Source organism: Magnolia sinica, chromosome 18, assembly GCF_029962835.1.
Source record: "Magnolia sinica isolate HGM2019 chromosome 18, MsV1, whole genome shotgun sequence".
Classification (NCBI taxonomy): Eukaryota; Viridiplantae; Streptophyta; class Magnoliopsida; order Magnoliales; family Magnoliaceae; genus Magnolia; species Magnolia sinica.
In genome coordinates, this window is record NC_080590.1 from 56,145,134 (window position 1) to 56,217,222 (window position 72,089).

General features: G+C 38.4%; 1 pseudogene; it reads right to left on the reverse strand.

Moving 5' to 3' along the window:
- Positions 1 to 7,072: 7,072 nt before the first annotated feature.
- On the reverse strand, positions 7,073 to 15,857 carry LOC131232407 (uncharacterized; annotated as a pseudogene).
- Between the last annotated feature and the right edge of the window lie 56,232 nt (positions 15,858 to 72,089).

Below are 72,089 nucleotides of genomic sequence, written 5' to 3' on the forward strand. Positions count from 1 at the left end.
ATATGGTTCTGTACGCCCTAGCGACATCGAGGCCGTAGCTCCACAGACGTATCGTGGTTGGCAGGATTGGATACCGGAAATACTGTTCTACATGGGGTGCGATAGATATCCCTGGATGAAAGTCCCTAAACCCTTATGGTACCAGGAGGTTGCTCCAACGTCTAGACCGAGTGGATGCATGAGCGCTGAGTGCCGATTACCAGACGGTTGCGCTTTCCACTGTGTCGTGGTCGGTTGGAAGGGGGTGCGGCCTTACCCGCCCGAGAGTAGGGGGCAATGCTAGGTTGAGTCTGACCAGCTCGAGGAATGGGTCCGCTATTGACGAGCCGAGCCCGATATTGGCAGGCGGATAGTGAGGTCTTTTCCACTCACCTTATTGCGCGCGATGGGGCGGCAATCTGGCTTGGAGTGTACTAGACCCCGGTGATATTCCAGATTTGAGCCGTATTGACATGTGGACTTAGATGAGGATTTGCATGCTTGAGTTGCATTTCGCATTGCATGGCCTTGGTATGGCCGACATCATTCTTTGCACCGCATGGCCTTGGTACGGCTAATGGTATTCTTGGCATTCATCAGCATGTTCCGCATTACTCTGATACTGCATAACTACATTACCACCTTGAGCATACACTTTCACCACCCTCTAAGCTTTCCATAAGCTTATGCACGATCGTTGCGTGCAGGTGACGTAGGATCGCAGCAGCGCTGAGGCTTGGGCGCGTAGCTGATCTTTTTGGAGCTTTTGGTCTATCATCATTGTATTTCCCTTATGCTCATTGTACTTGTAAAGTTTTTTATTATAGTGAAAATGTGATGGAGTTTTTGGTTGTTGTTTGTGGGTTATGCCTTTGGTTATGCTGATTACGAATTAAACTGATGTTGAAAATCCTCCTTGTAGCATCCCAGGATCAGAACCTGGCGAATGGGCGCTGGGAGCCGAGAATGGGGTTCTACGGAGGCTGTCGGCGCCGGATTCGGCGATCGGGAATTTTGTGAGCCCGGTTTCCGAGTTTGGGGCGTGACAGAGAGGGTTTAAGGTCCTTATCTAGGCCCAAGTTTGATGGAAATGGCCCCAAGGCCAAGGTATACTTAGGTTATATCCAAATACGGACCGTTCCGGTCCAACAGAGTACTTCTGGTGGCCCCTTTTCCATGTGCGGTCGGACTTAAGCTCCCTGACCATAGATCTAGGTCAGCCTGAGTTTTCGTTCCGATCGAGCTTGTAGATCAGCCGTGGCAGACCAGTTTCAGTTTAACGGTCACGGTCACTCGATCAAGGTCACAAGTACACCGACATGTGTGGGACATTTCTCCTGATCCGAGGGTGTATTTGGGTCAGATTCTGACGGTCTGAATTCTTATATTTGGCCCGCAAGCGACACGACTCAGATTACTTAAATTCGAATTTTTATTTCTAAATATTTTCACGTTTCTCACACTCTTCGTTCTAGGCTCAAGTTGTGCATTTTTAGACACAATTAGGACTTGATTTCCGAGGGGGTTGTCAAGTCCAGTAATGCGGTCATATCCGTATAGTTTCGCGGTCATCAGACTTCCGACGTGCGGTCTAGGTCCGATACGGAGTTTCAGGATGCTCCCGAGAGCAACCGGGTTTAGTGTTGGATTTTAGATTTCAGGGTAACGTAGCGTCAATGATTCTGCACGTTTTGGGTCTTGCAGATCATATTTAAAGTGATTAGTGCTAATTTCACAAGTACTCTAGTTCAGCACTTGCTAACTTTAACCTAATTTCTAAAGGTTTTAGTCCTGGGTAATTTCTGCCTGAGGTGGTACTCGGGTCTTTGTACAGATTTTTCCGAGATGTTACACAAAAACTGCCAACAACAGCTAGTTTCTCACCAATAGCTAGAAAACGGTCACATTAGTTAATAGCCTTGGACCAAAATAGTCAGCCACCCTAGCCTATATTAACAGTGCCTGGATGGTTCAACAAACCATCACCACCACTCGAACCACACTCACATACAAACCAGAGAAAAGAGCCATAAGTGTACTCTAAGCAGTTAGCAAGGTTCATACAAACCTCAACTAGAAGACATCAAGAAACGGACCAATGTAATGATCTAAAATTTTTCTTATTCTCTTTCTGAATCAGGAATTTTTTTTCTTTATGTTCCAGAAATTTGTGTACAGAGTTCCATTCGTGGCTCTTCGTATCTGTTGAACGCAAATCTACACCCAAGCTCATCATATCCTAGAGATTGTTTGCCTAGAACCTATCAGCATTCTCAAACTGATTGAGAAGGGGCAAATAACGCTTTAAGGATAGCGTGATCATACGTGCTTCAGCTTGTCCTTATATTTTTGGTTTAATCATTTTGTAGAAATTATAAATTTTGTAACTTTCACCAACAATCTTAAAGCATTATTTGAATGGAAACCGAAAGTGTATATTCCATCAAACTGATTAATCAAGATCTGATTCGTCTCGATCGGTTCAACGGAACCAACTTTACAAGGTGACAAGACAAAATCAAGTTTCTTCTCATGGCCTTAAAGATCTATTATATTTTATATCCAAATTTGCAACCGCTGCCTGAAGCTACCGACGAGGACACACCAAAACATATTGTTGCCGGCAACAAACGAGCTGAAGATGAACTTCTATGTCGTGGACACATAATGAATGCATTCTCCGACCAATTGAAAAATCTATATACACAAACGTCATCTGCAAAAGAAATTTGGATAGCCCTAGAGTTCAAATACAAATATGGAGAAGAAGGTACCAAAAAGTTTCTGATAACCAGGTACTTCGACTATAACATGGTAGATAATAAACCGCTACTACCTCAAATCCATGAATTACAGCTAATAGTGAATAAAATTAAGGCCATTAAAATTAATCTTCCTAAGTCATTCCAACTCGGGGGTATTCTCGTAAAGTTAACCCCGATGTGGAAATATTATAGAAAGAAGTGTTGCATAAGACTGAGGATTATACACTAGAAAAAATCCAAAAACATCTTCGAATTAAGGAAGAATCTCGTAACCGCGATAAAAAGACTGAAAATGAAAATACCTCGTACAAAGTACATGCAATAAAAAATACTGATAACAAGAATCTCGAGAAGGACGATTTCTTGAAACCCAATAAAGGAAAATTCAACAAAGCTCAGAAGAAAAAAAAGAAAGTTCAAAGACCCTTGCCATATCTTTGGAAAAACTGGGCATTATACTCGAGTTTATCGATATTGCAAATCAAAAAAGGAAGTTAGTGCAGTAGAAAGTGATATAGTGACAATGGTCACTGAAGTCAACACAATCCAAGGAAAAGTTCACGATTGGGGGTACGATACTGTTGTTACAGTACATGTCTGCTATGACAGATCAACCTTCAAAACCTATAAGAAATTGACTAATGGTTAAGAAGTTCAAATGGGTAATTAAGTCCAATCGAAGGTCGTCAGTAAAGAAACCATGGAACTTGTATTTACTTATAGAAAGAAAGTAATTCTAACTAATGTGCTGCATATCCCAGACATGAGGCGAAACTAGTTTCAGGGGATCCTGTGGCTAAACCTAGAATAAGGGTAGTGTACTGTTGAGTGTGAAATATTGCATATATCTCCCTATTTATACCTTAGTTTTATAAACATAATAATGCTTAATCGATTTAATTATGCATGTTTTCATGTACGAGGTGATTTCGAGAGCTTAAAGTAAAATTGATGCCAAAAAGAAGATTTATAATCAAAATATTACTATATGAAGATTTTGAGATTTGAAAGTCATTAATGAAGAATTCACATGCCAAAGATCTAAGAAAACCAAGTGATAAATGAAGAGAATCAAAGATTTAAAATGAAGAAAAGGAATCCTAAAATTGTCCTGAAAAAAGAACATATTCCTGAGATTGTCCTAAAAAAACATATTCTGAAACTCCGAGTCTAAAATACAAAAGTTCTAAAAGACTTTTGGGAATTGTGTAAAGTGCGTAAATTTGAGGTTGTTTCCGAATTTTTCCAACTTGGTGCGAAAGTTGGAGTTCCACAACTATAAATAGGAGTCCCTAGGATGCTTCAAAGCATCTTTTAGGGCTTGGAAAAGGAGAGAAGACCTAGGCAGAGTGCTAACAACGTTCTTCCACGTCGATTTCTTCATGGATTCTAGCATATCTTTTAATTTTTTTTATTTATTTTTGAGTTAGCTATGACTAGCTAATCTCTTAGCTAGGGCTAAGAGGTGAAGTTGTAGTTTATTTGTATGCTTCTTTTCATTGATTCTTATTTATGTTGAACATTATTGATTTTTAGTTTGAATTGAAGGAATATTTTCAGTTTTCTATGATTTATTGTGACTCAAATTACAATAGATGTTGTAATAGCTTTGAATATCTTCTTTTCTTATTTTGAGATTATGAGATTGGTAAAACTTATGATTCACCATTGTCTCCTGAGCATGGTGGATGCATGAATTTCTTTCCAATCATCACAATACTCCTTCATTGAGGACTAAATCAATGAAAAGTTTAGAGATTTGATTTAATTCAATTTCAATCATCATAATACTCCTTCACTGAGGACTCTGATTCCAGTTGTGTTTGTTGAATCAAGTAAGGTAACATCCCGATAGCTGCAAGTGGATCATTGGCGCTCTAGTTTCCTTTTGATTATTGATACTTTATTCACAATTCCTCTCAACTATTCCAGAATTCAATTTAGATCTTTTTCTAGTTCTAGTTTTAATTATTTTCATATTACATACAAGTTTAGTCTCTGTCGATTTGACCTCATTCTCACCGAGTTATTACCACATCGCGACCCTGTACTTGGGGTTGTGAACAAGTTTTTGGCACCGTTGCCGGGGACTACGGCTACGTTTTTCTAAGATTAACTGGTATTAGAATTAGGTTAAGATTAAGATTAACTTTTTGCTTCTTTTTTTGAGGTTATAATTTTTTCTGAAATTGTTTTGAAAAACTAACATTATTTTCTGTCTTGTAAGATCTTAACATAACAACTCCAATCTGGTAACCTCTTTCCAATTTTCTTTCTTTTCTAGATATCTTATTTGCTTTAGTTTTCTTTCTTCTAAGGTTTAGTTATTTGGTGCTTGAGGGCTGTGTGTTTCATACCCAAATCGGTTCGTAACAATACTCAACGTCTCTCAAGTAAACATTACCAAAAAATAGGGCAATGGCTAAAAACCATCAGCGATGACCTTCTCCGACGGCTAAAAGCCGTCAGACGGTCCGTCGGGAAAGGGGGCATTGGCATTGCTCACTGTTAGCGTCTTCGACCGCTAAAACCGTCGGCGTTTTCGACAGCCGAGGGCAACGGCTTCAGCCCTCTGGCCATTCTGACAACTAGAGTTTCTGACGGTTTTAGCTGTCAATGTTTCCAACGGTCATTCGCCGACAGCTAAAACCGTCGGCGTTTGTCCTAAATTTGATGAAATTTAATTGCCTAATATAAAATCAAACATATATGAACTGATTATCCGTTCCTAAAATACAAAAGGCGCACACACCCACCCTAAAGAGAGAAAAGTTTCATAGAAAAATCACTATAAAAAAATAAAAAATAAAATCAAACCATAAAAAAATGATAACTCCTCATGTGAAGGAGAATCTAGCCTACTCAAAAAATTTAAAAAAAAAATAATTAAAAAAAAATCCTAAAGAAACACAAATCCAATCCACAACATGAAAAACAGAGATGCATAATCAAAGGCACAGATGAGTTAAGTTGGTGCATTAAAATATAAAAAAATAAGATCCACATATTAATACCAACCTGTAGAGGCCATCAGACAGATCAACACATGATTTCAAAGAGTATCTTTAAAGAACTCATTTTTTCATTGACAGGTGTAAAACTAATAACATGCCCACAAAAAGTAATACACCATTCTCAACAAGAGTGTGTGTGTGTGTGTGTGTGTGTGAGAGAGAGAGAGAGAGAGAGAGAGAGAGAGAGCAATGCAAGATTTGTTGCAAGAGAAACCATTGGAAATATTTCATTCTTACTAGAGATGTTAGTCCATGGATACAAAGAAACAAAGAGTCAGGCCTATACAATCACGATTCCCTTAGAACAATAAGCTCATTCTACAATTTATGTACTTATTTGTAAAAGTCACACACATTTTTACTTCCCATCATGTGGTCAGGCACGTGCTTATACTTATACGTTAGTCTATATGGGCTAACTTTATTATGTGTATGCCATCCAAGCATTAAGTGAGACCCCATTTCTCCACAGCCCTAAAGCAACCAACCTATTTGAGTAGGTAAGTCTACACAAAAGAAAGGCAAGAAATCAAAATCAGAAGATTGGGAAGTGAACCTTCGCACCATGAAGGATAAAGCAATTGCTCACGAAGTGTTCCCAAAACCATAAATGGCAGACAGATAAGACGAGTTGTTGCTATCCAGAACGTCATCAAATTCACCTGTGTATTGCAAAAGGAATAGAATTTAGAGAATTTGCATAGGGGAAATGGTATGCTCAGATCTGAAATGGCTATAATTGCATCTCCCAAAGGATTCAAGCAATAGGAGTATATGATTATCAACCTGAGCCCATTCATATGATCCCCTTGTTTTCAGTTAGTTCGGATCCTAAAACAAACCATTTTAGCCATCAATCCTGTTCGAATTCTAAAACATCCTCTTCTAAAATAATGCATGGAATAAAACTTCCAAATTCCAAAATATAATATAATAAACTACAACAATTAGCACTTTTACTGGCGCTTAAGCCCCCAAAAGCGCCAGCATTACCTTTACTGACGCTACACAAGCACCAGTAAAGGGGTATGTTGGCAAAAGATATGCCGGCGCTAGGTGCTTTTCGCCGGAAGTTCTACTTTTTTACGCGATTAAGCGCCAGTAAAAGTCACTCCGAGCACTGGTAAAAGTGGTTTCTGGACACTTTTTCTCACAAAAAGCGCCGTCAGATTTCTACACAAGTGCTGGTAAAAGCCTTTGTATGGATTTAAGAGGCCCTAGCATGCCAGTAATTTTTTTTATTATATATAATTCAATCGAAACCTGTATTTTTTAAATATTTAAAACATAAAAATGATGCAATACAAATAAAACTGAATATTAAACAAAATTTATATAACTACACAATAAAAAATATATATATATAATATTTATTACAATAAATTGAAAATGGTCTTGAATTTAAATAAATAAATAAAAACAAATCGTCTATATGGTCTACTCCTAGCACGAGTGGCGTCAAAAGGTTGAAGTGCTTGTAGGCCTAAATTTAGGCACAATTGATTAAAATCCTGCACACAAGGAAAAAAAATAAGTCAAAAAGTAGTATTCAACAAATTGATGCATGGAAAACAATCATTCCTTTGATCCTGTCCTTAAAAAGTCAAAAACTATCATGGCAACAAATGTTGTAACTTGAATTCCATTATATCTATTGGCCCCACATTGATGCATGTGTTTTATCCACGCCCGTCCATCCATATGCACCCTTCACATGTGACATTCAAGTGTACAAGTGACCAATATTAATTGTGAATCTGGTTCATTAATTACAATTCTATGATCTACCAAATACCAGTTTTACTTAATTCAATATTTTTTCATAGGAAGAATATGATCTACATAAAGATTGGATGGTAAATACCATAATATTTCCAGACATGCAATTATTATGCGATAACAGTGTTAATTCCATAAAATGCAATTTCATGCCATTTAATCCGGAGGACCAAACTGGGAAGCAAAGGTACTAACCCAAGGAAAATCAGATTTGACAATAATACAACATTCAAGGACAAGAGGTAAAAGACTAATAAAATATCAAAGTTTTAGAAATAGTGGAAAAGGATTCATGTAGCCAGCCCCAAGTAATTGGTATAAAGCTTAGATAATGATGGTGGTGGTGGTGATGGTGGTGATGATGGTTCCAAGTAAATAGAAAACCCAGTCAATACCTACTCACAAGTAACTAAAAGGGGCAAATTGCCTCTCGATTGGTCACATGGTAGTCAAGCCCATTAAGAAGGGTAGGACATTCATATTCTCAAACATGTGAGTCCCACTACCTATGTGAACTAATCAAACGGCTATTTGCCATTTTTAAGGCAAAGCATAATCCTTACCCATTTTTTTCTACTAAACCTCAAGATTGTGCTTCCTGTCCTTGATCTCTTTAATTTAGAAACCCATTGAAATTCATATAACTAAGAATCATCAGTGGAAGGTACTGTTCTCTATTTTTTTCTCTTTTTTTAGTGAAAAAGTAGTATGTGTAAGCATGGTAGCTAGCTTAAGAAAATTCATTCAAACAAACATCTGTCAAGATTCTTTTATTTTTTTAAAGGTAACATCTGTCAAGATTCTTACTTAGGCATGGATGATATACTCTGATGATAGACAGACACAAGAGAAGACCAACAAAAAGTGCACATAAAAGCCCTGAATTTTGAGTCAGATGAGGATAACATCCCTGCTCCATGATAGTACATATGTTGAACACTTACCAGCAATGGACGATGCCCATGGCTTGAAGTCATCAAAGTCATCCTCAGTATCATTTGGGGGTGCACTCGAGGTTTGAGAAGAAGGGATAGGACCATAGTTATCATCTTGACCCCTATTACAGACACAAAATACCGGAATTAGGAAAACATTATAGTGTGTTCCTTGATCAAGTTAAAATAGAAACATAAAAAAATGCTAATCAACACACAAGCACAAGAACATGGCTAAGCCACATGTCAATTGGTTCAATCTAGGTATGACAATTGAATATGTTGTGAGTTTTGCCTGTCCAATGCATGCTCACTGCCTGTAGTACGGGGCAGCTGGATTTCATGCTTTAACAAACTGATGATAAGCAAACCTGATAGACTATGCATCCTCAAATCACATTTTCCCATGCTCATATTGCACAAGAATAGGCTAGGCTAATGCAAAAATTTTCCTATGCCCAACTCCACTTCATATATGCAGGAAAGATTATCTCACACAGCACCCAAAATCAACACAACCTCTAGATCTCTTCATATTCACAGAATTCTAGATTAAATACATCAATAGCTTCCATTGCAGTTTGGTATAACATCCTTAGGCAAGGGTAAAACATGAAAGGATTGCCACACTTCTATCCAAGATCTGAAAACCACAACATGTCCGAGATGATTGACCAAGACACTCCATGAACAACAGTGCACGTGTAAATACCTACTGTGGCCTGTAGGTGGGAGAAGATTATTTGAAAAGGTGTACACCGCAAAGGACGGGGGAGGCACCTGTAGGTGATCAGTTGTCGATTTCAATTACCTTCAACAACCTTCCATGCATCCCACTTAGCTCTGTCCTAGGGACTGAACATCCCAGGCCTGCCTGCAGAGAAGAAACAAGAAAACTCATGAAAAAGCAGAGCAAAAATCATGGAAAATAACTTGACTGTTGATCTAATGATATTCTGAACCTCAAAAGCCGATGGTGGAGAGGAACAAATGATGCAGGAAAGAGCAAATAAACAACTGCGGAAATAGAAGACTTAATCAGTCATGTTTTTGCTCTTTGATAATCAATCAAAGAGCTGTTAATTCTAAAAGAAACAATGGAATGATATAACTCATGCTACTATCCAAATACAAAACTGAGGCTGTCTACTTTTTGCCTGCTTCATTTTTTCAAGAGGCTGAGAGGAGTGAAATGATTAATTGAGAAAGAATCCAACACATTTCTGGTCATTTCATAATAGCTGGGATGAGGGGTGCTACCACAACATTTTACTCTGTTAAAATGAAGTGCCTGGCACATAACAATATGGTGGAAAAATAAATGGCGGGCACTCGATGTTAGGTTTTAGTTGATGTACAGACTTAGGTATTCTCTACAAACCTTAAAGAAGAAAATATCAAAATAACATTATTATATGTAAAAGGGCATAGAAAAATCAGCCCTCAATTTTTCAATATACACAGTTCATATTGCACAAAATACATACTGGTGTTCACAGCTCCAACAGTTGCTTGCTTGTAAAGCCCATAGAGAATGAGTTTGTTCTCATTGGTAGTAGCTTCGGGCTAAGTCTTAGCTTTCTCAGCATACTCTTCGAATTCTTCTTGCAAAAGAAGCACCAATCCAACACAATCAAAAGGGCAACGACCTGTTAGCTGACTAATCGAAAGAAGCCTGTAAAAGCACAGATTGGTAGTATAAAGATATTATATTTGATGCTCACTTATCACAGTTTGCAGCAGCTTTGTTTCTGACTTCTTGTATTTTATCCTTGCTATTCGAGAGGGCTAAAATGGTTTCAACCTTCTTTCGCACATTGATTCCCATATCCTTTCCATTAGGCTCAACATATTTAAAACCTGAGATTGACTTCATAAATAAGAGTAAATCAGGAAAACAAATGCAATCAATGTCACTAGAATTGAAAACTGCAGCAATTAGCAAAATATAAAAGACGCCTTACTGAGATTTGGATGTCATCAACTGCACGTTCCGATCCATTCGCCACTAAATACTCTATTACAGTCAATGCCTATAAGGGGGAGATGTTTCTCACAGTTGATATACAAGAGAAAAACTCTTGAAAAGAATGAAGTCTGAGAAAGGAATAGAAGCTTTGAACTGGACCATTGCATTGATAAATATGGATATCATTCTTTTTTCACACAAAAGAAAATTTGGTTGCTGATAAAAGATAATGATAAAAATAGACATGCAAGACATGGAAAGTGGCACGAAAGAGAAGCCGTACCTTATAAACATGGCGCCAGTTTCGGCCAGTATCAGTCAATCCTGTCCAGAGTACATTCATAACCATCTGGCATTCAGTGCTGAACAGAAAAAAAAAAAATGACAATAATTCATGTTCATAACATAAGCAGCATGTCATGCCTCCCAAGAGAAATGTAAAGCTACATGATTAAGCACATGATAAAATTCAAAGAACACAGAATTTGGATATTACAATTTTTTGGTGGCCTGTGCAATTTCTGCTAAGGCAAACCCATGAGGACCTCAAGGTTCATTACCGGTTGCATCAAGAACTTGTCAAATGTAAAAATCAAGGTGCGTCAAAACAGTTACGTATCGGCCGTAACGTAACGGTAACGGTGGGAACCGTTACGCGTTTCGGGGTCGTATCGGCCGATACCCGATTTTGTACCCGTATCGGCCAATACGGGCCCATTACGGGGTGTAACGGCTGTAACGGTAACTTTTTTTTTTCATTTTTAGCTCATTTTTTGCTGTTTTTTTGAAACCTCTTGCTTCCAAACTGTTTCTCACTCTTTCTACTACTAATTTCGACCAACCTTGGCTAGGTATTTGAGATAAAAACACATTATATTACAGATTTTTTTGAATCAAAGCTCGGTGGGCCATTTTTCAGAAATTCGTCAAAAATAGGTATTTATACTTTTTTTAATATGTTTTGCTGTTTTAATCATGTCATATGATGTGTTAATCATAGTAAAACATGTTAATGTGCATTTTACAGATTTGGGATGCCATTTAATAATTTTTTAATATTTTTTTCTATTTACGCATGAATTTTGACCCCTTTTTTTAAAATTCGAAAAATCAATTTTTAATGGTTGTTTTGCTGTTTTAATCATGCCATTTGATGTGTTAATCATAGTAGAACATGTTAATGTGCATTTTACAGATTTGGGGTGCCATTTTATATTTTTTTTATATTTTTTTCTATTTACGCATTTATTTTGGCCCTTTTTTTGAAAATTCGAAAAATCATTTTTTAATGATTCTTTTGTTGTTTTAATGATGTCATATGATGTGTTAATCATAGTAGAACATGTTAATGTGCATTTTACAGATTTGGGGTGCCATTTTATATATTTTTTATATTTTTTTCTATTTACGCATTTATTTTGGCCCTTTTTTTGAAAATTTGAAAAATCATTTTTTAATGATTCTTTTGCTGTTTTAATGATGCCATATGATGTGTTAATCATAGTAGAACATGTTAATATGCATTTTACAGATTTGGGGTGCCATTTTATATTTTTTTTATATTTTTTTCTATTTACGCATTTATTTCAGCCCTTTTTTTGAAAATTTGAAAAATCATTTTTTAATGATTCTTTTGTTGTTTTAATGATGTCATATGATGTGTTAATCATAGTAGAACATGTTAATGTGCATTTTACATATTTGGGGTGCCATTTTATATTTTTTTTTATATTTTTTTCTATTTACGCATTTATTTCGGCCCTTTTTTTGAAAATTCGAAAAATCATTTTTTAATGATTCTTTTGCTGTTTTAATGATGCCATATGATGTGTTAATCATAGTAGAACATGTTAATGTGCATTTTACATATTTGAGGTGCTATTTTATATTTTTTTATATATTTTTTTTCTATTTACGCATGAATTTTGGCCCTCAAAAATAATTGCAAACACCTAAATGTAAGATATTTTCATATTACATTCATTCTAATATATCTATCATTGATAGTAGATAGTTAGAAAATTAAATATATGAATTTTGTAGTCAAGTTCAGGTTATCTGGTTCATAAATTCATCAGACAGTCCAATACAACTTCTCACCAAAGAGTGGACCGTTACACCACCATAAACATGTTCCAATTTATAAATGAATGCATATTTGGAATGCTTAGAATATTCCGGATTTAATCCATATTTTTTCATATTTTTTTGGCAAAAAAAAAAATTTTGCGCCGTTACAGGCCGTTACACCCCCGTATCACCGTTACGCCCCCATATCCGTATCGGTTTTGAAGGTCACCATTACGCCAACCGATACCGATACGGGACACCTTGGTAAAAATGCCCCCAAATGGGCCAGTCAGTATAGAACAAAGTAACCGAGTGCAACACCACCAAACTTCAAAAGTTTTAGATTTGCTGCCCATGAAAGTCCACCATACCTTCACTAATGCAAGTTCTGAAACCACATTTGAGCAGTGATGACATTTCACACATCTAACACTCTTAAAAACTCCTGAAAAGGTCTATGAACCCACATCTAATACCTAAGCTGACAACAAACGACTTGATAGTGAATGTGGAACATTGTAATATTTGAAGAAGAAACAAAGTTGGATGATTGCAAGCATAAGTAGCTAATGTAACATGAATGGACTAATGGTCATGCTATATACCTCTTGTGCAGTGGTCTTCTGTGAGGATCGACGGTCAGAAGACTGGAAATCAACTGCTTCGTGAATGAAGAGATGGTCTTCCAAGTCTGTTCATCAAAGCTGAAGTCACCCTGTGTGGAAACCATTTCCCATAAGAAACAGAAATGCAAGGAAGTATACCAACACTGAGAGTGAAATCATTTCACACAACAAATCGTTTCAATGTATTGCATCAAACAACATAGAAAAAAATCCCTAATTAGGGTTTCAACATAGTAAATCCCTAATTAAGGTTTCAACATAGTAAATCCCTAATTAGGGCTTCAACATTGTAAATCCCTAATTAGGAAATCACTAAGGTTGAAATTGATGAAATCTAGACTCTTAACTGTTTCAGATCTTCATCATAATCACTAAGGTTGAAATTGATGTCTGCATCGACTCCCCTGAACTTAATAGTGGCTCGATCATAAGCCCTGAAATTAGGGTGGTTTGCCCAAATGAAAATTTTGAAAAACCAGTATAAAAACAGGGGCCTTCTTCTAAAATGACAGCAGAGACAGAAGATAGAGTCGGGGGCTAGTAGAAGGAGAGAGTTGTGGAGTTGCAGAGAGAGAGAGAGAAAGAGTCGGGGGTAGGAAGGAGAGAGTCGGGGGTAGGAAGAAGGAGAGAGTCGCACAGGGGCTGGAAACGAAATGAGGGTAGGCCGGTAGGGTTACACACACACACACAGAGTAAGATATCCGTCGGGTAGGGTCTTACATAGCGCCTATGAAAGAGGAACGCAAATGCCGTTTTTACCTCTTTTTGTTGTAGTGATATCACATAGAATACTAATTCATTAATTCCATCATGCAACAACATATATTTTCATCTTATACTAAAGGACTATATTTTTTATTTTTTTATTACGTATATAAAATTCCACTACAAGCCAGGGAATTCAAGTGAATACAATCATGTAGAGAACCTACAGCCTAATGTTCATACCAACTTCTTTTCCTTCTCCTCTACATGACTCCACCCGCCTACAAACCCAGCCCGGCCCCCACATCACTTATATATAAAACATGAAAAACCTAAAACATAGATAGATAGATAGATAGATAGAGAGAGAGAGAGAGACTCTTCCCATCAGTTGTTATTCTTCCTACCATTTGTACACATGCCCCACTTCCTTACCTGTATCTAAAGCATGGCAGCAGCAACCAAGAAATCCAGGGCTTAAGCAGGGTTGAGTACTGAGTAATCCCTGTGGAGCCACACATGATGTATGTGTTTTGTCCATACTACCCATGTGATTTTTCAAATCATGTTAAGGCATGAGCTCAAAATTGAAACATATCTAAAAATCAAGTAGACCACATCATAAGAAACAACGGGGATAATGGTGTCCAATGTTAAAACTTCCCACAGCCCATAATGATGTTATTTGTCATCCAATATGTTCATAAGATCACACCGGAATGGATGAAAGGTAAAAACAAATATCAGCTCGATTCAAAACTTATGTGGCTCCCAAAAAGTATTCATACTACCCATGTGATTTTTCAAATCATGTTAAGGCATGAGCTCAAAATTGAAACATATCTAAAAATCAAGTAGACCACATCATAAGAAACAACGGGGATAATGGTGTCCAATGTTAAAACTTCCCACAGCCCATAATGATGTTATTTGTCATCCAATATGTTCATAAGATCACACCGGAATGGATGAAAGGTAAAAACAAATATCAGCTCGATTCAAAACTTATGTGGCTCCCAAAAAGTATTCAACATCAGGCCTTTAATTTCAATCGTTTCCAGTGGTGTGGAGTGGAACACTTAAGCGTTGGATATGTTTCAATTTTGAGCCCGTGCCATGAAATGATCTATAGAAATATATGAATGGTAGGAATAAGACACTTACATCGGGTTTTGGATAAGGATGATATCTGTGTTTTGCATTCATGCATGCAGCTGTGACAACGTTCATTCCCACTGTTTTCTATGTTGTGGCCTATTTAAGCTTTAGATATTTTTCAATTTTAGGGGTCATGCCCCTAAAATGAGCTGGTAAAATGGATGCATGTGACCTACTCATAGTTACTTAGTAAGTAATCCGCATCTCAAGTTTAGTGGACATGCCCATCAATCGAGACAATCCAATAGATGGGCCGCCTCTTGGATGGGCTACAGCACAACAGTCATTCCAACTGGATGTTCTGAATTATTTGATGATGAGACTGCTTTGGAATGATCTGTACATGTTGTAGGAAAATATATGGATTTGAACTTAGACACCTACCTTGATGAACTTAGACACCACCCTCTTCAGAGCTTTCAGACGGGCCCCATCAGCATTCCTCACAATCCTCCCAGCCCTATCATCACGCCCATCAAAGTAGCATCCACCATCCCATCAACACGGTCCACAGCCTCTTCACCATCTCTCGCCAGCCTCGCCAGCTCCAACATCCTCCACTTCGCTATCGCCATCTGCTGTCTCTCCATTTCCCTCTCGACCCTCTCCTCTTCAGCACACGTTCTCGCTCTCATCTCATTAAGCCTCCTCACCTTAGACAGCCCTCCAAGATTCATCCCAGCCACCTGCACCTGTCGCAGTGAGTCCACAAGCCGGAAGATAAGCGATGGCTTCCAGCCGTCATCCAAAGAAAGGCATTCTCCAGGGAGCTCAACGACGTTAGAGAGGAGGGATTTGGAAATCCCTTTTCTGAAATGAGATGTTTGTTTCAAATCCGCAAATTGTGAGTTTTCCATTATTTAACATATCAACTACATTAATAGCCATACATTTAAGGGACCATTTACTGGATGATTAAGATAGTTTTGTATAGAAAAATATAAATATTAACCATTAACAACTAGACCCATTATTTAGATGGCCTAGATAACTCTATATCATTGCCACTATTATTATGAATGATTCACTACTATTTTACATTAAACACAAAACTCACATATTGTCAATGTACAATAAATAACGTCACTTGCGGTTTGGATCTGGTAAGACTCTATAGCCCCCCATGATTTATATGTTTTAATCTCCTCCATCCATCCATTTCTCAATATCATTTTAGAGTTGATCCCAAAAATTGAGCTCGATATAAATCTCAAGTGGACCACAGCACGGGAAAATAGTAGAGATTGAACATCCACCATTAAAAATCGGACTTTGGCTATGGATGTTTAGGCTACTACTTCTAGTCATCGGTATTGTCGATAGCTAGCCGAAACAGCCACATGTCCGTCGGCTTCGCCCTGTTTTTTGGTAGTGAAAGGAGGATTAGTCGAAGGGTTACCCATCCATCAAAGGATTAGACAGCACTTGAGATCATCTCGGATAATTAAAGTAATGGCTGCAAATCAACCTCAACCTCTATTTAAGGAGGTTCAAGATAAGAATAAGGTGCATAATGCTCCTCCACCTCGTACTTTGTGAGATTATTTACAATCAGCGGGAGTGAGTACACCTTCCTGCATAGTATTTCCACTTAATGCAAGAAACATGGATGTTAAATCTGAAGTAGTACAACTGAAAAGGGCGAGCCCCAAGTCCTAGAGGGGAGGTGAATAGGACTATGCCAAATAAAAAATAAATGCAAAAAAATAACTCAGATAACAGAAATCTATAACAACCTCAAATGCACGAGTATTGAGAGGTTAATTCAAACGTTGTTCTAAGGACAACCTTACACCAAAAACCAATGGCTTATGGTAGGACAACCTGATTTTTACAATGATGGTAAGTATCAAAAACTCAAAACAATACAGAGGCAAAGGAAATAAATCAGGCCATTACAACATTCACCACATGTATATGAAAATAAATACAACATTCAGCACATCACATACATCACCATCATCATCATCATCATCATCTAAACTCCGAGAATTATAGTGGTTCGGGTGTACTCCAACTGTTCTCAAACAGCCACCCTACTCCACTCCTAATATCCACAACCCACAGGATATCGGCTTTCACTAAGAAAGAAGGTTTTCCAAGGTTTACCTTAAAACCTTTACAATTATGTTTTCAATGGTCTATCACAATTAAAAAACTCCACACACACACTGAGATTTTCTGGCTATCTCAGTCAAAACCAAAATGAAAGATTTTCTGACAATCTTACAAACCACAATATAATAAATGAAATATACTTATCTGCAAAATGATCTTCAATGTAACCGATAAAACTGCCTTTTTGTAGATGAAGATGTTCAATGTTCAATCTCACAAATGAAAGAGTTATAGGTATAAATAAATTTTAATTAAATCCAACCTTAGGCTACTTGGATTCAACTTCTTGGATCTCACAAAGGGTTAAATTAAAATCCCCTTTATATTAAGTAGAATGAAATCAAGAGATCAAGAAATTAAGAAACCAAAAAACTATTAAAATGATTTATAAATACCTCACAATAGTGGGGACAAATCTCTCAGAGTGATGGCTTGAATTAGCTTGGAATTGATAATAAAATCTGAGAAATATCCTTTATTTATAAGCTGCAATTCGTTTCTCTCGACTGGTCTAAGGTTCGATTCAACTGGTCCTCGCAGAACCAACTTTCAAATTTTCTGGCACAATCGGATAAAACAGACTCTCGACTGGTCGAGTGGCTCGCTCGACTGGTCCAGCTCGACTGGTCAAGCACAACTCTCGACTGGTCGAGTGAATTAAATTTGCGTTGCTGGAGTTCAAATTGAGTAGGTCTCCACGACAAGTAAAGCAAAGTACTCTACTGGTGAAAAACCAAACAACCTTATCCAATTTTTTGAGTAAGATTCTGACTGGTCGAGAAAAACCCTGGATTAGTCAAGTCAGTGCCTGGACTAGTCGAAGCAAAGTCTAAAATAAGTACTATAACTTAATTTAAAAATGCAATGTTAATGACCTAATCCTAAGGTCTCTTTAGGGTTATATATATCTTAAAAATGAGTATTGAAATTGAAACATCGGTCGCTTCGGTAGATAGGACACTTTGAGGCACATGAAGCTTGACTTCGTATACTTGAGTTTGTGTCTCGAACTTGGGTCTCGAGCATGTGACTTGAGACTTAAGCTAGATCAAATGTATTTAAGCTTGAACTTGAGCTTTAGGCTTGAACTTAAGCTTAAGCATGTGATGCATTCGAACTTGAGCTTGAGATAGTGCACTTAGACTTGAGTACTTGGACTTGGTAAACTTCAACTTGTTTTTGTAGTTGAACATGCATAATTGTAGCACACTAAATGTGGATGTAGATAATATGAAGCTCATCTTCGAATGACGGTGAACTTTTCATCTATTTGAACTTGAAGGTGAACATTCTATCTATCAAAACAAGTTAAACATTCCAAAGTGTTTTGGCACAACAAAATTTGACAATATAGGGTGCTAGATTTACAACATAGCACTTACAATCTCCCCCTTTGTCAAATTTGTGACAAAACCAACTTATAGAAGATTAACCTATTATAATACACAAATTCACTCAGTTCACATTAAATCCAACTATCACAACTCCCCCTCAATCAACTCCCCCTCAACTTGAGCTCAGTAGAGACCTGTATTAAGATATACATATACATATCCAAAAAAAAATTCCACAATGCCATATGCATATCCACATCTCTACATCCACTCCAGAACCACATAATAACATAATAACAAACAGATTAAGCAATAAGAAATCATATATGTCATGCCCTAAACTCGAAAACTAGGCTTACAGAATTCTCAATCACAGAATCCGACGCCGAAAGCCTCCGTAATACCCCATTCTCGGCTCCCAGCGCCCATACGCCAGATTTCGATTCTAGGATCTTATAAGGAGGATTTTTCAACGTACATTTATCTCATAAGGAGCATAACCACAAGTTTACCCAAATCACAAAGGCAACAACATCATCACATATCCACTAATATAAACAGTTGAATACAATGCTGAAAGGGAAATACATATATAAAAAATCAAAGCTCTAGAAGACAGCTGCATGCTCCAAGCTCAACGCTGCTGCAACCTAACGTCACATGCACGCATCTATCGTGTATAAGCTTATAGAAAGCTTAGAGGGTGGTGAAAGTGTGTGTGCAAGGTAAGTGCCAAGTATGCAATATCAGAGCAATGTGGAAACATGCTAGTGAGTCCATAAATACCATCAGCCTTATCCAAGCTATGCGGTGTAAAAATATAATAGGCCAATGACATATCTAGGCCATATAATGCAGAATCATAGTAACCCAAATGTCATATACTGAGGGTGCAATGCAATATGTAATGCAAAGGAATAACGAAGCTGGAGTGTGTAGTCGGGATGATAGAACGTGGTATCGTAAGCTGTGGGGTTCATCACAAGAGACTTTTATCCAAACCAATCCTATACCTAAATTTGGATAGCTAGACTCAATGTAGTAAACTCTTGATCTCAGGTTGGTCGCGCGCCCCAACCGAAATCCTGGCCATTGCAAAGGTACACATAATAATTTAGTTACGCACCACCAACCCGAGTGGATAGTGAATGAATGAATGAATAAGTCAAATGTTGAGTACGCAACTCCTGCTCAGTAAGTCCACATATCAGTACTATACATCTTTATGATCATCACCACGATTTAGTACACACTACACCAGATCGCCGCCGACTGGACGCTCAACCATGTAAGTGGAAGAGACCTCACTATCCGCATGGCCAGTAGTCAGCCAATATCTACCCGGTATGTCAATAGCAGACCCATTTATGAGCTGGTCAAACTCAGCCTAATTATGCCCCCTACCCTCGAGCGGGTAAGGCCACACCCCCTTCCAACTGACCACGATCAGTGGGAGCGTCGCCTACTGGTATTCGGCATCCAGGCGCTCTTGTTTTTCACCCGGTCTCGATGTTGGAGCGTCCTCTGGTACCAAGAGGGTTTAGGGACTTTCACTTGGGGACATCTATAACACCTCATTTAGAAAAATATTTTCAGTATCTCATTTGGCCATCCACGATATGCCTGTGGAGGCTATGGCCCTGATGTTGCTAGGGCATACAGCACACAATGCAAAATGCATGAGTTACACAATCTAGTCATATATCAATCCTGCCATACCATGCGCTCATGTGGGACAACTCCGTCTATCAGGGAGTCCCATAACAACCTGCCCAATGGTATATGCAATGGTCAACCACGTCTCATATCAAGCAAGCAGATGATGCGTATGGGCATGTGTCATGATGCTATGCTATCACATACTTATAATCGACATTGATAATCAACCTATATGCAAGGCGGGGTCCATAGTGTAAGTGATATGGTCTCTTCCTCCTTTGGTTATCAAATTTTGTAGTGCCAAAACCACAATATATGTCTTATGTAGCACACTGGTATGTATATATGGTCAAGGCAATGCATAACATGTACAAGGACAATGCTTCAAGACAAGAACAAGATCTACATCAAGAACTGCAAGATCAAGTACATTGTTCAGAGTTTTAAAACTACATCGAAAGACGAGATCATATTCAAGACTCAAGGTGAAGTACAACTCAGAACTACGGATTCAAGCTTCCAAATATCTCAAGTTCATGCTTCATCATGTGTTAAGAACTCAAGCTCCATGAACTTCAAAGATCATCCAACATCTAAAGAGAAAGAAGGTTCAATGTTCATTACTAATAAGATATGAAAGACCTTAAATTGACCTTAAGGTAGGTCATTTCGGATACATAATTCAATTGCTTACTTTATAAGTGTTTTGGTCTGTTCTTAAACTAGTCCTGGACTCTGCTCGACTAGTCTTAGTATTGGCTTGACCAGTCCAAGAAATTCTTTGACCAGTCCTAAGTTTGTTGTAAATTTTTAAAAATTTTTGGTGAGCCACGACCAGTCCTGTAGACTGCTCGACCGGCCGTGTGAACAGTGCATGACTTGTCCTTGACCAGTCCTGCAACTACGACTCGAACTCCAGCAACTATTCCAGGCACTGCACGACCAGTCGTGGACAGGTCACGACCAGTCATGGAGGTCTCACGACCAGTCATGGATGGCCTACGACTAGTCGTGGAATGGTTTTATCCAATCGCGATCAAAATTTCAAAAATCAGTTCCACCTACGACCAGTCGCAGGATCAGTTGAAGGTGCGACTTCTTCACTTATAAATAGAGCACGATTTTCAGAGTTTGATATCCAATTCAAGTAAAATCAAGACATCACTCTGAGAGATAATTTTGTAAACTTCTTAAGCTATATTGTGCTCATTTAATATTCTCTTTTTATTAGTTTTTCATATTTGATTTTGTTTCTGCATTCTAATCTGATTTGAAAGAGGAATTGTGATATTTCACTTCTTGGAATCAAAATCAAATAGAGCTAGCCCAACTTGATTTAATTTAAAATCAATTAGAACCTAGAACCATTTCAAAGTGAGTATTGGACATTGAACTTCTCTATTCGAACTTCTACTCCGATTGGTTCTTTCGAGCTACAACAAAAGGAGAAATTCAGGTATTTTACATTTGTGTAAATCTTTTGTTATTTGGTTTCTTTTGAGATTGAGCCATAAAAATCTCATTGTGTTGGTTATCTGAGGAGAGCCATAAAACTCAAATAGTGGGGTTTTTTGAATTGTGTAAGCCCATTTGAAAGACACAATTGTGAGGGTTTTAAGTGAACCTGAGAAAAATCTATTTTTCATAATGAAGGCTAATATCCACTATATGAGGATATTAAGAGTGGTGTAGTTGTGTGGTTGTTGTTTAACAGTTGGTGTACACACAGGTGAACCACTATAATTCTCTGTATTTGGATGTGTGGTTTATTTTCTATATCTTTTAACATTCAATATTGTGGAATGTATTTGTGAATGTGAATGTTGTAATCTTTTACATTTCAAGCATTGTGGGGAATGTTGTAATAACTTAGATTTCAATTCCTTACTATTTATTTAATCCTCTGTATTAAGTTTGAGTTTTTGATACAAAAACCTTTCTAGGAATCAGGTTGTCCTACTATAAACTTTAGTTTTGGTGTAAGGTTGTCCTTAGAACAACATTTGTATCAATCTCTCAAAACTCATACTTTTGAGGTTGCTTTTCATTTCAATATTGTGAATTGATTACAGTGCTATCTTTTCTTTAATTGTTTAAATTCCGCTATTATTATTTTAAATTTGGCAGTCCTATTCACACCCCCCCCCCTCACAAGGACATATAGTTTGGCCTTTTCTAGTGGTATCAAAGCCTAATAGCTCGTTTTAATTATTATTTCTTTTAAAATTAATTTCCTGAGCTAATCGATCTAAGCTATTTAAGTTGTCAAAATTTGATAGCCTTTCAGTCACTAGGCCTCCACCATTTGATGGCTCCAATTATGCCTATTGGAAAGCCAGGATGAGAATTTTCTTAAAATCCATGGATGAGAGTATGTGGCAAGCCACAGTGACTGAATGGACTCCTACCACTGAAGTAACTGGTATCGATGGATCAAAATCTATGAGAGTAACACCTTATTTCTCATAGACCATTCTTAAGAAAAATGAGAGTAGTGCCAATGCAAAAGCACTAAATGCAATCACTTGTGCACTATCACCGGATGAATTCAAAAGAATTATATCCTATGATATTGCAAAGCAAGCTTGGGATATTTTAGAAATGACAGACAATGGTACATCAATTGTCAAGAAATCTAAAGTCCAAATCCTCACAACCAAATTTGAGGAAATACATATGGAGGAAAAAGAAATGTTCATGGACTTTTATATAAGATTAAATGACATTGTGAACTCTATGTGGGGTCTTGGCGATAAAATCCTAGAAAGTAAAGTGTGTCCAGGAACTTTGTGATACGGACAATATGAGGGTAGAAAAATTAGTTGGTTCTTTACAGACTTATGAGTTAACTTTTAAAGCTCCTAAAGGTAAATCAGTCGCCCTTAAATCTTTTAAAAATGTTTCTCAAGAAAATTGTAGTAATTCTGACTTAGAAAACTCTGAAGATGATATGACCCTTTTAGCAAAAAAGTTTTATAAAATCTTCAAAAGTAAAAAGAAGGTTGATTTTCTAAAAACAAATGATAAGAAAAGATCCAAATCTAAAACTTGAAAATCTTTAAAAGATATTCAATGTTACAACTGCCAAGAATATGAGCATTTAGCAAACAAGTGTCCTAAAAAGGACAAACCTAAAAGGAAAGGTATGTTAGCTACTTGGGATGAATCTTCTGGCACTGAAGCCTCTTCTGAATCAGAAGATTCTGAAAATGAGTCGGGCATTAAAGTTAAGCCCATATGACTCTAGCCAAGTTTACTTTTTCAGATCATCATGATTTAACTAGTGAAGAAAATCTGAATAGTGATCATGAAAATGAAGAAGATCTTCAAGATGCTTAGAATGCCCTATACAAGGAAAGTTGTAAAATTGCTGTTAAACTAAAACTTCAAAAAGAAAAGTTTTTAAAACTTAAAGAAAATTTTGATTCTCTTATTTTAGAAAAATCCCACATTTCAAATTGTTTTGAAAAATCGAAATGCGATTTAGATTTCAAAACCTCTCTTATTGAAAATCTTAAATCTAAAAATGAAAAACTTAAACTTGAAGTCTTTTCACTTTTGAGTTTAAAGGATACATGGAGGTATGCCCAAGGAGATCCAAAGTTAGAAAAGCTTTTGTCTGGATCAAGAAAATGTGGTGACTGATCCGGTTTGGGCTATGATAAAAATATTCCTCCTATACAAAAGAATACTCCTCCTAAGTTTGTGAAAGGAGAGTCTTCAAACTTAAAAGGGAATAGTTCAAATCAAATTTTTTCTAAAAATGTTAAAACTTTTCAATCTTTAAAATCCAAATATAACCATATCAAGTATAAAAATCAGAACCGAAACCCTTTAGCTGAGAAAATAGTTGATTTACTTAAGGAGCTCTTAAAATCTAACTCAGTAGGTCATTCTTACAACAACTACAAACACAAGAAAACCAACTATACTCCTAAACCCAAAATAGTTATGAAATGGGTTCCTAAGGTTATTAACTTGGTGGCCCACACTGCTTTCAAAGCAACAAGCCATTCAAAGTGGTACCTAGACAGTGGATGCTCTAGGCACATGACTGGTGCGAAAGGTCTGTTCACCACTCTTAAAGACATGATTGATGGATCAGTCACATTTGGTGATGGTAGCAACTACAAGATTATTGGTCAAGATACGGTTCAACTTTCTAACCTCCCTTTATTTAAGAATGTTTTATATGTTAAAGGGTTAAAACATAACTTGTTAAGCATATCTCAAATATGAGATAAAAATCAGTGTAAAATTTTCCAATCTTGGCTGTGAAATCTTGAATAAACAAGGTTCTGTAATATTAATTGGTCGCAGAACTTCTGAAAACTACTACATAGTAAGTGATGCTAGCTCATCTAATCAATCGTGTTACATGGTCCATACCGATGAAACCGAATTATGGCATAAACGCCTTGGACATGTATATTATCGCAGTTTGTATAGATTGAGCAAACGAGAATTGATAAGAGGTCTACCTAAATTGCAGAAATTAGACAAAATATGTGGCGAATGCCAGATTGGTAAACAATCTAGGAGCTCTCACAAAAAGGTGGACTCCAATGCCACATCAAAACCGCTCGAACTCATCCACATGGATCTCATAGGACTAACTAGGACAGAGAGTCGAGGTGGCAAAAAATACATACTGCTAATCGTGGATGACTTTACTAGATTCACTTGGGTAGCCTTCTTAAGGGATAAATCAGAAACCCTTGATGAAGTAAAAAGAGTTCTCAAACGGATCCAAACTGAAAAAGGTTCTCAAGTCAGTAAGATCCATAGTGATCATGGATCAGAATTCGAGAATAGTAGTTTTGAGAAATTCTGTAGCGATCAAGGAATATCACATGAATTCTCGGTGCCCAAAACACCACAACAAAATGGTGTTGTTGAAAGGAAAAATAGAGTGCTTTAAGAAATGGCTAATGTAATGTTGAATAGCATGAAGCTCCCTAAAAATCTATGGGCTGAAGCCGTAAATACTACCTGCTATATAATTAACCGTGTTTACACTAGAAAATCTAACGGTAAAACCGCTTATAAAATGTAGTTTGAAAAGAAGCCTACTGTCAAATACTTTCGAGTTTTTGGCTGCAAGTGCTATATTTTACGTGACCGTGAAAATCTGGGTAAGTTTGACAAGTGATGAAGGAATATTTTTAGGATATGCCTTGAACAGTCGAGCGTATCGAGTACTGAATAAGAGGACCGGTGTAATTCAAGAGTCTATCAATGTGGTCATTGACGATCACTTAAATATACCTGTCTCAAGTTCAGATAATGATGAAATTCTCTTAGTTGACAAACCAGATACTTCATCAAGTCAAAATAACTTTGAACTGAGGACTGTCAAAGATCATACAACCACTCAAATTCTTGGAAACCCTCTCACTAGTGTGCACACTCGTAGACAACTGGAAGATATATGTAATTACTTATGCTTTACATCTCAGATCGAACCGGCAAACGTAAAAGAAGCTCTTACTGACGAAAACTGGATAGTTGCGATGCAAGATGAGCTTAATCAATTTATTAGAAATGATGTTTGGTATCTTCTTCCTACACCTAAACATAAACATATTATCATAACTAAATGGATTTTTAAAAATAAGTCTAATGAATTTGGTAATATAATTCGAAACGAGGTAAGACTGATTGTATAAGGGTACAGTCAAATTGAAGGCATCGATTTTGATGAAACCTTTACCCCAGTAGCTCGTCTTGAATCAATCAGACTATTTACATCCATTGTGTGCTTTAGAAAGATCAAAATATATCAAATGGATGTAAAGAGTGCATTTTTAAATGGTGATCTACATGAAGAAGTATATGTTGAACAACCAACAGGGTTTAAAGACCCTAAGAATGTTGATCATGTCTATCGCCTAAAAAAGGCTCACTACGGTTTGAAACAAACTCCCAGGGCATGGTACGAAAAATTGACTAAGTTTCTATTAAGTCATAATTTTATAATGGGAAGTGTTAATAAAACTTTTTTTGTTAAAAAACATAACGATCATATCTTAATGGTGCAAATCTATATTGATGATATTATTTATGGATCTACCTGTACTAACATGATTGTTGAGTTTGTAGATTTAATGAAATCTAAGTTTGAAATGAGCATGGTTGGGGAATGGAATTATTTCCTAGGGTTGCAAGTAAAACAATAATCTGATGGTATTTTTATTTCTCAAACCAAATATGCTCTGAACTTAATTAAAAAGTTCAGATTTGAGAAAGGGAAAAATTTTGATACTCCTATGAGTACAACATTAAGACTCTCAAAAGACTCTACAGGTAAAAGTGTGGATCCTAAATTATATCGTAGTATGATTGGTAGTTTACTTTATTTAACTGCAAGTAGACCTGATATTGCTTTTAGCATTGGAACTTGTGCTAGATATCAGTCTGACCCTAAAGAATCACATTTAATTGTTGTTAAGCGGATTATGCAATTTGTCCCAAGTTCAACAAATCTGGGTCTCTGGTATCCACATGATACTAGTTTTCAGTTGGCTGGGTACACAGATGCTGATTGGGCTGGTAATATCGATGATAGGAAATCAACCATTGGTGGTTCTTTCTATATTGGGAACTGTTTAGTCTCTTAGTTTAGCAAGAAACAAAGTTCCATATCGCTATCTACTGCTGAGGCTGAATACATCACAGCTGGAAATGCTTGTACTTAGCTGGTATGGATGAATAGAATGTTAAGTGATTACAGAATTACACAGGATTTAATGGTTTTATATTGTGATAATTCCAGTGCAATTAATATATCTAAAAATCCAATCCAGCATTCACGAACCAAGCACATTGACATTAGATATCTTTACATTCGTGAATTAGTGGAAGAAAAGACAATTTCATTGGAATACATTCCAACCGTGACTCAACTTGCTGACATTTTCACTAAACCGCTCAACAAAAGCAGGTTTAATAAATTAAAATGTGATCTTGGAATGTTCAATTTAATTTGATTATTCATGCATTTGTATATTATAATAAATATATATTTGTAATTTATTTGTTTAAATTTTAAAATTATGTGAAAAATGCATGTCTTTGTGTATACACGACCAGTCGAGGACGTCCTAGACCAGTCGTGGTACAACCGGTCGAGGACGTCCTAGGACCAGTCGTGTAGCGCGCTGGATCACTTTAATTTAGGGAAAAACTCTTTCTTCCTCATTTCCTCTTTACTCTCCAATGGGCCGTAGCACGACTAGTCGTACCCAACTTCTTGATTCATTAAGGTTAGTGCATTATTTCTATTTTTTTTATAGATTCATGCTCTAATCACTTCATTTTCTTTCCCGGAGTGTTTGATTTCAAGTTTTCTTGAAATTTTTGGGGTTTTCTTCTCCAAAATCTGATTTTGAAGAAACTCACTCTACATCTTTTACAACCTCTTAATTCCTTCATTTCTTAGTTGTAAATGGATTCTAGAGGTAAAAAGAAAACTTCTTGTGGTACATCATCTTCTAGATCGACACCTATCACACGGCGTCACCTTCGGTCATCCGAAGATGATCCCTCCTATGTGCAGGATTTGCAGTTGCGCAATGTGATAGTTGAGCGACCTATAGATATTGTACATCTTGCTCCTTTTGATCTCTTTCCGCTTCTCCAATATATAGGATGGGATAACATTCTACATTGGGGTGGGCCGGCATACCGGTCTATTGCGCAGGTTATGTTCACATGCATTTCTGATTTCTCTACAGAAAATTTAACTTTTAAAATTGCTACTAGAGAAGGCTCATTTGAAGTTGATCATCATCTAATATCTGGCCTAATGGACTTACCCGTCAATGATGAGGGTATTTCTATTAGTTCTCTAGTTGAAAAACCTTCTAAATCAGAAAAACGTATGCTTACGAGGGCATTATGGAATATAGATGCGCAATGGACTCAAAATGCGAATGCACTTGCTTCAAGATTTTTGTTACCCAGAGTCTTTCATAAGATTTTTATTTCAAATGTCTATCCTAGGTCTGGTAACAAAACTGAACTCACTGCTTTCATGGTTCGGATTTTGCATTCCATCATTTCTAGTGTTAATATCTATCTTCCTTCATTGATCTGTCATTCTATTATCCAATTTCGTTTCCATCCTAGCCACAGCGATATTCCATTTGTATATCTTATGACTGTGTTAGCTACTCATATGCTAGTTGCTATGCCTGTTGGACAGGCACCCATTCAACACCTCATCTTCAACAATAAAAATATATACAAGATGAATTTGAGATTGGCTGATGACCAAGTGAATGTGGGTGTTGGTGAAGTTGAAGCAGTGAATGAAGAAGAAGGCAGTTTACCTGATGATGTGAACATGAATGATATATTTGATGAGCTCGAATCAGATTCCGAGGCTGACCCTGATTATCAGCCTTCTAATTTTGCTGAGAGGTTATATTCTCTTGAGGAAAAGGTGGCTCAAATACGTGTAACCCAAGATTCTCAATTTACTTATATGCGCAAATATATGAGGGGCATTAACAAGGGTTTACACCAAATTGATCCATATATTCCTGCTCCTTCTAGATCTGATTGAATTTTTGTTTAGTTTGTAATAACTCTTTTAATACATTGCCTTCTTTCAGTTTGTTAGACTGAATTTGGATGAACTTGGTTTATGTTGGTTATTTATATATTTGCCCTTTATTTGCTTATATCTTGAATTATCTGCTCCCTTATTCCTTTTGTGTTCTCCATATCTTGATTTCTTCCTTTGTCATATTGTGACAAAAAGGGGGAGAAGTTTGGCATGCTTTGTGGATTTGTGGATATGTGGATATGGATATGGTAGATATGTAGTTTTTTTCTTTCTTTCCTTGTGAATGGGGGAGGAGTTAAGTAAGGGGGAGTAGTGTTGATGCTGCCAAATAAAAACTTATAACAGTGGAATAATAAAGAAAATGATAGCCAAATTAAATAACAATGCAAGAAAGAAAAACAACCTCAAAATTCAGATCTTGAGAGGTTGATACAAACGTTATTCTAAGAACAACCTTACACCAAAACAGAGTTTATGGTAGGACAACCTTATTTCTAGAAAGGTCTTTGTATCAAGTCTCAAATCGAAGAGGAAAACAAAAACAAATATGAACTGAATTGAAATAACTTGTAATTAAAGATGTATTGTTCTAGGGACTGCCATACACCATAAAAATGGCAGGGCAACCTTTCTGGAACAACTTTCAAAATGAAATTGAAAAACAAGCTTATAAATGAATAGCAGAAAGTAAATTCTAAGCTATTACAACATTCTCACAAAGCTAGAAATAATTACAACAAACACCACCATAAAAACATCACAAAAAAAGAATAAAAACAATAAAAAGAATAAATCAAACAACCACAACTCAAAGGATTTATAGTGGTTCGCCTGTGTGTTCACCAACTGTTATCCAACAGCCACACAAAAAGCTACTCCACTCCTAATATCCTCACACAGGGGATATTAGCGTTCACTAAAAATATGTTTTCCCAGGTTCACCCAAAACCCTTACAATTGTGTCTTTGTATGTGGGCTTACACAATTAAAAAAACCCCACTTCTGAGTTTTCCTGGCTTTCCTCAGATTACCAATATAACAAGATTTTTCTGGCATATATTGAAATAAACCAATATTATAGAAAGGAATTTACAATATGTAAAATACCTGAATATCTTCTTCGTCGTAGCAGCCCGGTAGAACTAAATCAAAGTAGATGATTGAATGTCCAAGTTCAATGTCCAGTATTCGATTACAATGGTTCTAGATTTAATTGATTTTAAATTAAACCAAACAGGGCTTGCCTTAATTGATTTTGATTCCAAAGAACGGGAATAACACTTCCTCTTTTCAAATCAGATTAATAGAAACAAAATCAATTAAAATAAAGCTAAGGAAAGAAGATATTAAATAAGCACACTTAGCTTAGATGGAGCACAAAATTATCTCTCGAAGTTCGACGAAGATTGGCTTGAATACTATAATTAAATCGATGATTTCTTGAGATTCGTGCTCTATTTATAGGTGAGAAGATCAGGTCTTTGAACTCGTCTAGAGTGCTCTTCGACTAGTCGAAGCCATAACAGATATTTGAAAGATTAGGCGGGATAAGCTCGAGCTTCTACGATCGTCGTAGCCCTCCTACGATCGGTCGTAGGTCACCTACGAGGTCGTAGGTCCTGAATATCTTCCCTGGACTTCGAGTCGTAGATTCTACGATTGGTCGAAGATGCGTCGACACTGTTCCTACGATCGGTCGAAGTCTCCAGGACTGGTCGAAGGCTAACGATTTTATCCGGAATTTGTAACAAACTTACGATCGATCCAGGAATTTCTTAGATCGGTCGAAGCAAGTCTAGGACTAGTCGGCAGACCTAAGACTGGTCGAAGAACAGACCAATCACATGTAAAATAACATTCGACTTATGTATCCGAAATGACCTACTTCTAAGGTCATCCTATGGTCAAACAAACCTCAATCATGAAGTATGGACATTGAAACAAGAGACCATGAAGAATGAGCCTTGAAGTCTTGATGTAGATTAAACCTTGAAGTAGCTCAATCTTGAAAGTGGCTTGAGTTTCAGCTTGAGTCTTGAGTTCAGCTTGAGTTTCAACTTGAGTCTTGAGATCAGCTTGAGTTTCAGCTTGAGTCTTGATTTCAGCTTGAGTCTTGCCTTGTGAGCAGTTCTTGCATTCAAGATCTTGTCTTGTGATCAGTTCTTTCATTCAAGATCCTGAGTCTTGTACTTGAGAGCTTTGCTTGATGTGAGCTTAGCTTGTTCATGTATGTTGATCCTTGAGAGAGCTTCACTTAAGCAGGTTATATATAACATAACAGTGATTTTGGCACCACAAATTTGACAACAAACAGGGATATAAACTATAGCACTTACAATCTCCCCCTTTGTCAAATTAGTGACAAAACACATAACCAAACAAAAGTAAAACAACTGGTTAATACATGCAAATCAATAATCAACATTTAACATTCAACCAGTTTCAACATTCAACAAGAAACAAGATCAAACAAGATCAAACATATATTCTTCTTGACACCCCACTCCCCCTGAGTAACATAACCAATGCTACTCCTCTCACAATCACATTAACAACAAACCATTCTCCCCCTTTTTGTCACAATATGACAAAGGAGAACTAAATAAAGGAATGAGAGTAAACATGAGGAGGAAATAGAGTATAGCAAAAGAGTCATAGAGATACTCAAGATAGCATCACAGATATCCAGCATAAATATTACATTAAGAACAAATATCCAGCATAGAATCCAACTCAAACTCAATCAAACAAGAGCAAAGTAATAAAGTTATTACATACCAAAAGTCTCATAGAAACTAGTCAGAATTAGAACTTGAAGATGGAGCAGGAATAGAAGGATCAAGTTGGTGCATGCCTTTGTTCAAGCGCCTAAGATATTTGCGCATATACTTGAATTGCAAATCATGAGCAACAGACATGTTCTCCAACTTAACATTAATATTCTCAACTCTACCTTCTAATGCACTCAGACGTGCATCAACATCAGATGGTACAAAATCTGGATCATTAGCTGAGTCAGAATCCAGTCCTCAAAAATATCATCCATATTAATATCAACACCAGCTTCTTCAGGACCACCACCACCACCACCTTGTTCAGGAAGCAGATCCAACTTCATCTTATTAATATTTGTATTGTTGAAGATCAGATGATGGATAGGTGCTTCATCAACAGGCATATCGACTAACATATGAGTAGCCAATACAGTCATAAAGTATGCAAATGGAATGTCACTATGACCAGGATGGAGTCGAATAAGAATGAAATGACAGATTAAGGAAGGCAAACAAATCGAGTACCATTTGAGATAGCATGGATAACACGAACCATAAATGAAGTTAAATCGATTTATTACCCGATCGAGGATACTGATTAGACACAAAGATTCTGAGAAGAATTCCGTATTTGGGTAACAAATACCTTGCGGGAGCGCATTCCCTTTTGAGTCCATTGAACATCCATATTACACAAGTCTCTAGTGAGCATGCGTTTTTCAGCCATTGAGGGTTTATCGGTTAAGTTATGAATTGGAATACCCTCATCATTCACAGGAATTTCCATAAGGGCTGAAATTAAATGACGATCAACGTCAAATGGCCCTTCTCTAGTAGAAATTTGAAAAGTTAAATTATCCTGTGAAAATGCACTAATACATGAAAACATGGATTGGGCAATGAACCGGTATGCAGGCCCACCCCAATGCAATAAGTTAGTCCAACCTACAACTTCAAGCATAGGAAGGATGTCAAATGGAGCAATATGATTGACATCAACAGGATGTTCAACGATAACCTTACGAGATCTAATGTCCTTAACAAATGATGGATCATCATTGGGAACAAGAAGATGACGTTTAGATATAGGGGTAGATCTGGAGGAAGAAGAAGGACCACGTGAAGTAGTTTTCTTACCTCTAGAAGCCATTTGCAACAAGGATTTAAAGGAATAAAGAAGTTGCAAAGGATTGAGAAGAGGGTTTGCTCAAAACAGATTTTTCAAAATCTCAACCCCAAATCTCAATGATTTTCAAGATAGAAAGCTTCAAGAGAGAAAAGGAAGCAATCTTGACACAAATATGCAAAAAAAAACGGATTTGGAACACTAACCTTGAAGAACTTGAAGGATGGGTTCGACGAGTCGAAGTTCGGCTCCAAGGAGAAGAAAGAAGAAATGAGGAAGAAAGAGAAAAATTCCCAATTTCAAGTGAAACCCGTGCTCCACGACTGGTCGTGGGTATCTACGACCGGTCGTAGTACGACTGGTCGTGTATACTCACGACTGGTCGTACAAACCCCAAAAAATTCAATATCTTGCAATATACACAAAAATTGAAATTTAGTCTAGCAAATATATACAATAATATACAAGAAGGCATAAATTATCAGTTTAAAATGCACATGCCAAGATCAAATTTCATCTTTTTGAACCTGCTTTTATCGAGAGGTTTTGTGAAAATGTCAGCTCGTTGAACTTCGTAGGAATATATTCTAGAGATATAACTTTTTCTTCTACTAATTCCCTTATATAATGAAATCTAATGTCAATGTGCTTAGTACGAGAATGTGTAATAGGATTTTTTGAAATATTTATCGCACTGGAATTATCACAATGTAATAACATAGAATCTGTTTAATTCCATAATCACTTAGCATTCGTTGCATCCAAACAAGTTAGTACATGCATTACCAGCAATAATATAACCTGTTGAAAGTGAAATAGAATTTTATTTCTTACTAAACCAGAAACTAGACAATTTCCAATAAAAAACAACCACCACCGGTTGATTTTCTATCATCTAGATTACCAGACCAGTCAGAGTACCCAACTAATTGAACATTGGTTTCATGAGGATACAAGAGACCGAGATTTACAGGTATTTGCGACATATCTAATAATTCGCTGGACCAGGAATCAAGTGAGATTCTTTTGGATCGATTGATATCTTGCGCAAATACCAACACTTAGAGAAATATCAAGTCTACTAGCTAGATATAACAAACTACCAATCATACTCCGATAAAGTTTTGAGTCAACATTTTTACCATTAGAGTCTTTTGATAGTTTCGTGGTAGTACTCATAGGAGTATCGAAATTCTTACCATTCTCAAATCCAAATCTCTTGATTAGATTCAAGGCATACTTAGATTGAGAAATAAATATTCCTTCGATTGTTGCTTTACTTGCAATCCAAGGAAATAAGTCAATTCCCCAACCATGCTCATTTCAAACCGTGATTTCATCAAATCTGCAAACTCAGTAGTCAAGTTAGTACAAGTTGATCCATAAATGATATCATCAACATAAATCTACACCATTAAGATATGATCATTTTGTTTTTTAACAAACAGAGTTTTATCAAAAGATCCCATTTGAAAATTATGAGTTAAAAGAAATTTCGTTAGTTTCTCATACCATGCCCTAGGTGCTTGTTTTAATCCATAAAGTGCCTTTTAAGCCGATACACATAATCAGTATTTTTGGAATCTTCAAAACCCATTAGCTGTTCAACATAGACTTCTTCATGTAAATCGCCATTTAGAAAAGCACTTTTCACATCCATCGATAGATCTTTATCTTTTTAAAACATGCAATGGATATAAATAGTCCGATAGATTCAAGACGTGCTACTATCGGTGCAAAGGTTTCATCGAAATCAATCCCTTCAATTTGAGTATAACCTTGTACCACCAGTCTAGCCTTGTTTCTAATTATATTTCCACATTCGTCCGACTTATTTTTGAAAATCCATTTTGTTCCAATGATGTGTTTATCTTTAGGTCTTGGTACGAGATACCAAACATCATTTCTTATGAATTGGTTGAGTTCATCTTGCATCGCAACAATCCAGTTCTCATCAGTAAGCGCTTCTTTTACGTTAGATGGTTCAATTTGGGATGTAAAACATACATAATTACATATATCCTCAAGTTGTCTACGGGTGCGAACACCAGTGAGAGGGTTTCCAGGAATTTGTGTGGTTGGATGATCTTTAACAGTCCTCAACTCAGAATCAGTTTGATTTGATGAGGTATCAGGTTTATCAATGATTAGTACTTCATCATTATCTGAATTAAAAGTTGGTGTGTTTAAATGATCATCAATGACAACATTAATGGATTCTTGAATCACACCAGACCTTGTGTTCAGGACCCTATAAGCTCGACTGTTTAAAGAGTATCCTAGAAAAATACCTTCATCACTCTTCGTATCGAACTTTCCCAAATTTTCACGATCACGTAAAATATAGCACTTGTTGCCAAAAACTCGAAAGTATTTAACAGTAGGCTTTTTATTGAACCACAATTCGTAAGCCGTTTTATTATTATCTTTTTTAGTGTAGACTCGGTTAATAATATAGCAAGCTGTGTTGACTGCTTCAGCCCAAAGATTTTTAGAGAGCTTCATGCTATTCAACATGACATTAGCCATTTCTTGAAGCACCCTATTCTTCCTTTCTACAATTCCATTTTGTTGTGGAGTTTTGGGAGCAGAGAATTCATGTAATATTCCTTGGTCGGCAGAACTTCTCAAAATTGCTATTCTCAAATTCAGATCCATGATCACTACGAATTTTACTGATTTGAGAAGATTTTTCAGTTTGAATCCTTTTGAGAACTTTTCTTACTTCTTCAAGGGTTTCAGATTTATCCCTTAAGAAGACTACCCAAGTGAATCTGGTAAAGTCATCAACTATTACCAAGATGTACTTTTTCCCACCTCGACTTTCTGTTCTGGTAGGTCCTATCAGATCCATGTGGAGAAGTTCGAGTGGTCTTGATGTGGTATTTGAATTACCCTGTTTGTGTGAGTTCTTTGTTGGTTTGCCTATTTGGCACTCACCTCAGATTTTATCTAATTTCTGAAGTTTGGGTAAACCTCTTACAAGTTCTCGTTTGCTCAATCGATATAAATTTCGATAATGTACATGTCCAAGACGTTTGTGCCATAAATCGGTCTCGTCCGTATGGACCATGTAACATGTTTGATTAGATGAGCTGGATTCACTAATAATATAGCAATTTTCAGACGTTCTACGTCCGGTTAATATTACAGAACCCTTATTATTTAATATCTCACAGCTTTGATTAGAAAACCGAACATTATAGTTATTATCACATATTTGTGATATACTAAGCAAGTTGTGCTTTAGGCCTTCAACATATAAAACATTTTTAAACACAGGAAGATTAAAAAGTTGAACCGTACCTTGGCCTATTATCTTGCATTGCTACCATCACCAAATGTGATCGACCCATCAGTCATATCTTTCAGATCGGTGAATAAAGCTTTGTCACTGTCATATGCCTGGAGCATCCACCTGTCTAGGTACCACTTTGAATGACTTGTTGCTTTGAAAGCGGTGTGAGCAACCAAGCGGTGACTTTAGGAATCCATTTCATAATTGTTTTGGGTTTAGGAACATAGTTGGTCTTCTTTTGTGTATACTTGTAGGAATGACCTATAGAGTTAGATTTTAATAGCTCCTTGAGTAAATCAACTATCTTTTCAGCTAGTGGATTTCGATTCTGATTAAAGTTGACATGGTTGTTTCTAAGTTTTTGAAAAGTTTTTGAATTTTTAGAAAAATCTTGATAAGTACTTTTCCCTTTTGAGTTTGAGGACTCTCCTTTAACAAACATAGGAGGAGTATATTTTTGTTTAGGAGGTTGATTTTTATCATAGCCCAACCCGGATCGATCACCACATTTTCTTGATCCGGATAACAATTTTTCTAACTTTGGATCACCTTGGGCATATTTCCATGTGTCCTTTAAACTCAAAAGAGGAAACTTCACTTTTAAGTTTCTCAATTTCAGATTTTAAATCAACAATTTGAGAGTTTTTAAATTCCAAATCGCATTTTGATTTTTCAAAATTATCGGAAATTTGTGATTTTTCTAAGACAAGCGATTCAAAACAATTTTTGAGTTTAGAAAACTTTTCTTTTTGAAGTTTAAGTTTGAGAATTTTACAACTTTCCTTATATAGGGCATTGTAAGCATCTTGAAGATCATCTTCATTTTCACATTCACTATTCAGATTTTCTTCACTTGTAGAGTCATTATCTCTGAAAATGTGAATTTGGCTAGAGTCATAAGAGCTTTGACCTCATTGCCCGACTCGGTTTCAGAATATTCTGATTCAGAAGAACCTTCAGAATCCGATGATTCATCCCATGTAGCCAACATACCCTTCTTCTTGGGTTTGTCCCTTTTAGGACATCTATTTGCTAAGTGCCCATATTCTAGACGGTTGTAACATTGACTATCTTTCAAAGATTTTCGAGATTTGGGTCTAAACTTCTTTTTGTCATTTGATTTTTGAAAATCAACTCTTTTCTTGCTTTTGAAAATTTTGTAAAATTTTTTAGCTAAAAGAGCCATGTCATCTTCTGAATCAGATTTTCTTTTGAACTACATTTAGAAGATTTTAGAGCGATAGATTTACCTTTAGGAGCTTTAAAGTTTAACTCGTAGGTTTGTAGAGAACCAACTAGTTCTTCAACCCTCATATTATCCGTATCACGAAGTTCTTGGATTGCGGTTACTTTAGAATTGAACCGTTCAGGAAGTGAGCGTAATATTTTTGCACATACTTTACTTTCCGGGATTTTATCGCCAAGACCCCACATTGAGTTTACAATGTCATTCAATCTAGTGTAAAAGTCCATAAACATCTCATTTTTCTCCATATGAATTTCTTCAAATCTGGTTGTGAGGAGTTGGACTTTAGATTTTTGACAATTGTAGTACCCTCGTGTGTCATTTCTAATATATCCCAAGCTTGCTTTGCGATCACAAGAGATGATTCTTTTGAACTCATCCGGTGATAGTGCGTAAGTAATTGCATTTAGTGCTTTAGCATTTGCACTACTCTCACTTTTCTCAAGGGTGGTCCATTGGTAATATGGTGTGGTTTTCATAGACTTTGAACCATCAACCCCAGAAACTTCCATGATAGGAGGATTCCATTCAGTCACTGTGGCTTGCCACACATTTTCATCCATTGATTTGAGGAAGATCCTCATTCCGGCTTTCCAATAAGCATAGTTGGAGCCATCAAAGGGTGGAGGCCTAATGACTGAAAGGCTATCAAAATTTGACATCTGAATAGCTTAAATCGTTAGCTCAGAATTAAATCCAAGAATTAAAAAGGAGCTATTAGGCTTTGATACCACTTGAAAAGGCCAAGCTATATGTCCTAGAGGGGGTGAATAGGACAATGCCAAATAAAAACTTATAACAGCAGAATAATAAAGAAAATGATAGCCAAATTAAATAACAATGCAAGAAAGAAAAACAACCTCAAAATTCAGATCTTGAGAGGTTGATACAAACGTTATTCTAAGGACAACCTTACACCAAAACGAGTTTATGGTAGGACAACCTTATTTCTAGAAAGGTCTTTGTATCAAGTCTCAAATCGAAGAGGAAAACAAAAACAAATATGAACCGAATTGAAATAACTTGTAATTAAAGATGTATTGTTCTAGGGACAGCCATACACCATAAAAATGGCAGGCAACCTTGCTGGAACAACTTTCAAAATGAAATTGAAAAACAAGCTTATAAAGGAATAGCAGAAAGTAAATTCTAAGCTATTACAACATTCTCACAAAGCTTGAAATAATTACAACATTCACCACCATACATACATCCCACAAAAAGAATAAAAACAATTAAAAGAATAAATCAATCAACCACAACTCAAAGGATTTATAGTGGTTCGCTTGTGTGTTCACCAACTGTTATCCAACAGCCACACAAAAAGCTACTCCACTCCTAATATCCTCACACAGGGGATATTAGCGTTTACTAACGAATAGGTTTTCCCAGTTCACCCAAAACCCTTACAATTGTGTCTTTGTATGTGGGCTTACACAATTAAAAACCCCCACTTCTGAGTTTTCCTGGCTTTCCTCAGGATAACCAATATAACAAGATTTTTCTGGCAAATCTTGAAAGAAACCAAAATAATAGAAAGGAATTTACAATATGTAAAATACCCGAATATCTTCTTCGTTGTAGCAGCCCGGTAGAACCAAATCAAAGTAGATGATTGAATGTCCAAGTCAATGTCCAGTACTCAATTACAATGGTTCTAATTCTAATAGATTTTAAATTAAACCAAAAGGGCTTGCCTTAATTGATTTTGATTCCAAAGAAAGGGAATAACAATTCCTCTTTTCAAATCGGATTGGAATAGCCGAAACAAAATCAATTAAAATAAAGCTAAGGAAAGAAGATATTAAATAAGCACACTTAGCTTAGATGGAGCACAAAATTATCTCTGAAGTTCGACGAAGATTGGCTTGAATACTATAATTAAATCGATGATTTCTTCCGAGATTCGTGCTCTATTTATAGGTGAGAAGATCGGTTCTTCGACTCGTCTAGAGTGCTCTTCGACTAGTCGAAGCCATATAGATATTTGAAAGATTAGGCGGGATAATCTCAGACCGTTCTACGACTGGTCGTAGCCCTCCTACGACTGGTCTTCGACTGGTCGTAGGTCCTGAATATCTTCGCTGGACTTCGAGTCGTAGATTCTACGACTGGTCGAAGATGCAGAAACACTGTTCCTACGACTGGTCGAACAGATTCCAGGACTAGTCGAAGGCTAACAGATTTTATCCGAAATTTGTAACAAACTTACGATCGATCCAGGAATTTCTTAGATCGGTCGAAGCAAGTCTAGGACTAGTCGAGGCAAGACCTAAGACTGGTCGAAGAATGACCAATCACATGTAAAATAACATTCAACTTATGTATCCGAAATGACCTACTTCTAAGGTCATCCTATGGTCAAACAAACCTCAATCATGAAGTATGGACATTGAAACAAGAGACCATGAAGAATGAGCCTTGAAGTCTTGATGTAGATTAAACCTTGAAGTAGCTCAATCTTGAAAGTGGCTTGAGTTTCATCTTGAGTCTTGAGTTTAAGCTTGACTTTCAACTTGAGTCTTGAGATCAGCTTGAGTTTCGGCTTGAGTCTTGAGATCAGCGTGAGTCCTGTTTTGTGAGCAGTTCTTGCATTCAAGAGTCTTGTCTTGAGATCAGTTCTTTCATTCAAGATCCTGAGTCTTGTACTTGAGAGCTTTGCTTGATGTGAGCTTAGCTTGTTCATGTATGTTGATCCTTGAGAGAGCTTCACTTAAGCGGGTTATATATAACATAACAGTGATTTTGGCACCACAAATGTGGACATTTAACCATCATTGCCCATTAATGTGAACATTTAACCAACATTGCTCCCAAGGAGTGGCCCACATAAGGCCTAACATATAATGGGCCCATGGCCTCACACAAGGGCCTCATACATAACATAATGGGCCACATACAATCTTAATGGGCCTTACACAAGGGTCTCATACATCAAGTGGGCCGCATCACATGGGCCTCATCACACCACAATGGGCCTCATCCCATAGGCCTCAAGTACATCATAATGGGCCTCACCAAATGAGTCACATATACTTCACAATGGGCCTTACGGGCCACATACACATCATAATGGGCCTCATTATATGGGCCATATATACTTCATAACGGGCCTCATGAGGTAGCCCATGGTCCAACCAAACTAAATGGATAGTAATGCACATACATCAAAGTGGCCCTGTGCAATGGGCCTTAATTGGATGGCCTAGTCACACAATACACATCATGGTGGACCCCACGTCCCATGGACGGTGTGGATATACATCAAGGTGGGGTCCATGTCCAACTGGATTGGACGGCGAAGATGAAATACGTACAGCATGGTGGGCCATGTCCAGCCCATCTGGACGGATGGTACAGATATACAACACATACTGCAAGGTGGGCCCCACCCATCCAGCGAACGGACGGTGTGGATATGAAACACACACATCATGCGGGCTCACCGTCCAAAAATACTGGACGATGATAAAACACATATAACATGGTGGTCCCCACCGTCCACGTGCTGGACAATGGGATGTAACACATACATCAGTGGGCCCCACGTCCTTAGATGGATGGTATGGATGTCACATGTGTGCGCCAGGGCCCTACCATCCCAGACAGGGGACGGTGAGGATATAACTCATACCTCATGATCAAACGCACAGAACTTGCTAACGTCAATACATCAGCTATATATCTGGTGGGACCCACAGAGCTTGCTGGCGTCAGTACAGCAGCTATATAGCTGGTGTAAGCGTACACCAGCCAATCCTCTTCTACAGAGGTGGGTCCCACGAGGGTGGGGTCCATGGCTAGACGGTGTGAGTAAAGCACATCTAGCATGGTGGGGTTTCCACCATCCAGTCATCTGGACGGTGTGGATGGAGCACATACAGAACGATGGGCCCCACGGATGAACGGCTGTGCATACAACACTTACCTCATACAGGCACCATGGACGGACGGGGTAGATAAGCACGTACATCATGGTGCGTCCAGCACCGCACCACACTGGACGGTGCGGACAACATATACATTTTGTTGGGTCCCACACGTGCCATCAAGGCAGCCCCATGGCCTAAACGGTGTAGATCAAACACTTACATCAGTGGGACTCACCGTCCCTTGCTGGACGATGTGGGTATACACCACATACATCATGTGGGACCCATGGTCTGGACGGACAGGGTGGATACAACATATATCTTATGTGGGACCCACCGTCCTTGCTGTTGGACGGTGGAGTCACCATGCGTGAAACCAAGGTGGGTCCACACGTGTGACCCACAGCTCTGAATACAAGCAGATATTTGTGATTTCCTTCATGCAGGTTTGTTCAAAACAGACAGCTTGGTGGGCCCTACCCACTGGGCGGCCGGCCCAGCTGGACGACGTGGATGGCATACATGCCATGGTGTGGTCCACTAATATGGATAGCGTGGATCACATTCATACATCAAGGTGGGCCATCCATTAGAAAAGAGATAGAGAGAGAGAGAAGAAGGTGGTTGTGTAGCGGAGAAGCTCCGCCACTATGAGCTCCTCTAGCAATTACAATGCATACATCAAGATGGGCCTTAAAAATCGTATCGACCCTAAATCAAAATCAAGATCTAGCACTATGAACACCCACCAATTTCGCTCCTTCTTAGCTCCTTGGAATACTAAGCTCCTAAGCTCTCTCTTTGATGGGGGAAGATGAGGATTGAGGGGTGGAGATAAGAGATTAGGGGGTAGGAAGTGGGCCACACCTAGCTTCTCCTTGGGAAGCTTGGATGGTTGCTCTCTCTTGGTTTACTTGGGAAATGGATTAAGAAAGAAAGAGAGAGAGAGAGAGAGAGAGAGAGAGAGAGAGAGAGGTGATGGGATGAAAGGGGATGGGTGAGTGATGTGTGGTATAGGTTGTGTAAGAGAGTGACATGAGAGGCATGGGTTGTGTTGACTTTTAGGTGAGAGAGGGATGGGTGTGATGGGATGTATACTTGACTTGTACTTGATTGATTAATGTAATGGATGGTAGAGATTTTCTCGAGCTTTGCAACGTGCGGCGTTTTCCTCGAAATATGCGCGGGCTCACAACTCTTGGCTTGGGTAACGCATCGGCGCACAAGACGCGACATTAGAACCATGGCGACGGCATGGTCGCTAGGGCATAGGTTTCGAGTTGAGTCGACTCAGATATACGGGATGCAACTTAGGGTCGTGCGCAAACGCCGATTACAAGTCACAAGTCGCCAAAATTCAAGGGGGAAGATCGCGGGAGTCCAAGGAATGGTACGGACTAGGATACAAGCCTTACAATATACTAGCCAAATTTCTCCCCCTTTTTGTCGCAAAATGACAAAGGAAGAAAATATGAAAAATATGTGAATGTGGTATCTAAATATGTGAAGAGAACAAGAAAGAGTGTGAAAGTTAGCGAATTAAAACATAATAGAATAGAGTATCCACATCACACACAGTTAAATATGTCCAAATATAAGAGTCACCAAGAAGAGTAAAGTTAAGTAGTTAATACAAGTCTAATAAAAGAAAGAGATCTAATCAGAACCAGATGAAGAGGGAGGTGGAATGGATGAATCAATCTGGTGTAATCCCTTATTTATGCGTCTAAAATTCTTACGCATATATTTCATTTGATTTGCTTGGGATATTGTCAATCCATCCACCTTCTCTTCTAAGACTCTAAGGCGCTTATCAAAACCAGAAGGCTAAAAATCAGGATCAGCCTCAATGTCATCAAATTCCAATTCATTAAAAATATCATCCATATCGGCGTCAGTTGGCAGCGCATCTTCCTCTCCAACTTCTTCTCTAACTTCTCCAACATCCCTATCTATTTGAACAGGTGCTAACTTCAAATTCGTCTTGTTGATATTTGAATTGTTTAATGGAAGATGAGAAGTAGGAGCTTCTCCAGGTGGCATAACCACAAAACAGTGTAAAGTAAGGGTGGTCATTAAATAATTGAATGTAATATCACTATGCCCTGGATGAAGTCGAAATTGGATAACACCGGAATGCCAGACACAACAAAATGAAGAATACGCACCATAAAGGTAGTCAGTTCGGCCTTGTTACCAGATCTAGGGTAAACATTACAAATAAAGATGCAATGTAATACTCTATATCTGGGTAACATTTGGTTGACCCAGAGCGCATTCTCGAAACTCCATTCTGAGTCCATGTTGCATAAATTTCTAGTTAATAAACATTTTTCTGACTCATTCAATCTTTTAGCCAATGTTGGAATAGGAATGCCTTCATCATTCACTTGAATGTCCATCAACCCAGAAATTAAGTGACGATCTACTTTATATGAACCTTCTCTAAACATGATAGTGAATGTCAAATCTTCAATAGAAACATCACCTATACACGCATACATTGCTTGCGCAATCGAGCGGTATGCCAATCCACCCCAATTCAAAATGTTATCCCATCCTACAACAACAAGGGGAATAATATTGAATTGAACAAGATGGTTTGTAGTGACGGTCCGCTCAACAATTATGTTGCAGTGATGGATATCCCGCATATATTTCGGGTCCTCTTCAAGTGGTCAAAGAGTGCACACCGAAATGGAACGAGAAGAAGATGCTCTAGTAGGTTTCTTCTTCGATCTACCTTTCATTGCAAGAGTAAACAAGAAAATGCAAGAAAGGATTTAAGGGTTTCAATACCAACAAATTTTTTCCTAAAACTCCAAGGAAATCACAAGGAAACTTGAAATAAAGGCAAGAATCAAGCTAAATGACAATCAAATAACTCAAATCCGAAAGGAAAATGAAAATGATGCATATACCAAGTAGTAATCGAAGGTGGGTTTGACGGGTTGGAGAAGGGGCTGGTTGTAACGCCCTGAAAATCGGGGGTCGAGCACAAACTTGACTCCCGAGTTCCAACGCATCACTTATGCAACATAGATAATGATGACTACATGTTGTCCATATTAGTGCATTAAACATGAATGGGATTATACCAAAACAGTATATCATACTCCAGAGATAAGTGAATTATAGGTTACTAGGTTACTCCGAATGGTAAGATATATGAACTGTAGTAAGTCTCCGAAGTATGATCAAGTTACTAGGTTAAATATGTACATGTATACTCCCAAAATGTATAAAAAGAATATACATGTGTGCTCCAAAATACAATCATAACGAGTGTAATGATATCTAGTCAGTATCCCTGTAAGCCCCGTCGATCAGAACACGGTCTACATAGACACGCCTGATAGCTGCATATAGGCGAAACCCTCCTCATCATCCTCAAAGTCCGGCTCCACCTTGCAGGCTATGCCATCATCTGAACCTACAACAAGGTCTGGTTGGTGTGTACAACACAGTCCCGTAACGTGGTAGTGAGTGATCAACTTAGTGGAACAATAAAGCAAAGGTTAACATGTTATCAATTCAGTCAAGCAGAAATGATAAAGCAGACATATCAAACATTCCTAGATACTCTTATTAATGCAAGGATGAAATGTAAGCAAGATGCCTGCCTTCTCCTACACTCCCTCGTGCGACACCATCTTACGGTCACGGTATGCTTTCTTCCCTTTGTGCTCTTCAACCTGGGGCACATGCAGTGCGATGGAATGAGCGTGATTACCGAGTTATTATTAGTCCTTCTCATACAGCAGGATTGGGAAGCTAAGGTACCTCCCTCATATCAATTCCCAAATGATGATCCATTCTAGGGTCGTCAGTCCTAGTAAATCTCATATGATGATACGGTTCTAAGTCACTGCAAAGGGCTCGTCACCTTATCAGTGTAGGCCTAATGTACTCTTGTCGCTACGTAAGGGCTCGTCACCTCTACACAGTCTTAGCGTACGCTCGAGGTCACTGCAAAGGGCTCATCACCTTATCAATGTAGGCCGACAGCTCAAATACAGTGCCCCATACCACTGTATTCGGCTCACTAGTCTGGGTTGCTCACTGGTCACTACGGGGAGGCTCGTTACCCCAACATAGGCCGACAACTCGACAACGGTGTCCCATACCACCATGCCCGGCTCATGAGTCTTAGTGGATCGAGGTACCAAAGTTTAAAAGAGTTTTCACTAGTGAGTTTGGTACCTTAGATTCAAGCAGTAGCGTCCATACATGGTGAACATACATCGGGTCAATCGGGTTACTTGACGAGCTCGACTAGTACAAACGCACGTTGAGTTAATCGACATGAAGTGCAAAGCACTTCGTGTGGCCTAACCACTGCCAACATCCCAAGTACGGATCGGATTCATCGATCACGTCCTATGTGGCGAGACAACCTCAGCCACCAAATTAGAACCTGTTACCGATTGCCTGGACTATTCCATAGTCCCAAACACATTTAATTATGATAGATAATCATACCAGCTAATTAGAACAGTAGTGGATCAACAATTCCAATCATACAAGCATGTGAGCATTTGATGGATTTCAACTTAACCATGAATTCACACATAGGTAGTGTCTAAGTAAAACAGACAAAGAAGATAAGTTACATGGAGGAAATCATACACATCGTTAAGGTAGTTGAGAATTTCTTCTCAATACCCATATAAAGTATAATTTATTACACACTTGTCCATTCAGACATTTCTACAAACACTTAGACTACATATTCCAACATACATGACGTATGTTGGTGATAGCAGGTATTAGGGCAAATCCTTTCGCCAAGGAGTTGTTACACATACAACTAGCACAAACACATGACAATTAATCATGGCAAGCACACGTTCAAATTTCATACGCATACGATACTTTCTATATATACATGGAATACACTAAACTCAATATAGTTCATATATATCAGAAACGCGATACAAACATCGCATTTGGAATGTGAAATTGCACCCACATCAGTAATAAACCATTAACCGACATTGAAAGCCTTGAAAACCATAACCTATACGTTTATAGTCCGCACCTTTCACCGGTAGACTCGTAACGAACTCAGTTTTAAAGCTAAGTCTTTATCTACGGCAGATTGGCAACCTATAGCATAAATTAGGTTAGCTATTTCATCACTTACACTATCTAAAACCATAAAACAGATTAGGGTTAGGTTTTCTTACCTAAGAACGGGATTATTATCGCCTATATAGCGACACAGGAGTGGTGGTTAAGCACGTGGAGCGTCAGGAAAAGATCCCAACATTTATCTCTCACTCTCTCTCTCTCTTCCTCAGTTTCTTCTTCTCTTTTCTCTCTTCTTTCCCTTAGGGTTTGCAAAATTCGTATGGCATATGAGAGGGAGTGTTTAAGGTCCTTATATAGGCCCAGGTTTGATGGGAATGGCCACATGGCCAAGGTATACTTATGTTATATCCAAATACGGACTGTTCCGGTCCAACAGAGCACTTTTGGTGGCCCCTTTTTTCCCGTGCGGTCGGACTTAAGCTCCCTGACCATGGATCTAGGTCAGGCTGAGTTTTTGTTCTGATCAGATTTACAAATCAGCCGTGGCAGACCAGTTTCAGTTCAACGGTCACGGTCACTCGATCAGGGTCACAAGTATACCTTCATGTGTTAGACATTTCTCCTGATCCGAGGGTGTATTTGGGTCATATTCTTACGGTCTGAATCCTTATATTTGGCCCGCAAGTGACACGACTCAGATTACTTAAATTCGGATTTTTATTTCTAAATATTTTCACGTTTCTCACACACTTTGCTCCGAGCTCAAGTTGTGCATTTATAGACACAATCGAGACTTGATTTCTGAGGGGGTAGTCAAGTCCAGTAATGCGGTCATATCCGTATAGTTTCAGGATAATCGGACTTTCGACGTGCGGTCCAGGTCCGATACGGAGTTTCGGTGTGCTCTCGAGAGCAACTGGGTTTTGAGATGGATCTTAAGTTTCAAGATAATGTAGAGTTAATGATTCTATATATTTTAAGTCTTGTAGTTCGTATTTAAAGTAGTTCGAGCTAATTCTATTGATTGTTCAGTTTAGCATTTAACTAAATCGTGCCTTAATTATGATAGAATAAGGTCCTAGGGTAGTTTTACGCCCTTTTTTGGCACTTTTAGTAGGTATATTATTTTAATTATTTTTTTAATAGTTCTTCATCAAGTCCACTTCATCCTTACCAAATTTCATTAGATTTCGTGTTGTACAAAAATTTTAAAAATTCTGGAAGCAGTAGCTGTCCAAACTAATAATTTTCAAATAGTTGTCACAACGACCTATATTTAACTATATTAATTATTTTATTATATTTTTTTACTTATTTTTATATGAAACTAAACTTATCAAGCTTCAATTTGGCTTTTGAATCACCTAAATCTGAGTTATAACGAAGGAGATATGATTTTTCAAAGTCGGACGTACATTGCAGAATTTTTCTGCCGAAAACGGGTCGTCGGCCCGCTGCGGCCCTGCCAGGCTCACTTGGTGGCGAGGCCTCGCCAAACCAGAGAGCCCCTCGCCGGTCGCTGGACTCTGAGGCAATGGCTCACCCCAGAGGCGATGTCCTCCCCCCCGAGGGTGCCGGATACATGCGGGACCCACCTCAGGTCCCCCCGAATTGTGTTGTTTGGGCTCCCGAGTCCGTCGAGGCATTATCGGGTCTCATTTGTAAAGCAGAATGAGTTATTTGACATGCAATATATGATTTTGGGTTAGGAGAAGCTAATATATCTGAATAATCTATTTATTTCGTAAGATTCCAAAAAGTTAATAGTCAAAAGCCCATTTTATTTACGTATTTACCATTTACAATAAGCTTTAGTTTAAGTATTGTTCTTCATCATTTAAACTTTAGGATTAGTATCTAATATGAAAGTACTTAGAAAAATTTGAAGGATAAGGTGGTGAAAGGTGAGATTTTTGAAGGAAATGAGAGATTTTGAAGGAAATGGGTTGAAAGGGGATTGAGTTTTTGAGAAGTAATTAAGGTGTTAGGATCGACCCATTGTCTAAGTACGTCTAACTCCAAGTTGGCAAAAATCTAGGGTGTTACAATCTACCCCCCTTAAAAATAATTTCATCCTCGAAATTGGCTAAGGGTAATAAGTAAGGACTCCATTATTTCTTTTACCTAAACTTTATTGTTTCAAGTTTATATGCATGGCAGGGTGTGCACTATCTATGCTAGTCTGACTCATTTTAGTTTACCCTCCTTAAAATTGTTTCGCCCTAAAATTAGCTAAGGCTCCTATTAAGTTTGTATTCAATGAGCACATTGTAGATACACTGACCTCGGCTATTGTAATTTAGCTCGTACCCATTGTTAGGCCTATTCTTTAACATGAATTGGTTTAACACTTGAACCCTAATTGCTTTCCTTCAAAGACTTCATTATAGATATTCTAAGGAAGATTCGGATCCTATTTAGTGACCTATCCCTTCGCACAGCTTGGATCAATTTCCTTCGATCCTGGGCCAGTGGGGCAGGGGCCCACCACGCTTCCGCTGCGCCACTCTGATCCAATGGATGTATAGACTGACATAACTAGATTCGGCTCATAATGTTCTACCCCCCTTAAAAATTATTTTCACTCTCAAGGCTCAAAGATCTATGTCCTGATCCGTATGTCGGAATAAGGTGTAATTTGGGACCTATCCTCGACACGGAATGGGAAACGATCTCTTAATACATTGGTCTTCCTTTCATCGATGAGGTCTACTATGGCGTTGGTACCTATGGTTACAGAAAGGAGCTAAAAATGATGGGTGTTGCGGTTGATTTCGGGAACGGGTGTAAGTTTATGGCAAGATGCCTAATTCTACGAAGGAGTTTTGTCACAGTTTAGACTTACCCTCTTTAATCATGTCTAGTTTAATACTGTAAGATAATCTATACATTATTAGTACATAAGGAATTTGGAAAAAATAGGTTAACGGGCAGACTATCCTTCTAAGTTTATATGCACAATATGTATCCCAGAATGGTCTATGATTCGGGACCTAATTCCTAACTATCTGTTGCCATTTGAGAAATTTCTTGGGCCTAAAGAGGAAAATCTCTACTGGCTATATATTCTTAACACTTCTCAATGACGAAGTAATAAACTTTAGTTGTAAGTGGTAGGGCCAACACGGAAGGAAAGTTGTGTAGTGGGTCTGAGCCAGATACATAGACCTTCTGCCTCACGAGGACAGAAAATTTGTCGTATCAGTTCTTAATCCTAGTTGATCCCTATCTTCTGCTTGATTAGAGCATAGAGTTCATTGGTAACTAATAGGATTGAGAATTCGATTCAAACCGCGAATACTTCACTTATATTTAGTTTCTCTACTCCGTGTTTCCGATTGTAACAAGTCCTTAAGAAGGTAATTCTAAGGGGTGTATTAATTTGACCTACGTTAAATCCAAGGGATATATAAGTTTTCTCTGAACGTGACTAGTTTTTAAGTCAAAACAGCTTCCTAAGAGTTATTAAAGAAGCCTATAAGTACTAAGGGGCTTTAACGAAGGAACGAGGTCTCACTCTAACCTAATCAAGACAGCTAAGTCTATATTCCAATTTTCTTAGTATAATCGGTCCTTTTACAGTCATTAGTATAACCAGTATCCTAGTCTTAACTTGGGAGTAGCTATAGTCCACTAGTTGTAATCCAAAGTCTATACTCATACGCTAGATAATTTCATACCATTTCCAATACAAGGAATTGTTTTATCACTCAGGGTCAAAAGTTGTCTGATTGGAATTGAGTTGTTCGAACTTGAATGTATTTGCACTCGTACACTTTGCACATGACCATACTAGCTAGGGAGGTCTTAGGGTTTACGTTATTAACTTATTCGATTTCCTATATTGTCAGATCTTTCAAAATCTAGGACTACCAACTCTAGGTCCAAAACTCTACATGTCCCAACATTTGATGGTCATTGTTGTTTATATAATCTTCATTCCCAAGGTCCTAGTTATCTCATTACTCCCCTTTAAACTTCTTGGTTTTGGGTCCTTAGGCCTATAGGGTCCCCTTTTCCTAACTGCACGTGCACATATTCACGCCTTTTTGGATTTGTTTCGAGTTTGAAATTGTCAAGGTCTCTAAGTTTCATCGCCCCCTTCCTAAATCAGAGTGCGTCAGTGTACGTCGTGTTACCATAATCCAGGTCCAGTTTAATCCAAATCATGCTCTGATACCATCTTGTAATGCCCTGAAAATCGGGGGTCGAGCACAAACTCGACTCCCGAGTTCCAACGCATCACTTATGCAACATAGATAATGATGATTACATGTTGTCCATATTTGCATTAAACATGAATGTGATTATACCAAAACAGTATATCATACTCCAGAGACAAGTGAATTGTAGGTTACTAGGTTACTCTGAATGGTAAGATATATGAACTGTGGTAAGTCTCCGAAGTATGATCAGGTTACTAGGTTAAACATGTACATGTATACTCCCAAAATGTACAAAAAAAATATACATGTGTGCTCCAAAATACAATCATAATGAGTGTAATGATATCTAATTAGCATCTCTGTAAGCCCCGTCGATCAGAACACGGTCTACATAGACACGCCTGATAGTTGCATATAGGCGAAACCCTCCTCAACATCATCAAAGTCTGGCTCTGCCTCGTAGGCTACGCCATCATCTAAACCTACAATAGGGTCTAGTTGGTGTGTACAACACCATCCCGTAATGTGGGAGTGAGTGATCAACTCAGTGGAACAATAAAGCAAAGGTTAACATGTTATTAATTCAGTCAAGCAGAAATGATAAAGCAGACATATCAGACATTCCTAGATACTCTTATTAATGCAAGAATGAAATGTAAGCATGATGCATGCCCTCGCCTACACTCCCTCGTGCGACACCATCTTACGGTCGCGGCATGCTTTCTTCCCTCTGTGCTCTTTAACCTAGGGTACATGCAGTGTGATGGAATGAGCATGATTACCAAGTTATTATTAGTCCTTTTCATACAACAAGATTGGGAAGCTAAGGTACCTCCATTATATCAATTCTCAAACGATGATCAATTCTAGGGTCGTCAATCCTAGTAAATCTCATACGATGATACGGTTCTAGGTCACTGCAAAGGGCTCGTCACCTTATTAGTATAGGCCTAATATACTCTTGTCGCTATGTAAGGGCTCGTCGCCTCTACGCAGTCTTAGCGTACGCTCGAGGTCACTACAAAGGGCTCATCACCTTATCAGTGTAGGCCCACAGCTCGAATACAGTGTCCCATACCACCGTATTCGGCTCACAAGTCTGGGTTGCTCATTGGTCACTACGGGGAGGCTCGTCACCCCAGCGTAGGCCGACAGCTCGACCACCTTGTCCCATACCACCATGCCTGACTATGAGTCTTAGCGGATCGAGGTACCAAGGTTTAAAAAGATTTTCACTGGTGAGTTTGGTACCTTAGATTCAAGCAGTAGCATCCATACATGGTGAACATACATCGGGTCAATCGGGTTACTTGACGAGCTCGACTAGTACGAGCGCACGTTGAGTTAATCGACATGAAGTGCGTAAGCACTTCGTGTGGCCTAACCACTGCCAACATCCCAAGTACGGATCGGATTCATCAATCACGTCCTATGTGGCGAGACAACCTCAGCCACCAAATCAGAACTTGTTACCGATTGCCTGGACTATTTCATAGTTTCAAACACATTCAATTATGATAGATAATCATACCAGCTAATCAGAACAGTAATGGATCAAAAATTCCAATCATACAAGCATGTGAGCATTTGATGGATTTCAACTTAACCATGAATTCACACATAGGTAGTGTCTAAGTAAAACAGACAAAGAAGATAAGTTACATGGAGGAAATCATACACATTGTTAAGGTAGTTGAGAATTTCTTCTCAATACCCATATAAAGTACAATTTATTACACACTTGTCCATTCAGACATTTCTATAAACACTTAGACTACATATTCTAACATACATGACGTATGTTGGTGATAGCACGTATTAGGGCAAATCCTTTCGCCAAGGAGTTGTTACACATACAACTAGCACAAACACACGACAATTAATCATAGCAAGCACACGTTCAAATTTCATACGCATACGATACTTTCTACATATACATGGAATACACTAAACTCAATATAGTTTATATATATCAGAAACGCGATACAAACATTGCATGTGGCATGTGAAATTGCACCGACATCAGTAATAAACCATTAACCGACATTGAAAACATTGAAAATCATAACCTATATGTTTATAGTCCGCACCTTTCACCGGTAGACTCGTAACGAACTCAGTTTTAAAGCTAAGTCTTTGTCTACGGCAGATTGGCAACCTATAGCATAAATTAGGTTAGCTATTTCATCACTTACACTATCTAAAATCCTAAAATAGATTAGGGTTAGGTTTTCTTACCTAAGAACGGGATTGGTATCGCCCATATAGCGACACAGGAGTGGTGGCTAAGCACGTGGAGCGTCAGGGAAAGATCCCAACATCTATCTCTCACTCTCTCTCTCTTCCTCACTTTCTTCTTCTCTTTTCTCTCTTCTTTCCCTTAGGGTTTGCAAAATTCGTATGGCATATGAGAGGGAGTGTTTAAGGTCCTTATATAGGCCCAGGTTTGATGGGAATGGCCTCATGGCCAAGGTATACTTAGGTTATATCCAAATACGGACTGTTCCGGTCCAACGGAGTACTTCTGGTGGCCCCTTTTCCCCATGCAGTCGGACTTAAGCTCCCTGACCATGGATCTAGGTCAGGCTGAGTTTTCGTTCCGATCGGATTTACAGATCAGCCGTGGCGGACCAGTTTCAGTTCAACGGTCATGGTCACTCGATCAGGGTCACAAGTACACCTTCATGTGTGGGACATTTCTCCTGATCCGAGGGTGTATTTGGGTCAGATTCTGATGGTTTGAATCCTTATATTTGGCCCGCAAGTGACACGACTCAGATTACTTAAATTCGGATTTTTATTTCTAAATATTTTCACGTTTCTCACACACTTTGCTCCGGGCTCAAGTTGTGTATTTCTAGACACAATCAAGACTTATTTCTGAGGGAGTTGTCAAGTCCAGTAATGTGGTCATATCCGTATAATTTTGGGGTAATCGGACTTTCGACGTGCGGTCCAGGTCCGATACGGAGTTTCGGTGTGCTCCCGAGAGCAACTGGGTTTTGAGATGGATCCTAAGTTTCAAGATAATATAGCGTTAATGATTCTACACATTTTTAGTCTTGTAGTTCGTATTTAAAGTAGTTCAAGCTAATTCTATTGATTGTTGAGTTTAGCACTTAACTAAATCGTGCCCTAATTACGATAGAATAAGGTCGTAGGGCAGTTCTACGCCACTTTCTGGCACTTTTAGTTGGTATATTATTTTAATTATTTTTTAATAGTTCTTCATCAAGTCCACTTCATCCCTACTAAATTTCATTAGATTTCGTATTGTAGAAAAATTTTAAAAATTCCGGAAGCAGCAGCTGTCCAAACTAATGATTTTCAGATAGTTGTCACAACGACCTATATTTAACTATATTAATTATTTTATTATATTTTTTACTTATTTTTATATGAAACTAGACTTATCAAGCTTCAATATAGCTCTGAATCACCTAAATCGGAGTTATATTGAGGGAGATATGATTTTGTAAAGTCAGAAGTATATTACAGAATTTTTCTGTCGAAAACGGGCCATCGGCCCGCTGCGGCCCTGCCAGGCCCGCTTGTCGGCGAGGCCTCGCCAAACCGGCAGGCCCCTCGCCGGTCGCTGGACTCTAGGGCGATGGCTCACCCCAGGGGTGATGTCCTCCCCCCCTCTCCCGGGAGTGCCGGATACATGCGGGACCCACCTCGAGTCCCCCCGAATTGTGTTGTTTGGGCCCCCGAGTCTGTCAAGGCATTATCGGGTCTCATTTGTAAACTAGAATGAGTTATTTGACATGCAATATATGATTTTGGGGTAGGAGAAGCTAATCTATCTAAATAATCTATTTATTTCGTAAGATTCCAAAAGGTTAATAGTCAAAAGCCCATTTTATTTACATATTTACCATTTACAGTAAGTTTTAGTTTAAGTATTGTTCTTCATAATTTAAACTTTAGGATTAGTATCTAATATGAAAGTACTTAGAAAAATTTGAAGAATAAGGTGGTGAAAGGTGAGATTTTTGAAGGAAATGAGAGATTTTAAAGGAAATGGATTGAAAGGGGATTTGAGACTTTGGGATTGAGTTTTTGAGAAGTAATTAAGGTGTTAGGATCGACCCATTGGCTAAGTACGTCTAACTCCAAGTTGGCAAAAATCCGAGATGTTACACTAGTGAAGAAGAAAAAAGAAATGGAGAAAAAGTGATTTTTACACATTAAAAAGCCCTCTAACCACGCACTACGACTAGTCAAGTCAATGATCGACCGGTCATGCCACGACTGGTCGAGTATGTACTCGACTGCTCGTGAGAGCACAAAAATTTACATATTTTTATAATTTTAAAATAAAAATAAATTACAAAAAAAATACACAAAAATACAAGCATGTAATCATGAAATTCTCAGGTAAAATTACACATACCAATATCCATTTTTAATTTAGAAAACCTATTTCTGTCAAGTGGTTTAGTAAATATGTCAGCAAGTTGATTTTCAGTCAGCACATAGTCAAATGAAATAACTTTTTCTTCCACTAATTTTCGAATATAATGATACTGAATGTCAATATGTTTAGTACGGTAATGCTAGATGGGATTCTTAGAGATATTGATTACACTAAAGTTATCGTAATATAGAATCATTGTGTATTGCACAATGTCGTAATCGTTTAACATTCTTTTCATCCACACAAGCTGAGTACAGGCATTTTCGGCTGTGATATATTCAGCCTCAGCTGTGGATAGGGATACAGAACTTTGTTTCTTACTATACCAGGAAACCAAATAGTTCCCAACATAAAAGTAACCACCGCTAGTGGATTTTCTATCGTCTATATTCCCAACCCAGTCAGCATCCGAGTATCTAGCTAATTAAAGATTAGTATCATGTGGATACCATAGACCTAAATTAACTATACTTGCGGCATACCTAATAATCCTCTTGACAGCAATCAGGTGCGATTCCTTAAGATCTGATTGATATCTTGCACAGACACCTACGCTGAATGTAATATCTAGTCGACTCGTAGTTAAATATAACAGACTACTAATCATACTGCGATACAACTGAGGATTTATGCTCTTACTTGATGCATCTTTAGAAAGCTTAAGAGTTGTACTCATAGGAGTATCAAAGTGCTTATCACTTTCAAAACCAAACTTCTTAACCAAGTTTAGAGCATACTTGGTTTGAGAAATGAAAATACCGTCTTTAAGTTATTTCACTTGTCGACCTAGGAAGTAATTCAGTTCTCCAACCATGCTTATTTTGAACTTGGACTTCATTAACTCTTTAAACTCAGTAGACAGGTTAGAACATGTAGAGCCATAGATAATATCATCAACATATATCTGCACTATAAGTATGTGTTCATAATTTTTCTTAACAAACAAAGTTTTATCAACACTCCCCATAATGAAGTTATGACTTAGTAAAAACTTAGTCAGTTTCTCGTACCATGCCCTGGGAGCTTGTTTTAAATCATAGAGTGTCTTTTTCAAGCAATACACATGATCAGTATGTTTAGGGTCTTCAAAACCCTTTGGTTGTTCTACATAAACTTCTTCGTGTAAATCACCATTCAAGAAAGCACTCTTGACATCCATTTGATAAATTTTAAACTTTTTGAAACATGCAATGCATATGAATAATCTGATGGATTCAAGACAAGATACTGGGGCAAAGGTTTCATCATAATCGATCCCTTCTATCTGTGTGTACCCTTGTACAACTAGTCTTACCTTGCTTCTTATGATATTCCCTAACTCATCAGTTTTATTTTTAAAGATCCACTTGGTTCCAATGATATGTTTATTAGCTAGTCTAGGAACCAAATACCACACATCATTTCAAATGAATTGATTCAATTCATCTTGCATGGCTTCTATCCAGTTTTCATCAGCAAGCGCCTCTTTTACATTGGTCAGCTCAATTTGGGAAGTAAAACACACATAATTACATATGTTTTCTAATTGTTTTCGTGTACGCACACCAGTGAGAGGGTTACCTAGTATTTGATCAGTAGGATGGTCTTTAACTGATCGAAGTTCAGTGTTGACTTGACTAGATGAGGAGTCAGGTTTGTCTATTATATTGACTTCATCATCTTCTGAACTTGTAGACGGTGTATTCAGGTGATCATCAATAACCACATTTATGGATTCTTGAATGACACTAGTTCTCTTGTTGAGAACATGATACGCTCGACTATTTAGACCATACCCTAGGAAAATCCCTTCGTCACTTTTAGTGTTGAACTTCTCTAAATTTTTACGGTCATGCAAAATATAACACTTCCTGCCAAAAACTCGAAAGTATTTAACTGTGGGCTTCTTGTTAAACCATAGTTCATATGTTGTTTTATCTTTTGATTTTCTGATATAAACATGGTTTATTATATAGCATGCAGTGTTCACAGCTTCAACCCATAGATTTTTAGGTAACTTTATGCTATTTAACATAACATTAGTCATGTCTTAAAACACACGGTTTTTCCTTTCAACAAACCCATTTTGTTAAGGTATCTTAGGTGCAGAAAACTCATGTGATATTCCATGATCACTACAGAACTTCTCAAAATTGCTATTCTCAAACTCCGATCTATGGTCACTTCGGATTTTAGAGATATTCGTTTCCTTTTCAGTTTCAATACGCTTAAGTATCCTTTTCACTTCATCGAGAATTTCAGACTTTTCTCTTATGAAAGTTACCCATGTATATCTAGTAAAGTCATCCATAATTACCAGAAAGTATTTCTTTCCACTTCGACTCTCCATTCTAGTTGGTCCAACAAGATCCATGTGGAGGAGTTTAAGGGGTTTAGATGTGGCAACGGAGTTCACTTTCTTGTGACTACTCCTTGTTTGTTTACCGATTTGACATTCGCCATAAATTTTGTCCATTTTCTTCAATTCGGGTAGACCTCTTATTAGATCGGCCTTACTTAGTCTATATAAATTCCAGTAGTTTACATGTCCAAGTTGTTTATGCCATAATTCAGTCTCATTGGTTTGGACCATGTAGCACGCTAGTTTAGACAAGCTAGAATCACTTACAATATAGTAATTCTTAGATGTTCTTCGACCATTCAATACCACACAATCTTTCTCATTAGAGATCTCACATCCTTGATTAGTGAATTTGACACTATGTTTATTATCGCAGATTTGTGAAATACTTAAAAGATTATGTTTAAGACCTTCTACGAATAAAACATTTTCAAAAGGAGAAAGATTGAAAAGTTGAACCGTACTTTGGCCAATTATTCTACAGTTGCTTGCATCACCAAATGTGACTAAACCATCAGTTATTTCTTTGTAATTGGTGTACAAATCTCTGTCACATGTCATGTGTCTAGAGCAACCACTGTCAAGGTACCACTTTGATTGACTCGAAGCCTTGAAGGCGGTGTGGGCAACCAAACATGTAACCTTAGGGACCCATTTCATTATCCTTTTGGGTTTTGGAGCGCTGTTGGTTTTCCTTTGCTTGAAATTGTTATTAACTCTCACATTCGAGTTAGATTTCAGAAGCTCCTTAAGTAAATCCACAATCTTCTCAGCTAAGGGGTTATAATTCTGATTTCTAAAATTGATATGGTTGGCATTACGTTTGGTAGCATGAAAAGTTTTAGGATTTTTAAAACTATTTTAATTTAAGCTTTTCCCTTTTGAGTTGGAGGACTCTCCTTTAACAAACTTAGGAGTTGTAATCTTATTTTTCAGAGGCATGTTTTTATCATAGCCCAGACCCGATTTATCTCCACACTTTCTTGATCCAATTAGTAATTTTTCTAGTTTAGGGTCTCCCTGGGCATACCTCCAAGTATCCTTTGAACTCAAGATGAAAGAGACTTCCATTTTTAGTTTCTCATTTTCTGATTTTGGGTTTTCAAGTTGAGATGTTTTGAAATCTAAATCACATTTAGTATTTTCAAAACAATTGGAAATATGCAACTTTTCTAAAACTAAGTTTTCAAAATCCTCTTTTAATTTTAGAAACTTTTCTTTTTAAAGTTTAAGTTTGACAACAATCTTACATTTTTCCCTGTATAGGGCATTGTAGGCATCTTGAAGATCGTCTTCATTTTCAGGGTCACTCCTCAGATTTTCATATTCTGATGTATCACAACTATCTATAGAAGTAACTTTGGCTGCAGTCATTAAGGCCTTGACCTCATTAGTAGATTCGGGTTCTGAATCATCTGACTCAGAAGAGGCTTCAGAGTAGGACGATTCATCCCATGTGGCCAACATGCCTTTCTTCTTTGGTTTGTCCCTCTTTGGACACTTATTCGCCAAATGCACGTATTCAGTTGAAGCATTGGCTGTCTTTTAATGATTTCCAATTTTTTGATTTACCATTTTTCTTCTCAGAGGGTTTTTGAAAATTAACTCTCTTTTTACTTTTGAAAATCTTATAAAACTTTTTGGCTAATAAGGCCATATCATCCTCTGAGTTTTCACAATCAGAATTATTACTAATATGTTGAGAAATACATTTAGATGATTTAAGGGCTATAAACTTACCTTTTGGAGCCTTGAAATTCAACTCGTAGGTTTGTAGAGAACCAATAAGCTCTTCCACCCTCATATTATACGTGTCTCTCAGTTCCTGAATGGCTTACCTTGGAATTGAATCTCTCAGGAAGTGATCGCAGTATTTTTGCGCAAACTTTGCTTTCTGGGATGCTATCTCCAAGACTCCACATTGAGTTGACTATGTCATTCAATTTTGTATAGAAGTCCATGAACAATTCACTTTCTTCCGTACATATTTCCTCAAACCTAGTGGCGAGGATCTAAAGTTTTGACTTTTTGACAATAGTCGTACCCTCGTGTGTCATTTCTAAGATATCCTAGGCTTGTTTTGTAGTATCACAAGATATAATTCTTTTGAACTCATCTAGTGATAATGCACAAGTGATTGCGTTTAAAACTTTGGCATTAGCACTGCTCTCATTTTTCTGAAGAGTAGTCCACATATAATACAATGTTTCTTTAACGAACTTTGTTCCATGGGTGCCTAGAACTTCAGACGTAGGTGGGTTCCATCTAGTCACTGTGGCTTGCCACACATTCTCATCGATGGACCTCAAAAAGATCCTCATCTTGGCTTTCCAATAAGCATAATTGGAGCCATTAAAAGGTGGTGACCTAGTGATAGAGAGACTATTAAAATTTAACATATTAGGATCTCGAGATCGCTTAGCTCAGGAAATTAATCCAATGGAATGAGCTATTAGGCTTTGATACCACTTGAAAAGGGTGAGCCCTAAGTCCTGGGGGGGGGGGATGAATAGGACTATGCCAAATAAAAAATAAATGCAGAAAGATAACTCAGATAACAGAAATCTAAAACAACCTCAAATGCACAAGTATTGAGAGGTTGATAGAAACGTTGTTCTTAGGACAACCTAACACCAAAAACCAAGCTTATGATAGGACAACCTGATTTCTAGAATGATGATAAGTATTAAAAACTAAAACCAATATAGAGGCAAAGGAAATAAATTAGGCTATTATAACATTCACCACATGTACATGAAAATAAATCCAATATTCAGCACATCACATACATCATCATCATCCAAACTCTGAGAATTATAGTGGTTCCGGTGTACACCAGCTATTCTTAAATAGCCACCCTACTCCACTCCCAATATCCACAACCCACGGGATATCAACTTTCACTAAGAAAGAAGGTTTTCCAAGGTTCACCTTAAAACCTTTACAATTGTGTTTTTAAAGGGCTATCACAATTAAAAACTCCACACACACACTGAGATTTTCTGGCTATCTCAGTCAAAACCAAAATGAAAGATTTCATGACAATCTTACAAACCACAATATACTAAATGAGATATACTTATCTGACGAATGATCTTCGTTGTAGCCGGTAGAACTGCCTCTTTGTAGATGAAGATGCTCAATGTTCAATCTCGCAAATGAAAGGGTTCTAGGTCTAAATGAATTTTAATTAAATCCAACCTTAAGCTATTTGGATTCAATTTCTTAGATCTCACAAAGGGTTAAATCAAAATCTCCATTGTATTAAGTAGAATGGAATTAAGAGATTAAGAAATTAAGAAACTAAAAAGCTATTAAAATGATTTATAAATACTTCACAATAGCTTCACAATAGTGGGGACAAATCGCTCAGAGTGATGGCTTGAATTAGCTTGGAATTGATGATAAAATCTGAGAAATGTCCTCTATTTATAGGGTGTAATTCGTTTTCCTCGACTGGTCTAAGGTTCGGTTCGACTGGTCCTAGCAGAACCTACTTTCAAATTTTCTGACGCGATCGGATAAAACAGACTCTCAATTGGTTGAGTGGTCAGCTCGACTGGTCAAGCACAGCGTTCGACTGGTCGAGTGAATTGAATTTACGTTGCTGGAGTTCGAGTGGAGACCTGCTCGACTAGTCGATCAGGTCTGTAAGGCCTGTATCCTAGACCATTTCTTAGACTTCCATGATCCTCCCCGTTCAATTTCTGTGACATGTGACCTATAATCGGAATTTACGCACGACATTGAGTCACACCCTGTCGACCCGAGTTGACTTGACTTGAGACTTGTACTTTTACGACCGCGCCATCGCCACGGTTCCAACATCGAGTCTCCCGAGCCGATGCGATACCCAGGCCAAGAGTTGTGGGCCCGCATTTATTTCGAAGAAACGCTGCCCATTGCGAATCTCAAGAGAATCTCTACCACCCATCACATCAATCAATCAATCACAAGTCAAGTACACAACTCATCCCTCTCTTACACAATCCATCCCCAAAGTCAACTCTCTTTCTCTCTCTCCACCCATCCCTTTTCTTACACACACCCATCCCTTCCTTACAACAACCCATCCTCTCTCTTTACATCTCCTCTCTCTCTCTCATTTTCTCCACCATTTTTCCAAGCACCAAAGAGAGGACCATCCAAGCTTCCCAAGAGAGAGATAAGTGTGGCCCACTTCCTACCCCCTCATCTCTCATCCTAGCCCTTCAATCTTCATCATCCTCTATCAAAATCGAAGCTGAGAAGCTTAGCATTCCAAAGAGCCAAGAAGAAGAGAAATTGGTGGGTGAATCTTTATTGTTTATGGGAAAAAGGATTTCCACCCTTGATTTTATGATTGAGGGCCCATGTGATTGGCGACCGTCTTGATGTATGAGTTGTATAAAACTTAGGGGAGCTCATAGTGGCAAAGCTCCCCCACCTCATGACTCTCTCTCTCTCCCTGTTTGCGGCCCACCATGATGCAAGTATTTTATCGATGTTGTCCATGATCGAGCCCACCTTGCTGACGTTCAGCAGACTGGCCCACCGTGGCCGTCCGTTTTGGACAGCCCCTGATGAAGGGAAAATACAAATATCAGCTTGGTGCTAACCTGGTGAGCCCCACACGTGTGGACCCACCTTATATCCACATCGTCCATTGGTAAGGACGGTGGGTCCCACACAGTAGTAGCAGCTGCTGTTGACGTCAGCAAGTTCTGTGGATCTGACATGAGGTATGTGTTACATCCATTAGTCTGCCCATTTTCCTGACAGCGAGTGGGGCCCACCCCACACGTGCTGCACGTGTGAGCAGGTGGGACCCACCTTGATATATGTATTTTGTATCGGTGTGCTGCGTGGAGCCCAACCATGATGTATATGTTGCTCCACCACCAGTCCATTTAGCAGGACGGTGGACCCCACCTCTGATGTATGTATTATATACATGCCGCCCGTCCATTTTTCAGGGTGGTGGGGCCCACCTTAAGGTATGTGTTGTATATGCACACCGTCCATCTCTGGATGGTGATGGGCCCACCTTGAATGTATGTATCCTATATCAGTCCATCCGTCCACCTTGCTGGACCCCCCCTGATGTATGTCCTTTATATCCTCGCCGTCAATCTACAGGCCCCACCCTGCACATGTGTACCCAGCACCCACGCCTGTGGGCCCCATATGAAGTATGCGTTTCATCCAGACCGCCTAGTAGTAGCTGGACGCTGCTGGACATCAGGGCTAAAATGCCCACTGTTAAAAACCTTCTGGGCCCCACTGTGATGTTTGTGGGGGCCCAGCAACTGGCCCATTGCTCGGTGGCCCACATACCAGTGGAACCCACTGTGCCATGTGTTTTATTTAGCCGTCCAATAGCTGGACTGTCCAGAAGGGTGGGACGCTAGCCCACCTTGTGGCATGTATTATATTCACACTGTTCATGTGGTGGGGCCCACTGTGATGTGTAAGGCCCATCATGCAGGCCCATAATGATGTGTGTGTTCTATGTTCCTACTGTCCATTTATTTTCTGAGCTATATGGGTTGCCCCACCAGGCCCACCTTGTTGTGTGTTGCAAGCACACTGTCCATTCATTTTTTTGGACCATAGGGCTGACCTATGAGGCTCACCTTGTTGTGAACATTGAGCATACAGTCCACTCATTTTCCTGGACTATATGGGTTGCCCCATCAGGCCCACTATGTTGTATGTGATACACACTCTACCCATCCCTTGTGCCTAACCCATGGCCTTTGTGTGAGGCCCAATATAATGAATTTGTAGCCTATTTCGTGAGGCCCATTGTGATGTATATGTGGCCCATTTGGTGAGGCCCATTATGATGTATGAGAGGCCCATATGATGAGGCCCAATGTAATGTATGAGAGGCCCATTGTGATGTATATTAGGCCCTTATGTGAGGCTCATTATGAAGTATATCAGGCCCTTATGTGAGGCCCATTGTCAAGTATATCAGGCCCTTGTGTGAGGCCCATTGAGATGTGTGTGAGGCCTTTGTGTGAGGCCATGGGCTCCACTATATGTTTGGCTCTATGTGAGCCACTCCTTAATGTTGGTTAAATGTCCACATTGATGGGCAATGATGGTTAAATGTCCACATTGTGACCTTCCCTTAGGTCTTTTTTAGGCCCATTCTCATTATTCTCTAAGTGGGTTGACCCTAATCATTGGGCCCCATTGATATTGCATGATCTATCTATCCTTATTCGGCTAACCCAAGATGTTGGGCCCCCATTGGTTGTTGGTAGGGTTGTTTTTAATCTTGGAGTCCATCTAGGACTTATTTGGGCCCCCTAGGGCATTTAGCGAGCCATATGATAGTATGGTGAAGGAAGCCCGTTCCAAATCCTTAGGATTATAGGTAGGCCACCTAGGCCTAACCTTGATATAAGGAGAGTTCAACCTCACTGTAGATAAAAGGATCCGTGCTATTAGATATGGTATATCCACAGTTAAGGACTGACCCTCATGTTATGGATCTGCTATCCATCTATGGACCTCGCCTTGTGTATAGGCTGATTATCGATGCCAACTATGAGTACGTGCTAGTATAACATCATGATACAAGCCATTGAGATGTATGAGGCTCATTGTGATTGTATTAGGCTCATTCTCATTTCCCCTTAGTAGGCTAACCCAAATTGATGGGCTCCTATTATTATTAGTATGATCCATCTCGCCTTATTGGGCTATCCCAATTATTTGGGTCCCTATTGATGCTAGTAAAAGTACCCAAACCTAGAAGCCCACTCTTAGGCCCATGAGTAGGCCATCTAGACTCATCCTTGTTATGAGGAGGATGCATCATCACCTCTGGCCATAGGTAGAAGAATTTATGGTATTAGATTTGGTGTATCTACTGTTGAGGACTGATCCTCATATTATGGATTAGATCTGTTGTCCTTCTATGGACCCCGCCATATATAGGCTGATTATTGATTACGACCATGTTAGTATACGAACTGAGTATGTGTTAGTATAACATTATGATTGTATAAGGTCATTGCAAGGTTAATTGTTATATGAGGCCCATTGTGACCATGTGAGGCCCGTTGTGATTATATGAGGCCCATTGTGATTATACGAGGCCCATTATGATGGTATGAGGCTCATTATGATGGTATGAGATCCATTGCGATGGTACGAGGCCGTTGTGATTGTATAAGGTTCATTGTGATTGTATAAGGCTCATTATAATTGTATGAGGCCCAATTGTGATGTAAGAGGCCCATCATATGTGTGAGGACCATTATATACATGAAGCCTATTGTATGTGTGAGACCCACCATGTGTAGGTGATTATTGCACACCACCCATTCACCTATATACGCCATGGGCCCTCTTATACTAGCCCACTATGATGTATGTGATTTAATCATGCTTGGTATACTTTATGATACATGTCCATACGCATCATCTGCATGCTTGTTATGAGGAGTAATTGAGCATAGCATGTGTCATTGGGCTGATTGTTTATGCGACTCCCTGAGAGACGAAGTTACCCTACATGAATGCACGGTATGCGTAGGTTTGATGCATGACTGGATGGTATGACTCATGCATCTCACATTTTTTGATATGACTACCGTATGCCCTAGCGACATTAGGGCCGTGGCCTCCACAGGTATGTCGTGGATGGCCAGATGGGATACCAGAAATATTTGGTTCTAGCATACGGCCGTGATAGATGTCCCTGAGTGAAAATCCCTAAACCCCCGAGGCCAGGAGACGCCCTAACGTTTAAACCGAGTGGATTTATATGAGCGCATGAGGGCCGTATATCAGTAGGTCGCATCTCCCACTATGTCGTGGTCGGTTGGGAGGGGGTGTAGCCTTACTCATGTAAGAGAGTAGGCAATGTTAGGCTGAGTTTGACCAGCTCATAAATGGGTCCACTATCGATGAGCCGGGCCCATATTGTTAGGCGGATAGTGAGGTCTCCTCCACTTACTCAGTTGTGCGCTTGATGGGGCGGCAAGCTGGCGTAGAGTGTACTAAACCCCGGTGATAATCCCAGAGATGTACGGTACTGATATGTGGACTTATTGAATAGGAGTTGCATACTTAGTATTTTACTCATTCATTCATTCATTCACTATCCACTTGAGCTATTGGTGTGCAACTAATTTGTTATGAGTACCTTCGCATTGACCAGGATTTTGGTGGGGGCGCGCGACCAACTGAGATCAGGAGTTTACCACTTTAAGTCTAGCGATCCAAATTTATGTATAGGACTGGTTTGGATAGAAGTCTCTTATGATAGACCCCACATCTTGTGATACTACGTACTATCATCCCGACTTCACACTCCATTTTGATCATTTCTCTCGCACCGCATATTGCATTGCATCCTTAGCACATAGCATTTGTTTACTATGCTTCTGTATTGCATAGCCTGAATAAGGTTGATGGTATTATGGACTTGCTAGGATCTGCATATTGCATTACATCCGCGACATATGGCATTTGGGTTGCTATGTTTTTGCATTTATATGGCCTAGATAAGGCTGATAGTATTCGTAGCTCTTCAGAATTGCATATTGTATTACATCCTCGGTATCTGACATTTGGCTTATTATGACTCCGTATTGCATAGCTGATCTGCATTGTATACTCTAATATTGAATGACTTATAGCCTTGCCAGTATTCTGCTTATGCTGATATTTGTGTGCTTGGCACTTATCTTGCGCACACATGTAAACCACCGCACACATGTAAACCACCCTCTAAGCTTTCTATAAGCTTATGCATGATAGAAGCGTATAGGTGACAATAGGATACAGTCGAGCTGAGGCAGGATCGTGCGGCAGAGCTTCTGGATCTTTTGACATTTATCTTGTATTTCCCCTTCATGTATTGTACTCAAGTTTTTTATTTTAGTGGATATGTGATAATGATGTTGCCTTTGTGATTTGGGTAAATTTGTGGTTATGCTTATCTACAAAGAAATTTATGTTGAAAATCCTCCTTGTAAGATCCTAGGATCAGAATCTAGCATATGGGCACTAGAAGCTGAGAATGAGGTACTATGGAGGCTGTCGGCACCGGATTCGGCGATCGAAAATTTTGTGAACCCAGTTTCTGAGTTTAGGGCATGACAGAAGTTGGTATCAAAGCATAACTTGGGAATACCTGAGGATAACATCACATATCTACTGATAACTACTCTACACTCTATGATTGTTGAAAACTTAGAATGATTAGGTCCCTGAGATCAAATAACTTAGAGGCTTTCTGATAGAGCTCCTCATTGTGTGTATATCTCAAATATGTTTACTTAGGTCAAGATAAGACATACCCTGTGGTGATTTCTTCCCACCTTGAGAATGAACAAGAGAGTATGCTTATTTCTACTCTCATTGAGCATAAAGAAGCCCTTAGATGGTCGATTGCAGACCTCAATGGAATTGATCCTTTGATTTGTACTCACCGCATTCATCTACAGGATAATGCAAAAACCTCCCAACAACCACAACGTCGATTAAATCCAAACATGAAATAGGTGGTTAAGGGAGAAGTGCTTAAGTTGTTGGATGTGGGTATCATATACCCTATATTCGATAGTCAATGGGTGAATCTAACTCAGGTGGTTCCTAAGAAGTCCGGAATCACCATCGTAGCCAATGTCGACAATGAACTCATGACAACTAGAGTCTCTACTAGTTGGAGAATGTGCATTGACTACAGAAAGTTGAATACCATTACAAGGATGGACCACTTTCCTTTGCCCTTCATTGATCAAATTTTGGAAAGGCTAGCTGGTCATTCTTACTACTGCTTCCTTGACGGATATTCAGACTACAATCAGATAAATATAGCCCTTGAAGATCAAGAAAAGACAACGTTTACATGTTCATTTGACACCTTTGCTTACTGAAGGATGTCATTCGAACTATGTAATGCCCCCGCCACTTTTCAGCGATGCATGTTAAGTATTTTTTCTGACATGGTGGGTCAATATTTAGAGATCCTCATGGACGACTTCTCTGTCTTTGGTCCATCCTTCAGCGAGTGTTTGAAAAATCTTAAATGTGTGCTGAAGCGATGTGAGGAAAAGAATTTGGTTCTGAATTGGGAGAAATATTATTTCATAGTTCCCAAGGGATTGTTCTTGGACATATAATTTCGTCCAAGGGAATTGAGGTAGATAAGGCTAAAATTGATCTTATCTCTAACATACCTCCACCTAATAGCATACGTGACGTGCGATCCTACTTAGGACATGTCGAAGTTTATAGACAATTCATAAATGACTTTAGCCATCTCTCTCGTCCTTTATGTAATCTACTTCAAAAGGATGCACCATACGAGTGGATTGAACAATGCCATGAATCTTTCACTGAGCTCAAGGGCATGTTGAATATCGCTCCTATCATGTAGCCAGTGTTCGAGTTGTCGGTATCGCTACAAGTTTCGCTGGCTGGAAATAAAGATATAATATCGTTATCGCCGATAATATCGCCGATAACCGGAAATGCGGGGAAAACATGGTAAAACGATGTAATTTTTCAATGAAACTTCAGTAGAGGCTTAAATACACATATTTACATGTTTAGGAATTAAAAAATTGTAAAAAAGAATGCATACATAATAAGTTTCTATTTAATTAGGGCCTACAAGCATGCATTATCATAAGAAACAATCCAATAGTAGCATAACAATCGCTTAAATCTCATTAAACCAATTAACAAGTATAATGCATTCATACATTTTACAACTATGTATAAATAAGCATATAAATTAAACAAAATACATATGCATGATGATCCAACCATCCATCCAACCATCCAACCACCCAACCATCCATCCCATCCATCCAACCATCCAACCACTCAACCATCCATCCCATCCATCCAACCATTCAACCACCCTAACCATCCCATCCATCCATCCCATCTAACTGTCCATCCATCCCATCAAATCATCCAATCATCCAAACATTTATCCATCCATCCCATCTATCCAATAATCCAACCATCCAACCATCCCATCCATCCATGCCATCAAATCATCCAAAAATCCACACATCCATCCCATCTATCCATCCAACCAATCATCCATCCATCCCATCCATCCATCACATCAAATCATCTCATCCAATCATCCATCCATCCAACCATCTAACCACCCAACCATCCCATCTATCCATCTAACTATCCATCCATCCTATCAAATCATCCAATCATCCAAACATTTATCCATCCATCCCATCTATCTAATAATCCAACCATCCAACCATCCCATCCATCTATGCCATCAAATCATCCGAACATCCACACATCCATCCCATCTATCCATCCAACCATCCCATCCAATCATCCAAACATCCATCAATCCCATCCATCCATCCATCCATCGCATCCAATCATCCAACCATCCAACCACCCAACCATCCCATCTATCCATCTAACGATCCATCCATCCCATCAAATCATCCAATCATCCAAACATTTATCCATCCATCCATCCATATCCATCCCATCTATCCAATAATTCAACCATCAAACCATCCCATCCATCCATGCCATCAAATCATCATCTATCCATCCCATCCATTGCATCAAATCATCCCATACAATCATCCATCCATCCAAACATCCATCCCATCTATCTATTTAAACATTCATCCAAACGACCCATCCGTCCATCCCATCCACCGCATCAAATCATCCCATCGAATCATCCATCCATCCATCACGTCCCATCCAACCATCCAATCATCCAAACATCCATCCCATCTATCCATTTAAACATCCATCCAACCGACCCATCCATCCTATCCAATCATCCAAACATCCATCCATCCATCCATCCCATCTATCAATCCAAACATCCATCCAACCATCCCATCCATCCATGCTTCTAACCATCGGGAATGGATGATGTGTGGCCTCGGCCTCACTTAAGAGGGTGGCCCCAACTTTGAATTATGTATTCTATATACATCTATTTTACAAGATCCTTTTAGGGCATGAACCTAAAAATGAAGTGGATCCAATTCTCAAGTGGACCTCATCATAGGAAACAATGGTGATTGACCATAAATGGGCCACAAAAGTTTTGGATCAAGCTGATATTTCCTTTTTCCCTTTATCCATGTTCACGTGACCTTAGCATCTGGTTAGATGACAAATAAACATTATGAAAAGATTAAGGTGAGCCCAAGGAAGTTTTTAATGGTATGGCATTCAATCACCATTGTTGTATGGTCCACGAGATTTGGATCTTGATTTTTGGGCTATGCCATAAAATGTTTTGGCAAAATGGGTGGACAATGTGGATAGAGAATATGTAGATCATGATGTGCCCCATAGTAAGGGCCTCACGTGCCATAAATATCCCACTCTATTTAAATTTTTAGCTTTTTTAAAGCTGCATTTTTTTCTTAAAGTGGTGGTGAACCAGTTTTATTACATGATACGAAACTCACACTCTAAAATAACTTAAAAGTTACTTAACTATTAGTTTTATTTCCATTTAAAATAGTGGTGACATATGCTTTTAAACGGTGGAAAAAGCATACTTTAGAAAAAGCTAAAAAGGTAAAGTTAAAGCAAATAGCTTCGACCCCTCTTTCAAAACCCTAAAACTCATGCCATCCCTCCGCAGCGGCCGCCGCAACGCAGGTAGCTCTGTTAGATTCTCCTTCCACAGGTATGAATCTATTCAATTACCTACTTTATCTAATCTAATATCTCTCACTTTTTTTTTTCTTTTTCTTTCTTTTTTTTTTTTTTTGAATTTAAAGCTTTATACAGAGATATAATCGTCGAATTGTCGATATTTTTGTTGTCATCAACGTTATCGGCGATATATATCGCCGATATTTGGAAGAGAAACGAATTTTTGGGTTTTCGGTATCGCAAGTCCAGCGATACCGAAATTATCGGCGATAATATCGATTTTTCGCCGATAATACGAACACTGCATGTAGCCACCCGACTGGAGCATACCTTTTGAGATTATGTATGATGCATCTGACTATGCTATTGGGGCTTTATTAAGCCAAAGAAAAGAGATGAAGCCCTATGTGATTCACTATGCGAGTAGAACTCTAAATTCTACCTAAGTGAACTATTCTATTACATAGAAGGAAATCTTAACCATAGTGTTCACTTTGGACAAATTTAGGTCATACTTGATCGAATCCAAGATCATCATTTATACTAATCATGTAGCGCTAAAGTACCTTCTCTCTAAGAATGATGTTAAGCCTTGCCTGATAAGATGGATCCTCCTATCCAGGAATTCGACATAGAAATAAGAGACAAAAAGGGAGTAGAGAACGTAGTGACTGACCACCTCTCAAGACTTGATCTCCCTAATTCCCTTGAGCCAACACCGATAAATGAAATGTTCCCTGATGAACAATTGTTTAAAGTCTCTCAATTACCTTGGTTTGCCGATATTGCGAATTATCTTGCCACAGGTTTCACGCCAACATATTGGACTACACAAGATGAGAAAAAATTCTTCGCCGAGGTACGTAAGTTTTTCTAAGATGATCCTTATTTGTTTAAATATTGCCCAGACCAAATTTTAAGGAGATGTGTGTCAGACAATGGACATCAGAGTGTCATCTCCTTTTATCATTCTCATGCCTGTGGTGGTTACTTTTCTGTTAAAAAGACCACGACCAAAATTCTGCAGTGCGACTTTTACTGTCCCACGATGTTCAGAGATACTCATGAGTTTTGCAAAGCTTATGAGTGTTGTTAGAAATTCGAAGGGTGGTTCCATCGAAATATGATGCCTCTGAACCTCATTCTTATCATTGAAACATTTGATTGCTAGGGCATCAATTTTATGGGACAATTTTCCCAATCCTTTGGGAATATTTACATTTTATTAGCAGTCAACTATGTCACTAAGTGGGTTGAAGCGATCCCCTGCCGAAATAATGATCATAAAATAGTCATTCGATTCTTAAAGAAAATATCATTTCCCTATTCAGAATGCCTCGGGTCATCATTAGTGATGGAGGTTCACACTTTTGTAATAAGTCATTTGAGAACTTAATGAAGAAATATGACATCTCTCATAAAGTGAGCACTCCATACCACCCGCAATCAAGCGGGCAAGCCTAGATTTTCAACAGGAAAATTAAACAAATTTTGAAAAAATATGGTTAAACCTGACCATAAGGATTGGTCAATTCACTTAATTGATGTCTTATGGGCTTACCATATAGCTTTTAAGACCCTTATTGGAATGTCTCCCTTAAGACTTGTCTATAGGAGAGCTTTCCACCTACCCATGGAGCTGAAGCATAGAGCCTACTGGGCTATCAAAAATTTGAACTTTAATTTAGACAACGCTGGCTCTCTGCACAAACTTCAATTGAATGAACTCGAAGAAATCCGGAACGACGCTTATGAGAACTCAAAAATTTACAAGGACAGGATAAAGGTATTCCATGACAAGAACATCATTTGCAAATCATTCATAATCGGTCAAAAAGTCCTTCTGTACAATTCCCGGTTACATCTTTTTTCAGGTAAACTTCGATCTCATTGGACCGGTCCCTTCATTGTTACTAATGTCTATCCTCATAGGGCCATCGAGATAAAGAATTCAATGAATGGCAATGTTTTCAAAGTGAATGGACATCGTCTCAAGCCATTTGTTGAGAAGTTTGATTCAGAGGACATGTCCATGCCTCTGACTGATCATGTGTACCAGGATTGACCTCCTAGTCTGACGAAGGTGTAGTTAGGTTTATTTCTTTCATAGGATTTAGGATTAGGATAGTTTGATTTCAGTTTGTTCAGTCTTCGTGCTAACCCATTTACATGTTAAGAACTTTGAAAAAGCTTCAATTCTCCTTCTTCAAGTATTATCTTCCCATCACTTCCCATTTCTTTTCGTTGTCTCATGTGCATTACATGCTCATATCTTTTACATTGAGGACAATGTAAGTTTTAGGTTGGAGGGTGTAGATTAGGTAAATTAATCAGTGTTTTTTTAGTTTTGAGCAAAATTTGTGAAAATTTTCAATTTTTCAAGCTAAAAACATGTTTAGGAAATGATAATTTATGGAATTAAGAACACTTTGACTATGATGATAAGATAAGAGATTGAATTTTAAATTGTTGGAGTTTGATCAATTGAGTAAGACTATC